Source organism: Lolium rigidum, chromosome 3 (genome assembly GCF_022539505.1).
Source record: "Lolium rigidum isolate FL_2022 chromosome 3, APGP_CSIRO_Lrig_0.1, whole genome shotgun sequence".
Taxonomy (NCBI): domain Eukaryota; kingdom Viridiplantae; phylum Streptophyta; class Magnoliopsida; order Poales; family Poaceae; genus Lolium; species Lolium rigidum.
The window spans coordinates 75817045-75881278 of NC_061510.1; the positions used below are offsets into that span (position 1 = coordinate 75817045).

General features: G+C 43.1%; 2 protein-coding genes and 1 long non-coding RNA gene across 3 annotated transcripts; 2 read left to right on the forward strand and 1 right to left on the reverse strand.

Annotated features, from left to right (window-relative positions):
• The first annotated feature begins 14456 nt into the window (after positions 1-14456).
• LOC124696913 lies at positions 14457-16184 on the forward strand. Its single transcript, XM_047229574.1, has 6 exons — positions 14457-14490; positions 14573-14636; positions 14730-15224; positions 15314-15353; positions 15470-15748; positions 15961-16184. Exons 3-6 carry the CDS (start codon positions 15185-15187, stop codon positions 15971-15973), a joined length of 372 nt encoding a protein of 123 aa, XP_047085530.1. The 5' UTR covers positions 14457-14490; positions 14573-14636; positions 14730-15184; the 3' UTR covers positions 15974-16184.
• Positions 16185-16522: 338 nt separating this feature from the next.
• LOC124696914 lies at positions 16523-20097 on the forward strand. The gene is made up of 3 exons (XR_007000738.1): positions 16523-16627; positions 17353-18683; positions 19810-20097. It is a non-coding gene; the product is annotated as an uncharacterized LOC124696914 (long non-coding RNA).
• Positions 20098-21077: 980 nt separating this feature from the next.
• LOC124696916 (MADS-box transcription factor 1-like) lies at positions 21078-37092 on the reverse strand. Its single transcript, XM_047229576.1, has 8 exons — positions 36908-37092; positions 26445-26520; positions 22343-22404; positions 22150-22249; positions 21837-21878; positions 21694-21735; positions 21347-21489; positions 21078-21165 (listed from the first exon to the last, which is right to left on the reverse strand). The coding sequence occupies exons 1-8, from the start codon at positions 37090-37092 to the stop codon at positions 21078-21080; spliced, it is 738 nt and encodes a 245-aa protein (XP_047085532.1).
• Positions 37093-64234: the final 27142 nt, after the last annotated feature.

Sequence of the window (64234 nt, forward strand, 5' to 3'; positions counted from 1 at the left end):
CACCAACCAGGTCGGTGCTTACCAAGCACTGCACACCCTGGTCGGATATAGGACCCAGCCCATTTTCGTTTTTTCATTTTGTTTTCGCTTTCTGTTTATTCGTTTTTTTTTTTTGTTTATTTTCTGTTTTCTTCTGTTTCTTTTTCTCTTCTTTTTTTTTATTTTTTCAAATTTCGAAAAAATTAAATTAAAATTTTTTTAAATTTAATAATTGTTTAAATTTAAAAATATTTAAATTTAAATTTGTTTAAATTTTAAAAATGTTCAAATTTAAAATTTGTTCACATTGAAAATTGTTCGAAGTAGAAAATTGTTCAAACTAGAAAAGTGTTCAAATTAGAAAATAGTTTAAACTTAAAATTGTTCAGATTAGAAAATTTGTTGAAACTTAAAATTGTTCAAATTTAAAATTTGTTCCAATTTGAAAATTGTTCAATTTTTTTTAAAAAAAGCGAAAATCTTTTAAAATTGTTCAAATCAGAGATGCTCAATTTTAAAATCTAAAACTATTCAGATTTCAATAATTTTTTACTTTCAAAAAATATTTAAATAGTAAAAAATTAACAGTCATAAAAGAAATGAAAAAAGAAAATCGTTTACCTGATACTGTTGGGCCAGTAAGCCACGTCGGGCATGCGTACGGGCACCGCACTGGTCGGCATACATGATGCCCCCAGTTTGCCACCGGCAGAAAAGTAACGGCCAGAGGGAGAACGCAACGTGTCAAACACATGAGATTGGGACTTGGGGAGATAATCAAGGCCACACTTTTTGAAATCCAACGGACATGGGTAAATGGAGTGACGTGGCTGCACCTGCTTTGAGCTTGCAAATATTAATTGCACCTTAGTGGGAATGAACTTTATAGATATTATAGATAAGAGATGGCTATTTTCTTCGTTGTACCATTTGTCTTCCCTTATTAATTTAATTTCCACTAAGAGACGTAAACAAAGGATTACTTACTGTCTAATTGAATTAGTAATCAAATTGGACAGTGCCTCTAAATGTTGTCCCCTTATCCTATAGTGCAGAAAATTAAGGAAGATCGGCAATGATTTGTCTTTCCACGAATCATGGCTTGGCTTGGATGTTTCCAAAAATCTTTCGATTTTGAACCTTTCAAATGTTTCCTGATCCTAGGATAACTCTCCCCCCCCCGTCTACGAATAAAAGCATGTTCCATCTAATTCCAGTTTTTGCGATCATGTCCTCAATCTTTCTAGGTTTTTTTTTTGAGATACCTCAATCTTTCTGGGTGTGTTGTGTTAATACCATAAAACCACTACTTTGAATCTAAAATTTATCAAAAATAATCACTTTTTATTTTCGGGACAAAAACCCCACATTATTTAAGTATTAGGCAAAAAAAATTAAAAGCGAATTCACGAAGAATTGATGCTATTTCCGACCAACGAGACTCATTTGGCGGGGCTAATTTGTTGAGTGCGCTGGGACCCACTCTTCAGCCCAAATAAAAATTGCCTTTATCTCCTATCTCTCTTTTGATCGACCCAGTGGTCACTCCCGCCTCTCCAGCGAAGTTGGCACCACCACTCCGGCCATGTGGCTCTGTGGCAGTTCATGCTCATGCGCGGCTCGACGCCGTCTTTCTTGTAGACTTAGAGGGCACCTTCCTCGTGGGTGTCAGGCACGTCGAGGAGAGCGCGGAGGTCGGCCTTCTTGTAGACTCCGCGCTCTCTGGAGCCCACGAATGGGGAGGTGGTGGTGAGACTGGAGACTACCGTGCAAGTGATCTTCGCGACGCGTGTAGGGAGGCATATGCAGGATACGGCGGAGGGAGCTCGGCCAACCTCCATGGCTGAATGCTCGTGGAGCTCGCAATCGAGGTAGCATATCCTAGGCGCCCCCGCGCCCGTGGCCTCCTTCATCGGGCATGACGCAGCAGGCAGTCACGTCCATGTCCCCAGGGAGCAGCAGCACGCAGAGGCTTCGCACGCGAACCGAGTCGTGTGCAACAGACGTGGTGGGTGGCCGGTAGCGACGCCAGCTAGTGTCCGAAGGACGCTGCAAGCGGGAGGGCAACAACCGCAATCTGGTCGGTGTTGAGGAAGAAGATGGGTGGATTTTTTGGACATTTAGATTTTTTATGAGTCCGTGCGTAGGACCCAGTAAAAATACTAATATTATGCCACCTCAGCCCTGACAAACGGAACCCATTTGTTTGTTTTCATGTCAATTACGATCAATTCACGTTTACAGTTTTTTCGAAAAGCATATAAACATATGACTTTTTTGTCACGTAAATGTTAAGTGTTCTTTTTTCATTGTAAATTCAGTTTCAGAGCGGTGATTTTATGGTATTTGAGAAACAATAGGGTAGAGTAGTTTTGGTAGGGTAGCGACCTAGGCACACACGGCCGGCCGTCATCCATTATATATAGTGTACAGGGTTACAATGGTACAGTACGTACAGGGTATAATACAACATAACTGTACAGCCTATACATGTAGTTTATCACCCTCCCTCAATCTCAACCAAGGTACGAAGATTGAGATTGCGTCTACATGATTGAAATAATGGCAATGGCAGAGGCTTGGTAAAATATATCAGCTAGTTGATCCTTGGATGAGATAAACTTGATTTGAAGCAACTTCTTCGCAACCCGTTCTCGCACAAAATGAAAGTCACTACAAGAAATATGGTGACTTGCGACCCTCCATATTAGTCACTGAAAGGTCATTGTGCGCCATCTATGACCACGTCGTGACCAATAATTGTTGGTCGCCAGTTGAGCGTCACTGACGGCGCACAACGACCTTTTTATTTACATGGTCGTAGAGAACTATGACTAAAATTGATGGTCATAGATTCTATGACCAAAATTTTGGTCGTAGGCTGGCCTGCCTGTCCACGTCAGATCCAACGTGCAAATCCTACGTGGCAGATGTGTGACCAAACCAAATGGTCGTGATCTGAAATCAGCCCAGTCCATCTCGGTTCTTCCCATGGGCCGAGCCCAACAATTTAGTTTATTTACATTTTTTCCCATCAATTTTTGTCAGCTATACGGGCCAGCCTTTTTATTCTTGGGCCGTGGCCTTTTGAAAGGCATATATTAAAAAATTGGCCTTTTCGAATTGGGCTGGTCAGGTTAGTCAGATGGGTCCCAATTGTCAGGAAGCTCATGTCGCTAGGTGGTCCCGCTTGTCGGTTTAGTTTTTCACTGCTTCCACTTTTCATGTTTTATTTTCCATATTTTGACAGACATTAACAACTAATATTTTAATCAGATCCGGTACAACGAAGAAATCCTTTTGATTCAACGACTAACCGACGAATAATATTTCGGATAACGAGCAGTACATTACAATCATGCACAGTTCACGTCGGTTATCCAGCTACAAGAATACAACAAAAAGTCTACTACGGAAAATAAATAAAAACGCCCGTAAGTTCCAGACTTTGTCCGAAAAATTGCCTAACGGCCAACACCCGAAAAGACATGCCATAGTAAGGCCATTGTCCATTCACACAACAATAATTTTAGAAGCAACAAAAAAATCGTTGTAGGCGAGCAGCCAACGGATAGAAGCAACCGGAAGGTGTGCTTGGCTCGCTGGAAGGAAATGAAACATACTCTACGAGAAACTGCTCGAAGACGAGTCTTGATGAGGCCCGGGATGAGCGAGAACCATGCGAAGGTTCCGGGAATGGCTGCCCTTGCTTATTGACCCAGTTGTGCTTGACGTCCTTATGTGGTTCATCACAAATAGAATAGGAGTAATAACAAATAATTTGATGTACATACACAGCATATTATGGATTTTGACGAGAGATGGACTAACCTGACCTTCTAGAGGAGGGCCTACCCAGTCATCTCAGGCATCTAGCAGTCAGGAATTATATTGCACACATTAGCCTCCTACAACCCGATAACACATGATATAAGAAATGCAGAGCACAAAAATGTTCGAAAGGAAATTAATGGATGAATCAAGCCAATGTTCAGTAAAAGAGAACATACTAAGCTAACAATTTCCAGCGCCCTCGTCCCACAGTCCATGGCGGTCACTGCACACATGCACACACATCATGCCACAAAACCACGGCAACGAGTAAAACAACCCAAAGGACACAGGGGCTCTGATTACTCGGTCAAAACGGAACACCCTCACCTAGCATGGCAAAGAAAGTAATCAGATTAAACAATGCCTCCTTTGGTTTACATGTGCAACACTGTAATTTCTGTAGCATTGTACAACCATAATCAACAACGCTTTGCACTTCTAGAATCTAGCTTACACACAATACAAATCAAATTTGTGATCATGCATTAGTTGCTGGCTAAGTACAAGACTTCTACAAGTGGTGTTCATGTTTCAAGTGGTGTTCTTGATACATGAGCATAGATAGGGGTGTAGACTCTCTAAATAGATCATGATTCAGATTCAGATATAAACAAAACAACAAACAACTGGTGCGGACATTTATACTCGTGTTTCAACCCCTCCTTCAAATTATTTAAATATGTGAATAGGTTTGAGCAGAACATCAGGAAAAACAGAACAGAACCAAGGACGGCATATGTTACCTCCAAGCAGCTCATCAAGCTCTTGGCTCCCAGTGGTAATCGGAACAACATACTTTTGCTTCAGAATAACTCAAACAGCCTAAAAAACATTACACGACTAACAATAAAAGCACTCAAGCTTATTCCTGAAACAAGCTACGGGGTGTTATTTATAGTCAGTTTAGCATAGCAGTACTATTAACAAATAACAATAAAAGCACTCAAGCTTATTCCTGAAACAAGCTACAGAGTATTATTTATAGCCATTTTAGCATAGCATTACTATTCACACAATAGCACTAAGGCCCTATATGCTCATCTGTAATCAGTACCTTAGCTCCTAATTCATTACCTTGATAAGGAGATCGCTTCCTGTCATGAAACCCTGACTCTAAAAACCAAATTGCATACAGATTTCGGAAGATTGTATCACACCACCGATAGCATAGAAGTTTCGGAACCGGAATCAATGCAAAAAGAATAACCGAAAATACCGAAGTTTTTCAGCACACTGACGAGATCTTATCAACCTTTCCTGTAAGGCTCGAGAGATGAAAACATATACATAAACAATATCGGTCCAACCTAACCGTACCCACCACGTATGTGGAGTGGAAGCTGTGATTGTTTAATTAAGCAAAGAAAGTTATAATTATTCCTATCTAGCAAGGCTTGATTGACCAAATCGACACGGAAAATGTACCTGAGTACGAGACACAAAGAGTATGAGCCAACTCGGGTCTTTCCCGACCTGCAAGACCAAGTAAGAGTATGGAGATTAACGTTAGAAAGTTGGAACCGACTTAAGAAATGTTTGAGTAACAAATGTGCGACTTATCACGGAACAATAGATACATATTAATCACGAGTAGTAGTAGCAGCGAGCATGGAAATAGAGATTCCAAAATCAAATCAGTAGCCTAGAACTAGGGAAACCCAATCTCCAATCAAGCTTAGGAAACATATTTAGCAAACACATTTTTAGGAAGCATATTTACCAAACACCAGTCCAGTCTAGTTATGCATCAGAGCCAATATTTGTCTATTAATGAAAGGAGCCAAGCTATCTTTGTTTGTTCAAAAGGACGGCCATATTGAAAATTAAGCATTAAGCCTTATACAACCTTACTTAGCTCGCTGGAGCCTACCATGCATAAGAGGATGAAGTAACCGGTGATCCTCTCCAGCTCGCTTTGGCTGAGATTTGAAATATAAAATAGTGCTATTGCTATCATTACTTATGTTCTAAATATGATGGTGAGATACAAAGTGCTATCGAAGTCAATAGACAGTACTCTAATAATACACAAATCGGAAGGTCAGGTAACTCTATAATGTGTATGATTTAGGCCTAAAGCAACAATTAACTACCGCGAGGTGATGGATGCAAATGAAGCATGCTAAGCAACCCACGATCCTCTCTTAAATCGAAGGACAAGAGCAGCATATTCACGAGAGAATGCAGCTACATGTTCCTTGGAAGTACGGTCATCAAATTCCTTACGGTTTAGGTGCACATATTTCCGGGATAGTAACCCCTGCGGGAGTTAGAACAAACAATTTCGGGCACTCCCCGCTTCGGCGTGGCGCACTCCATCTCCGGTGCGGCGATCCTACCCTACTTCTCGGCCATCTCCACACGGACCTGCGCCCTCGCCTTGGCAAGGTGTTCGGCCTCGTCGCTCACCTGCTTCTCCTGCGCCCTCACTGCCACAAACATCAACACCGAGAGCATTAACCTAGGCAAGACAAAATCAGCAGAGCGAATAGAGTGCGACGAAACAAGAGACATCTAATCCTAAGACAGTGTCGCTGTCGTGGGCATCTATGGCCGTGCGCTGCCGCTGCCTCATCTTCCAGATCTGCACCCAAGAAGCAAAATCAAACCAGAACATAAGCAAAACGAGAGGAAAGGTCAAGGAAACGACCAGATCCAGCGGAAATAGAGACCACGCGTGGCCACGTACATGGATAGGCCCCGATGTTGTGGAGGTGGGCATGGGAGATGCAGAGGAAGTCCTGCGACATGGTGCGCTGCGGCCACCGGCCAATGTCGAAGTAGGGGCGAGGCGCCTAGAAGATGACGCAGATCTTCCGCTCGCGGAGTTAATTATGCGGCGGCGGTGGGGAAAGGGAGGGCCGAGGAGATCGCCGTTTCTCTACTGCGCGGCGGCGGCGGCGTATGAGGACCGAGGAGAAAGAGTTAGGGTTTCGTTCGCCCGCGGGTAGGTGGAGGACTTAAACGAAAAAAAAAATGTTCGCCCGCAAGTGGGGTGTGGGCGGGACGGAGCCAAACTTTTCGTTTCGCGTGGCGCGAAAAAAGGGAGCTGATGGCGCGCGTCCAATTTCCGTTCCCGCGAGCGAGTCGTGCGAGTTTCCGTGCGGCCGGAACCCACGTTTTGAGGTTCTATATGAGAGTGATTTTGTTGAAGCTAGGTATCTTATTATTAGATATATTACTGCATTTTACCCCTTTTTCTAGTAATATAAAGCGGGCTATATTTCTTAGTTTTACTTTCTACTAGTACTAGTACTAGTATGAAAGTGGGTTATGCATGTCAGTCCGTGAGGCATACGTGTCAGCAGGTTGGTGGTGGGTGCGCCCTCCTCTCAATTTAGTGGGGCCTACTTGTCGGTTCAGTGGTGGATCAGGCTTCTCTAGTAGGCAGGTAGGTTCCACATGTCATTGGATAGATAGTGTAGTTAGACCTACCGGTGAACAAAGAAATGCCTAGTGTTGTCTAGGCACCTAATCGAATGTTGACACATGGACAAGACACGTAGGTAAAATTGTTGAGGTGGCTGACAAGTCATTTAAAGGCATCACGAATTAGCAGTCATGACCGTTTAAATTGGTCGTCGACGGCTAAAATTAAGGTCGTAGACCATGCCATCTATATTATGACCTATTTGTGTGACTAAGTTATGACTTTTCTGACCAGAATGGTCGTAGAAAATTAGGGTTTGATCCCTCCCAAACGATGTACGACCATTTGTTGCGAAATAGTCGTAGAGTTATGACTAATTTATTTGTGGTCACTGTCAGAAGGTCACTAGTTAACACATTTCTTGTAGTGAGTCCACTTCAATATGCTTTGTACGAGCATGAAACACTGGATTGGAAGATAGATATGTGGCACCAATATTGTCACACCATAAGATAGGTGGACGAGTCTGATATACACCAAGTTCCCCCAATAGTGCTTGCACCCGGATCAACTCAGCGGTGGCATTAGCAAGTGCTTTGTACTCGACTCTGTCTTGGAACGAGATACGGTAGCTTGCTTTCGAGCACTCCATGAAATAAGATTGCCACCATAAAAGATAGCATATCCCCCGGTTGATCGCCGATCATCGGCATTGCCGGCCCAGTCCGCATCGGAGAAGGCGGATAAAAGGTCAAGAGAGGCGGTAGGTTGACGAAGACACGAGTCCATCACTCAAAGTGCCCCGAACATATATGAGAATGCGCTTGACTCGCTGACCAATGAGTGCTCATAGGAGTATGAAGATATTGACGGACCTTATTAACCGCAAAAGACAGGTCGGGTCTTGTCATGGTAAGATACTGCGGACCACCAACAATGCTGCGGTATTTGGTAGATTCCTCGGCTGTGAGAGGTGTACCATCGAGTGAGAGAGCTTTTCCGAGGCAACCATAGGAGTAGGAGACGGTGCACACTTCAGCAACCCGGCCCTACGGAGGAGTTCGGATGCATACTTGCGCCGAGTTAGCGATAGGGTACCAGCAGAGTGTTGAACTTCTATACCAAGGAAGTAGTGCAACTCGTCCAAGATCCTTGAGAGCAAAAGAATCACGAAGCCGATGAATAAGGCGATCAATAGCAGATCTGCGAGAGCTGATGACAATAATATCATCCACATATACCAAGAGGAACAGAGTGATATCCGGTCGGCGCAACGACAAAGAGAGAGGTGTCAGCTTTAGATGGTGTAAAACCAAGAGCGGTAAGGACAGAGCTGAGCCTTGCATGCCATGCTCGAGGAGCCTGTTTCAGTCCATAGAGAGCCTTGTCAAGACGACAAGATAGTTGGGCTGATCTTTATCTTTAACTTGGGTGTGTTTCATTGAATCCTCAAAGTATCCCAGCAGATCTTATTGAATTAACTGTTCAAAAACAAATGGTTACGGATTTTGACCTGTGAATGATGGCAGAGAGTACAGACACAAACATTTATTTTGTCAAAATTTCTCCGTTTGAGGATGTCCATGAACAGGAGCCACGCAAACTCCCGATGCTTCATCATTTTTTTGCTCTTCCAAATTTGACAGCACTGGCTAGTGGCTAGGGCCTAGGGATCTTAATCGTAAATCGTTTATCCATGCACCATGCGACAAAGGGGCCAATTTGACAGTGCAAGCAGTTCTCTGGCTGTCCTGTCTGAGTTAGCTAACGGCAAATGCGGTGCAAATTTAGTAATTTATTTTCTCCTAATCGTTATTGGTCAACGGTCATCATCCACTACCAGCCTTGAAAAGAAAATGAACGACACGGGACCCAGTGATTCTGGATTTAGCGGCCCGTCCGGCTGAAGTGTGGCTCAGTTCTGGGCCACTTCCTATACGCGAGTACCTCAGCGCGACCGGTATTCGGATTCGCCCGTGGGCCATCCGCGGTGAGCTGCGGCCCACTTCGGGCTGCGGTGGACTAGCTTTTTTTTTTTGCTGTATCTTTTTGTGATTGTTGTTTCTGTTTTGTTTCATTTTCGTTTTTTTTTTCTTTTTTTACTTTCTTCCTGTTAATTTATTTTTCTATATTTCCCCTATTTTTGGAAAAATATTTTAAAAAATTGAACTTTTTAACATGGTGAATATTATTTAATTTTGAGTCTTTTTACATGGTGAACATTTTCTAAAATCTGGACCGTTTTTACTCCCTGAACAATTATTTAAATCTGAACTCTTTCTCCCGCTCAGTATTTTTAAAAATATGAAACTTTTTAAGTCATGAAGTTTCCCAAAATATGCACCTTTTCACGTGATGAACCATTTTAAGATTTAAATTTGTTGGTGAACCATTTAAATATTTGAATCATCCGTGAAATCACGATTTTTTGAAATGAACATTTTTTTGAATCATGATTCTATAGTTTTATGACCCTAAATCTGAACCTTCTTATTTATATCTGAACTTCATTGTCCGGTGAACATTTTTTTAAATATGAATCCTTTTAAATGATGAAGTTTTTAAAATCTACACCTTTTTACCTCGTGAACAATTAAAAAAATTAAAATTGTTGTTTGGTGAGCCATTTTAAATTTTAAGATTTCCTGAAATCACGAGTAATTCCAAAAAAAAAATGATTTGTTTAAATCATGAACAGACTAAAAATCTGAAAAAAAAATCATTAATTTTTTTAAAATTAATTTTTAAGAAAGATTGGTTTTCATGTTTTAGCTTTTTAAGCACGCACGCGTTCGCTGGTACGACGGAAACTGTGAGGTACTTTGTGGTACCTGATCGCTATTTTTTTAGTTTTTCCTTCAATTCTTTTTTCCTTTTCTGTTGTTTTTCTTGTGAGAATCGAAAAATATTAAAATTTAGAATATTTTTTATATTTTTAAAATGTGCAGATTTTAAAATGTTCAAAAAAAATGTTCAAATTTTTCAAAATTTCTTTAAAATTTGAGTAGACGGTCAGGTTCCATGGCCATGGCATGCTCGACGGTTGGGTGGCGCCAAAGCCGCAGCTAAAGTGTTCAAAATCACCCTTCACCTCTGCAGCAGTAGAGAACTAGATAGTTTTCTTTTGTCAAGCCTATTTCTTTTATGGAGGATATGTCAAGTAGGATACAAATATGGATTTTTTTTTGACTTTCGGCAAATAGAAGGATCCGTATTATGGGGAGGATGCAATTTTAGTGTTCCTTTTCTCTAGGGGTGTTGTATATTTTTATTATGCCTATAAAGTGGTGAATTGGACAATTGGAGGAAAAAATTAGGTGACATGGATAGGTGGAACGTAAAGATACATTAATAGTAAATGTTAGTGGGGATGACATGGATATTTGATATGATAATGAAATAGATGATACAGATAGCTTGCATGTGAAGATAGACTAATATTAATTGCAGTTAGTGGGGGTTTGCTTTAAAATAAGTATAGATTTGGTGATCTGATGTTGGGGCGATGGTGGTGGCTTCTTTTGTGGTGCGTGTATGGTGGGGAGAGGGGTAATCATGTGTGGCGCCCAGGTTACTGCCCGGGTTGTTACCGTCTGTGTCTTTTAATTGTTGTGATAAAAAACCGAAAAGAGCAACCTGGTCCGCTTGACCTTATTGTAGATGATGATGCTTATCGTTACGCCGACTTCATACTGTTGGGGAACCCCAAGAGGAGGTGTGATGAGCACAACAACAAGTTTTCCCTCAGTACAAAACCAAGGTTTAATCGACCAGTAGGAGAAAGACGTGACTTCTGAAGGTGTTGCTGACTGACTAGTGGCAGGGCGCACTACCGGCGTCAGCAGCAACGTGGAACCTGCACACAACACAACCAAAGTCGTTTGCCCCAACTTACAATGAGGTTGTCAATCTCACGGGTTTGCCGAACACAAAGAACTAGACGTATCACATGGAAGGAGATGTTTGCAGAAGGTAAACAAAACATGCTTGCAGTTGAATTTATCAGTAAAGCAAATAGGACCCGAGTCCACAAGTCACTAGAGGTGTCTCTCCATAAAGAAATAGCATGTTGGGTAAACAAGTTACAGCTATGTAATTGACAGAATATCGATCAATACATGATAAGATGATAACTATGAGATTTGATATGGGCATTACAACATAATACATAGACCGTAATCCAACAGCGTCTATGACTAATAATCCACCTTCAGATTAGCGTCTGTACCCCTTCCTGTATAAAGTTGCGAGCAACAGACTAGCATTAAGCAATTTGTGTAAAGTAAACAATAGAATTACCCTCGGATAAAACATTGTTGTTTTCTCCCTAGTAGCAACAACACATCTACAATCTTAGAAGTTATAAAGTCACTCTCCTAGAAAACTAGAGGCATGAACCTACTATCGAGCATAAATACCCCCTCTTGGAGTCACAATTGTCCACTTGGCCAGAGTTTCTACTAGCAACGGGGAGCATGCAAGATCACAAATAACATATGACATGAATACATAATCAATCTCAAAATAGTACACAATATTCATCGGATCGCAGCAAACCAAACATATAGGATTACATAAAGATGGTCTTGATCATGTAGGGCAGCTAACAAGATCGATACATGAAGCACAAAGTGGAAAAGACAACCATCTAGCTACTGCTATGGACCCATAGTCCAAGAATGAACTACACACGCATCACTTCGGAGGCGGGCATGACGATGTAGATGCCCCCGGTGATGATTTCCCCCTCCGGCAGGGTGCCAGGAAGAGCTTCAGAACCCTCCGAGATGGGTTCTGTGATGGCGGCCACGATGAAACTTTTCATGGATGGAGGCTCGGGTATCCAGGGTTTTCCCGAGAAGATGTATAAATGGGCGGATGATTTAGGTCGGTGGGGCGCCTGGTGGGCCCAGACCACCCCTAGGCGCGGGCCAGGTCCAGGCCGCGCCTAGGGCAGGTCTGGCCGTCCTCCTGTGCCTCTTCGACCCCCCTCTTGACTTCGTCTTCGTTTCGGTAAAATATTAACTTTAGCTTTTGTTTCGGTAGAATATTTCCTGCACAACTTTTTTGAAATACAAAAACAGCAGAAAACAGAACTGGCACTGTGGCATCTTGTTAATAGGTTAGTGCCAGAAATCATGTAAAAGTGCAGCTACAGAACTATGAAGGTTCCGGCGCCAGTGAGCCGGACTTGTCTCCCCGCCGGTGTTGGACATGATGGCCGCTTCCTCACAGAGGGTGCCACCGCCATTGCTAGATGATCACTGATGACTTCATTAGTGGGTTGTGACTGAAACATTTCAGTTTTTGCAAGGTGTCATGCAGTCCCTGATGTGATTTAAATGTGTGACCTGCCGGCAATCGTCTTATCACTTGCTAGCACAATTTTTTGTAGCTGACCTTCTGAAGATTTCGGTTTGTAAATGTTTGTCACTGGCAAGGAATTTGAGAACTGTTGTGCAGAAACATTGTGGAACTGAGTTTATATAATATACAAAACTGCAACTTCATGTTTGTTTTTGCTCTTTGTTTTTTTTGCGAGAAATCACCGATTTATTAATAATCATCAACGGTAGTACAAATAGCCCAAAAAGTAAAGAAAATTACAAATTGGTACTCGGACCACCTAGCGACGCCTACATACACTAGCACGAGCCGAACTCCAGTGTTGAAATTAATTCACACCACGTACATTTACTAGTTGTGAATGTGTGTTTGTGTTACAGTTCCCATCTAGCTCAGCCCAAGCATTTCGTTCAATTCAGTTAGGAGTAACAACTGGCATTGAGTAAAGTTCTTGCCGTTTCATGTTTCATGTTCAGTTAACAACAGTGAGTAAGTTCAGAAAGTTTCTGCACTTTGCAATTTTTGGCGCTGCTGTTTGTGGCTTTGCGCTCAGCGACTCAATTCCAAACTCAGCTGAAGATGCCGTCCCCGGACTCGCCATCCTCTTCTTGGAGGACACAACCATCATTGGCAATGACGGCGGCACCCTCTTTGAGGAAGCGGCCATCATAGGGCAACGCCAGCGGCAAGACAGGTCCGGCTCACCAGCGCCAGAACCGTCGAAGCATGCAGAGGCGGAGGCGCAGACGCACGCATCCCGTGAGACGCGGCCGGGAGACGGAGCTGGGCGAGGCGGTCGACGGCGATGCGCTGAGCTTCAGCGACTCCATGAGTCCATGGTCTTTTTTTTTTTTTTTTTTTGAGATGAGTCCATGGTCAGCAGCGAGGCAATGGGATAACGCCGTTTTCCATCTCCCAGCTGGGCTTTGGGCTGCTGGCCTGCTGCGGTGTATCTTCTGTTGTTAGGTCAGCTGCCATCAGATGGTCAACGGACGAAGGAGATTCACTACGTCCCTCTGCAGTTTTTCAGCTCTACGTCAGACTGTCAGAGGATCTCGGACAGCTAATCAAAGAAGCACAACAAATCATCAGCGTACCACGCAGCTTACACGTATTTCGGTCCATAGTTATGGCACTTCATTACCACGCGTTCAGCAGTCACCACATCTCACGTTGTATATGATGCCCCCCCCATAGGGGGCCTCACAGCGATTTGAGGCTCGTAGCCGTTGGATCTTGTTTGGTGGTGGATCTCATCCGTCCATTTTTTTACTGGTGGAGTAGTCCAAGACGAGGCCCTCGCGCGAACCCGTTTTTTATCCATGGGTCATGTGAAGCCCGCCCGGCCCGGCGTCGTCGGGGAGAGAGCACGCAACCCTCCTCCTCCTCTCCTCGCGCACCGCCTCCCGCCGCCACCCCGCGCCGCCTCTCCCCTTCTCCACCCATCGCGCCGCCCCTTCTCCTCCCGTCGCGCCGCCCCTTCCCTCGCCTCGCGCATGGCAGCGCCGCCGTCCGCCGCCGCGGCACGAGCATGCGGGAGCAGCGGCGTCGTCCTCCGCCTCCCCGCCGCCACCTCCCCTCCCCGCGCCTCCTCTCCCAATCCCCTCCTGCGCCGGTGACGGGCGGCGCGGGCGACCGGCGGCGCGGGCGACCTCGTCGCGGCCGACCGGCGGCGCGGCCGACCTCCCACCTAGCGTCAAGTCGCTTTGGTTCGGATTAACGCTGCCGGGGCCATCTCTTCTCCTCAACATCAACTATCTCAAGATGGAGCAGGGCCGCCACTCATGTCGTTCTCCTCTCGCTGGTCAAAGAGACAAGCAGATTCGTCACCGTGCGTAACGAGGTTGGGGACGAGCCGCCGCTTCAGCTTGTTGCTACCGCGCTCTGTCTTCAACTGGAGCAGCATGTCGCGGCGCTGTGCTGCCTCGCCTTCTCCTACCCGACGACTGCGATGAGCGAGGGTAAGCAGATTCCAGCCCCTCCCTTCTCCACCCGGTTGTTCTCCGTGTCCCCTGTCCCTCACTCGGCGCTCAACTGTAATAGCGACCAGAACAGAGGGGGCCGCCACCACACTTTAACTGACATGGAAGGAAGTCAAGGAACGCAGGTACCTATAGTCCCTAAATCTTCCTTATGATTTATCTCTCTCCCTCTGTCTATATCTCTCGATTTAGTCCATAAGTTTCGTTTGTTTGGGCAGATGTACTTATCCATGCCAACAAGATGTTCGACAAAAAAACGAAGCAGATTCTTCCCTGTTTTGATCTCTTGATTGAGCACAGATGAAGAGATTCTTGGGTTCAGTAAAGATCCAGGTATTTGTGCCGACATTTTCTCACAAATTTTACGAATTTTGGCTAAAAGCTACTAGGTGCAGTGGAGAGGGTCTTAAAACTTCGGCTTGGACACCGCTTACTACTAATTTTGGTGTTGGATTATGCGAGCGCCGAAATGATGAACGAGCGGAGTGACTTCCGAGACCTCATAATGGAGATCATCTCTAAACAAAGGCCGGTCAACTATGCTAGACCTCCATTCTGAGGTCGCTCCATTATTTGTGTGCCTTACTTTTCCTATAGATGTTGATCCTCATTCAAATTCAGCGAGGTAAGGGTTGGAAAAAAAGCAAAGTCTAACAGATTCCCTTTTACTCTCATGTTAGTGGTGCCAGACCAGAAAAACTTTGATAATACAGGTAGTTGTTTGGGGCGTGAATGAATTTGGATTTTCTGAAGAGTTAGCTTTTCGCTTATACTAATTATTTTCCCTTTTATCAATTTATAGGTTCTGAAATTAATATCGGTTATGCATGTGTGACGCACAGGTTAGCTCTCCTATCTTTTCCATCTCCATTACTTATATTTTCCGTATGGGTTCTGCTTCTGTGATGCATCAGTATGGATTAGGCATAAACTGAGGTAACTATATTTTTACATGTAGCTGGCGCTTCTCCTCCAAGTTGTGGTTTTATGTCGGTGCCTCGCCATGTAACAGCCCAGAGATAAGAAGACGCCAGTGCAATTTGGTGACAGTGGAGGGTAGGGAGGAGCGCCAACCGCTGCTCTGTCAGGAGGAGATGATCGGGAGGAGCGTGCCGTTGCCATCACCTCGAGGAGCACCGATGGAGGAGCACCGAGTGCCAGCCGCTGCTCCTACGGGAGGAGTGCCGTCAACAAAGATCGAGGTTCCTCTCTATATATTTGGAGGAGGATTCGAAAGGTGACTTAATAACTTTTAAAATGTATCTGCGTGAACAATAACTGGATGGCCAAATCCCATGTATGTAGTTAGCGTTTAATAAAAAAATTCTCTGCTGTCAAGGGTTAGGTAATTGTGGGCTTCCATTTTCTTGGCACCAAGAAACATTGACGAATCATCATGCATCTACTGCCCGTTGCCTTGGCTATATTGATCTACCTTTTTTTTTGCAGGAAGCTATATTGATCTACCAACCGGTTCAGATGACAATTGAATGTTGTGGTTCAGGAAAGCATATTACCTTGGTCACACTGGTTAAGATGAAAATGGAATGTGTCCGGCACATGATCAAGAACCATGAAGATGCGGCTGCAGTTTACGTTTTGAAGCATGTATTTCAGTTCAGATTCATACTAATGCATCTATTTACCTTGCTATGTTATCTGACAATTGTTCACTGGTCAAGTTATTTTTGCTCTATTTTTCTGGCCATCTTTTTCAACTCCTTACAACAGCATGTTGCCAACATCTGGCCCCTTTACTGTCCTCTACTCTATGAAATATTTGCACATGCTATTATTGTTCAGACACTACATTCCGAGAGCACTTGTGTTTGCCACTGGCTGCTGTTTGTGGTTTTCTTTGCCTTCAATTGATGTACGGACAAAGGAACACGGAGTGGAAACCAAATGAGAGGCTTCTTTAGCAGTTGACCGCTCCATCTCTCTTCCTCTCTCCTCAACTTAGCAGTTGGCATTCATCTTGGTGTGTTATTATCTCTTGAGGGTGCAAAGAGCTAAGGTTGGCTAAAATTCATGAAGTGCCATGGTGTTCTGCTGGGTTTGGTTGTCCATGTCAACGTGCAATTTGAAGATCAGATCGCCACTCCCCGTGGAACAAGTTAAGAATAATTATGATGCTTCTGTGCTATGAAATTTCTATGACATCTAGCAGTCCTATGATTATTTTCTTGTTTACTTACTTACTAAGTAAATTCGGTTATGGAAAATATACTAGCTGATAATATGTGTTTCTCAAATTATGACATTAGGCATTTAGCTTTTTCCCTTGTTAATCATGAAGGCCAGAATATTGAGAAGTCGTGGAGTAAAGTCTAACTAGCACGTGATTCTTTTTTGCAAGGAACTATTACATATTCTCATGGCAATTATGGCTATTGATTTCTGTTATATTATATACATATCTGAATAATGCAGTCTGAAGTGATACGTATGTCTGCTGAAATGGAGTTCTTACTCAACAAACTATGTTGCTAGGCTTGGAAAATAATGCCTTGAGGGAAAGTCTCAACATTGTAGCATAGGAGCGACTAATTAAACATGGAAAGTAATTGCATTTTCCCTCTTAAATTTTATTTCTTGTTTTGGAGTTCTGTTCTCCATTAAATAATCATTTTGGCAGTTTGGTCAAGAGCTCATCATTAATAGACTAAGGGTTTATGCGTATGGCCTGTATTTTGAATGTAAATTTTTCCTGTGAAATATGATGGCGGATCCAGTCTGACTTTCGTGATTTCATCACAAATTTCGTTTGCTGAAGTAATACAGTTGGTAGATGGAGCTCTGAACGATGCCCTGTTATGATTTATGTCTTTAGTTTTGCAGACATCTATAGGCAGCAAAAAGATTGTCAGTGTGTTGTACCAGGTCGGCGAGTACGCCGACAAGAACCCCAATTCCGCCGACTGTGTCGAGGGAGCCCTTAGCCTACGTGGCTGGCTGTAAACCAAGGGACATCACATACTGTAATGAACGACAAGGAGGAGCTGAGGAGTGGTCAGTACCCAAGATCACACCCAATTCATCTCATGTTTTTAATTTTCTCTAATCCATTTCCTAACGTTTCTGCAAAGCAATTTATATACTCCTACTGAATTAAGTGTGATGTTGTACGATTTGTGGACCTGTATAGGATCCTGGCCGTGTAATTATCTCAGTTACTGTGTATTGTCTAATTCTCTGAGTAATATTCATATTTGGGTTAAAAATTTGAATAAAAGTATTCTAGCTAAATTAGATTAACGATAGCTTGATGAGGGCATCTGTAATACAATACATATGTTATTTTGAGAAACTAGCTTAGTGGCCCTCGCAAATGCGAGGGCATCATCTTTAATAAGTCAAAATGACTTTAAATAAATTTATGGATCATGTCATGGGATCTAGAATAATACAAATCCCAGATCATTGTAAATCTACACAATAATTTTCACGTTGTAAATCTATGTGATCTAGAATTTGTTGTGGTCTACAACCGAAGTCGATTATGTGCTTTATTATTGCTCATGAATAAAAAAATGGCTCTAGAGAGATTAATTCTTGGAACAAATGATATCAATATATATGTTGCTGGGAGCGAGTGACTAATCGGTGGAATGTCTAGCTCATGGAGCTATCATCCGAGGATGCAGGTGGCCACGGAAAATCATTGTTTCAGATTATCCGTTGTTTCTGTAGTCCATGCCGCCAAATGAGGTCTGTTTTGGAGCATCTCAATTTTTTTTATCATTTCTCTTTGATTGTTTCGGTGGATTACACTGATGGAATGTTCACTGAGTAACTCCCATGACCAGCTGATCGTTTTACTTGTGGCTGTTGAAGGATTACTTCTCTCTATTTCTGTTGTTATATAACCTTGCTATTTAATCTCATCCACTCTGTTTAGTTGATGCAAACGTCCGTGCAAATAGCAAGGGTCTAATCACGTGGGATTTTTTCCAGTACCTGACGCACCTCAGTTGCCTAGAAATGTGGAAGTGGGGACATGTACAATCAAGAGCTCTCTCACTTGTAAAAATTAAATGATGCTAGACAAACCCATGTTCATTTCAGGAGCATTTCATGTGGGTCGCTGCTTATGCTGAAGTACGTTTCCGCTGTCGTTGGGTCACCGCTGCTGCTGGAGTACAGGTTGACGGCCTCCATCTTGGCATAAGGTATGTTATCTTAGAATTCCCTTGCTGTTTCTGGTTCTCGGTAGAATCAAAGCATATGGTCAATAGATGGATTTACTATGGGATAAAAATGGTTAATTAGCTGGGTTTGCTAAGCTATGTTTTGTTTCTTCTCTGTCCCTATATCCAATGAAGAGAAAAATCTGAGTTGGAACTCCCTAAAATAATTCTACAGGTGTTGTTTGTTTTGTAGTTTCTATATATGAAAATACAGACATGTTGTTCAGTTTACAGTAGCAAATTGGAAAATTAGTACGGGTGCATGCCAACATTGAGAGTTAAGGTTCAGAAGTGTTAGCCAGTGTTGACGTTCAAACATCTTCTATTAAGGTTTTCCTTGGGCTGTTTGGTGCGGTGAGTTTAGAATTAAGTCTTGTATTTCTACACGCATAATTTCGAGGCACACCCTGAATAAAAATTGTAGACCATGTTCCAGGATTTTCATGTAATATTTATTTGTGAAATTTGGTTGGACACATTGAAATAGCGGCCAGTTTATTGATCTGTACAAAATATAGTTCTTTTATAAACAGTAAACTTCTTTACAACTTTGGATGGACACTTGTTACTTAGTCTTGGAAGTAGGGACGTTGCTATTTTCTGAATGTCTATGTTATGAAGTGGTGATTTGATATATGTTTGGATAAGAGGTATGCCTCCATGGACATGGTTTTCACATGGTGTTTCTATAACCATTCTAACTATTTTTTTACTCACAGTCCGAGATGACACAATTGTTTGTGGAAATTTGAATGTGAGATATCAGACAATGTTTCCCAGAGAAAGATTAACTATGTTTTTTTCACTTGCTCGATGGTGAAAATTCATGTCAAGAAGATCAAAAGAATGCACACACCAATGAACTGGTTGAAAACTGCATACCTTTCGAAAATTTGGGTGAAATTTTCCAGAAAATAGAGGTTGACAGAAATATAAAATAATCAATGGCTTGCATGTATATTATTATGTTCCCTTACATATACTTTGTGAGATATATTCTTTCTTTTCCCACCTGACTCTTTCGGAAATTAAAATACGTACCGACTGATGGATCAATCAAAAAAATGATTTGCCTTGGCTAATATGATACCCCGTCCTTTCTTACCAGGTTTAAGCCATGGTTGTTGTTGAGATTCCATCCAGGGTCTTGATCATGGCAGCTTCCAGATTCATTGTACAACACTATACCCACGAAGTATGAAGTGACGGCGACCTTCCTCTATTGGTATGTCATATACATCAATCTATTGGAGAAGCCTGGCTATCCATCGAGCAAACATTGTATAGGCTATTGATTATTGTATACAATCAACACCCTGTAGTAAGACATGTTAGACCATTTACATAGTGTTTCACCCATCAGATAATTTTTTATTTAATGTTTGATTACCGGGTCTGTGAGCCTAAGGATATTTCTCTATTTTCCTGATTGTACATAAGCGTGTGCTACTCTATTTATGATTTTATGGGTTTTATCCTAATTTTTCCTACTGTCTCTGTTCTGTAAAATCTACAAATCGTATTATCATCTTATCACCTAACTTTTATCAAACGTTATACAAACTTTACATTGGTGTGAATTTTACGGGATCGTGCCCCAAGACACATGCCCTATGTACACGCATCACATTGGTGTGAATTTTATGGGATCGTTCCACCAAGACACATGCCCTATGTACGCGTAACATGTTGTTGAAGAAGACTAATTAATTTGGGAGTAAAATTATATTATTCGTATCAAGCTATTTTTTTGCATAGTTTCTGTTCTCACTCATTTTCAAGCTGCCAAGCAAACTCTTTGATGTTTCCCTATGTTTAACTATCGTTATTTCATAACAATGTTTTCATATTTGTGTACAATATTTTTCTACTTTTGACATTTATATGCAGTGCATTTTTCTAATTTACCGTTGTGTTTAATCCACATGATATGTTATGTTATTTCGTTTCTCTTCATCTACTGATAAATTTTCCCTCTATCAAGAAGAATTAAACATATAATTATTCACTTTCATTAATTGCTTAATTTCTATCGATGTTTACAAAATAAAAATTAACACAAACTTTACGGGGTCGTGCGCCAAGGCGCACATTTAAATCTAGTAAATACTACAAGTGTCACCCCAAGTCCAAAGTCCAAACACAGCAGCTACGGGACGCCACGCTAGGCCACATGATGCCCATGTCCGTGGATCGACAGACGATACAATACCTGCGTACTCAACTCAAATCATTCATCACCTGTTCTTATTCTTCAGTGGAGTGCAAAGAGCTGTCACAATATAGACCAGTGACTGAATCTATCGTATACAGGACTCCAGATCCAGATTGGGCGTACAATATGTCGCACCATGTCTCTCTCGTCGTCTGAACCAGTCATATCCAACCTGTAGATGATCCAAGGTTAAGGCGTTGAGAAGCCATGTCTTCGTTGTTCAGCTGGTCCATGTAGGCAGGACGGTACCTTCACACAGGAAAAAGAACTCGTTTGAACTTTCGACTGATTGGAAACTCAAATTCTGAATTAGTATAGATTGAACGAACTTGTCATGGGTGACTCACGTAATTATACTGCCGAAAAAAGAACATTTATTCCTAGGAGAAATCCGTCAGGTTTACCCTGATTGGCATGTAGAAAAACATACCCAATTTGCATGGAGGAATCCTGTTCCGGTTGTGGGAGGAGTTCCGGATAAGGCTCAACGGCATGCCCACTAGAGCTACCTTTCCCTCCATCTTGCCACGACATATGGAGCGCATTCTCGCCAAGGTTGGTGGTGTCCTGCAACTGGTAGTGACAAAAAAATACAGCGATGAGATATTTATTAGTCACATTGGACTCTTTTTTTTCCCTCATAACTGATGGATTTTCTTATTCAGTGATGTTTATAAACTACATCAAACAAAGTTGGGCGAACTGCTGCTCCCATAAAATGAAGATCCATAGTTTCATATACAGGTAAAAACAAAGGTATAAGCTCAGTGATACTACCTTCTTCCTCAGGTCTTTGTTCTGATCCTGCAGTTCTTGCTCCTGCAGTGCATCATTTAGTCAGCCATCAAATAAACAGTATTAACGGATGGAGCAAGAAAAAGCAGGGTGAAGATCATATGAAGTTCATGACCCATCATTACCTTAGTTTTCAGGTCAAATAGCTCATCGAGTAATACTTTATTCTGCAAACGAACATACAACTTCGTCATAATCAATATAAACCACTGATTGAACTGTGATACATGCATATTTAAGCTAATGCTATTGAGCAGCGCAATGTCTTGAAAGTTCATGTACATCTGAACAACTAGGGATACAACAGCATTCTACACTAATAGAATTCAAAACTAATACGTATGCTTAGACTGAAGCAGTATCTGTATAACAGAAATAGATCTCAAGCTGGTGAACCTTAGCTTTATGTAACAAATATGAGACGTTCAACTTTTCTACCTTTCTTGACCTGATATTCTTGAGGGACACGTCTATTTGGTTCTCAATTTGGTCAAGCTCCTTCATGCTGAGTGGACCCAGCTCCTCACCGAGAATATTTCTACAATATTTGCGAATGAGGGCTGATAAGCTAGAGCAACGCTGCACTATACATACAGCAAAAGTAACTCTTCAGTCACAATCTGAAGATTACCGTTGTGAGCTTTGAAGGTATTCAACTCTGGTCTTCAGCTTCAAGTAATCCTCGTAGTTAATCTAGATCCAACAATAAAATAAGACACAGTACAAGTTAGTTGAAGTAAGATACTAGTACTTGCAGTGGAAAAAAAGATAAAATATTAACGTACATGACAGCAACCCTGGTGGCCAAATAAAAAGGATAGTTGAAACCAAATGTTGTCCCATGTCCCAACTTCTAACAAACGGGGAGCTAGGAAAGGTTAAGAACGGCAACGACCTTTTTAGTTTGAAGGTAGCCATGGAAATGGTACTGAGCAATGAACATAGTGCTTGCTTACATGCATCAAGCAAGTGAATCACTTGGTGCAACAGCGCACCACTGACCAAGGTAACCGTCCAATGTGTTTGGTGTCTTCTGGAGTTGGAGGCCGCTACTTTGGTGCCACATACAGTATACTGTCTTGAGGACGTGGGCATAGCCTAGTGGTTGGGGTCGTAGTGGCGCACCCCAACGACCAAAGTTCGAATCTTGCCAGGAGCGAATTTCTGGAATTCTCATGTTGAGGTCTCGCTTCTACTATATCATTTAGTGTCTAGTTCCTCCTAGCACTAATTCATTTTTTTAATACTGTCTTTGGTTCCTCTGGGCTTGGCGACCTCAGTTGACCGGCCAGCTTCGATTCAGTGAGGTATCAATAAGGTGGTTATTTTTGGGGCGACCACATCCAAATGTCAGTGAACAACATGGTCTGGTCAGTGGCGAACCCTTCAAAGTCGGATTTGGATTTTCTTTCTTCTGGCTCGACATTCATACCAAGTACTAACTAGAAATTGTGTGTGGGCTTGGCAATGTGAACTTACAGTCACTCTGCCCCGAATTTTTTTCGAAATGGGAGGGGGGGGGGGTACCTAGCCTCTGCATCGGTCGATGCGCACAACCTTCTATTAAAACCCAACAAAATATTCATAGTTTACACATTACGGATCAGAGAGGGTCATACAAAAATCAACCATCGAAAACAAACACAATTTCTTCTATCTTCAAACATCGTGTAATTTAGACTGGTAGAAGATATCCTGAACAACCATCAGCAGCCAGTTGCATCCAGAAACACCAACCCTTGAAGTCCTTCAGATATGTACCATGGATCACGTGCACATTACTTCATTGGTGTTTTTCGTTGACGACTTGATGTTAAGTATTGCTAATCATTGGTGTTTCTGCGTTGATGACTTGAGGCCTTCGGTTTGGTGGTAGCGCTAGCTCCAAAGCTCTAGGGTGAAAACACTTGGTTTGGTATTGTTAGCATTATATGCGATTAGATCACTGCAGAAAATAGACAGGGGAAATCATGGCAGGTTTCTCCATGTTGGTGGGCGCCTCTGTTGTGCTGACCTCCCATGTCTCCAATCTCTTTGTTCACGACACTACCGTTAGGAGAATTCCTTCGCCTGGCTATGCATTGAGGACGATGGAGCGACGTACACTGCTAACCTCCTTTGAGGGCATCATCATGGTGGTGGCACCGACGAGTTCTGAGAGATGGCTTGCCGGATGAGACAGTTGGTGACATGTGGCTTTGTTTACCTCATTGGAGGCACTGTCTTGGAGCTTACATCCATTTTGGAAAGATGAAGACTCGGCGCAGCTACATTGCGCAATGTTGAGTAGGGCGCGAAGGGTCACTTGTTTCGGGGGAACCCTAAATCTTGGTCTCTTAGATCGGATGATGGCGATGCTTGGCGCAGTTCTCTCTCATGGGGGCACTGTTTTGGAACAGGCGCTGGAAGGGTCAGGAGGTGGAGCGGCATGGCATCAATGGCGGTGTGTCTCAGTGGCATGGAGAAGGAGAGTCTCGGCATCAGACATGTTTTAATGGACGAGCCCATGGCGATGGTATTGTTTGGCGTTGTGGTGGTGTCGACGGCAGGCCTAGCGAGGATTATGTGGATCTCTGGCATGAAGATGAGTCAACAATACAACAACAGTGGCGGCTTCTAGAGTGTGTGCATGCGGTGCACGCTAAAAGTCAGGTGGGCCGGATCAATCAACAACAAGCTCCGCGATATCAACAGACACATCATGAATATCACGGCACGCTGGTTCCGTCGCTCCTTCCATATGGGTGCCGGACCATCCTCCTGTAATCTCTTATCTAACCTATTAGGTTGCTCATAGTATAATTTAGCTACCCACGGGGTCTTTATATGATACACCCAGATTTCAAATGTTTTACTCCAACATCAAACTTAACCGCGTGAAGTCAGCCGCACTTTGTTTCCTCGTAAAGGCATTGTTTCCACCCATGATCTTGCCTTCAGGAAATACATATATGCTAATAACTCTGACGTCTAGCAATGCCTTCTTGTAGGTGTTGTAATATAATACAAAACTCACAATCCACGTGTACTCAAAGTTCGGTGGTGAAGGTCCTCTTCGGCAAAGATCTTGCGCATCTCCTCTCCGGGGCTCGTCTTTAAAATTGGAGCTGCTGGTCTCTTCTCAAGGAGCAATCTGTAGCCAGGGTGGCTGGGTGTGCTCCTCACGGTGGCCCGAGGGTGGATGTGGGTGTGAGCCCTTTTGTTGCAGTTTTTACTTATTTTTTTCCAAAAAAAACTGGTATTTTCTAATTAATTAATAAATGAGTCAAAGGTTTTGCTTCCATTTCAAAAACAAAAATGGGGATAATTGTGCTTCACATGGCATTAAGCTTATTTTTTCGAAATGGGAAACATCAAAGTTTTGAGAAATTTCTTCCTGGACTAGCACATTAGATAAATCTTGAAATCGGTGTTTTCAAAAAAAAATTGAGTAAGCGGTTTAAGAGGACCCTTACAAAGAGCCACCCAGTTTCCTCACCATCATCATACCAGCAACAAGATGTTAGATTGACATAGTCACATATTCGCCCCTCCATAGCAACACGAGAACCCTAACTGCCACCGACTCTCCCCCACCTCCCTTACTACCATGTCTATCATCGTCCTTGGAGGGGCGGCTGCTGGCAAATGTGGCTCAACCCAGTGAATGCGGCAGTAGGGAGCCCTCTCCCCTTGCTAGACGTGCGGTGCGGGACATGACCATCGGGAGTGAGGCTTGTTGTGGGAGACGGCCGCCGTGGGTGGAGGTCGGTGGTAGGTGCTCATGGCGGAGTGCGTGAAGGCAGGATCTCGACAGCGCGATCTCGTTGCTAGTGGTGCAGCGGTTGGGTTCCTGGTACCTTGTCGCGCATGGAGCGACCAACTTGTCCTGCCCTAGTGGATCTCTACCGCGGTTCCAAGGTCAACATGCTCGCAGTTGTGGCCACCTGGGTCACCTGCTCCTCTGCCATCTTGGCCTATGGGTGGCTAACGAGGGATCGGTCGGCTAGTCCCGCTGGGAGCCGGCTGATGGCGTGGGGGGCTGCTCGACGGGTCTGAATAATGGTGGTTTGGCCCTACTGCTCTTTGTGCGCCATGTTGTCGATCTACTTGATGTCGACCTCCTCTATCTTGCCACCCACAAGTTCCGGTCTTCCAGCTGAAGATCTCCGTAGTTTGGCGCATGATATTGACGGGGGTGCAGAAGATCATGATGGTGGTGATTGGATGTCTTGATGTCATGGCCGGGAGGTGTATCGATTGTGTGAAGACTATGCAACACATGATCTTTATGCATGTCAGGTATTTAGTGACTTGGAGAAGCTGCCTCGGCAAGAGGGGATTGCAAGACATGAGGACTACATTTTTGGTGGTGCTTATCGAGTACCGATTCGCGATTTCCAAGGTGAAAATTCAAGGTCTGATCTTTATTGGTTGTACATAGAAAAAGGCATTGTTTTGTCCGCGTTTTTGTCCGCCTTGAAAACCCAAGACTTTCTCCAAGTAGAAATGGGTAGAAATGACCTTGCTAAAGAGTTAAATGCATGTCATTGTACCTATAAATGACCTTGCTAAAGAGTTAAATACATGTCATTTCTACCCAATCAAAAAAATTATGTATCCTATTGTACGCAGTTATTGTCATTTAAATCAGAATGTGGAGTATCAATTAAAGAATGAAAGGCTACACTTTTCATTAAAAAATACATATAACTGCATTATATTCATGAGCTATTAAAACTTTGTATGCTTACTTCATTTTCTGTCGTCGGCGTTGCTTCCTGCGAATTGTAGTTGCAGGTGCGGTATCTCTCAAGTGTTTTGTACATGCTGTTAATTCATGAAACCAAAGGAGTCAGTTCACATTGTTTGTTATGGAAACAGGTACAAAAACGAAGGCAATATGTCAGGCTTTTTTTTTTCGAACCATGCAAGAGAACTGCATGTATAAATATTAAGAAGAGAGAAAAAGGCCCCAAAAAGGCAAAGAGTACAAATTAAAGCAGAATATAGGTTTGTGAAACTCGACCTGACCAAAAAGAGAAAAAATGAAAACATACACAACAGCCGCGGCAGCAATATGTCAGGTTGTTGTAACAACCTAAAGTACAAATAGGTGAAACGAAGGCAGAGGTCCCAAATGTCGGTGTTTTTATTAAACCTCCTACAGTCCAAATACAACAAAGAAAATACTCGTACACATTTACTGACATGCATGAGTCTGATGGAATCGCAGGGGTCTAGAACTCCAGAGATGTCCAGTGCAGATGGATCTAGGTGCAAACTAAGCACGTTTCTAAGTTGCAAACATATACTTGAGATTGATTAAAAAATTGTACATTTAGATGTTCTAACATGTACACATATACTAACATTATGAGGCAGTCAATTATCGGTTGACAATCGGTAGTATTATTTTATTGTTTTTATTGTTTTGTAGTTTTACAACATAGAGTTTAAAATTCTAAATGTGTTTCAAAGTATTATTTACCCTAGATTATGTTATATCTTTAAATACCTTTCCTCAAATACCCATCCAATCTTAACACACATGATATAGTGTGGAGACTGCACCCCCTCTCTGCCCTCGGCCACACACATCTCCCCTAGGTGTTATGTCAAAGTGCAACCTCTCTCTATATTGTAATTACTAACAATTTAGGTGTTCAAGTTGATTTGTGATCGATAAAATGCGCATATGGCTTTGAACTTTGCCAATAGCACTTGGACTAGTGTGTAGCCCACATGTGTTGACATTGAGTGTAAATCATGTCTACGCTAGTTGGACCAACTATACTAGGTCATGTTGATTCAACATTAAGGATTTTAGTTCAATATATCATAATTAAATCAGACCTTCATTTGTTAGATTTGTCGGCTGTGGATCACGACTAAGGGTGGAAAAGGAACATACATGTTCCAACCATCCATCCGACCAAAATCATACAAAGTTTATTCCAAGTCTGAAATTTACGATATAGGATGAATGATATTCTGCTGTATCGGACCATTAGGTTTTTAACGATTACGTTTGTACACTTAATATATGATATCTAAGACATATGCTATATATACTGCTAAGTCTGTCGTATCCTAGTCAACCCCTCATGCATGACTTCCCGGAGACGATTCTACTAGTTGATGCATTCATATCTAAGTTATAGTTATGCTTACTTAACCTCAAAACTTGGTTTCGGTAGGGTTACTTCGTTTTTTCTTCGAATCTAGCTAGCGCGATATATATCAGGCCATATACGGCCAAAAATGTGTGCCCGTGTAGGTCTGTATTTGGCCCGCTCTATGCTACACTCATATTTGTGACCGGTGTCATCTGTATTTATATTCCCACTAGCATTACTCTTGTCCGACTCCAAGGAAAAAAAAATGAAGTTCAGGATGCGGAACAAGTAACAACCATCCGCATATGCTTTATTTCACCCCTAACGATGATCTGGATCCTGTCAAAAAAAAAAAACAATGATCTGGATGTGGTGCTCCTTGATAGAGCCATAGAGGTGCTCTGGATATATTCACTTGCTCAACGACCCCCCTCCCCCGTCATACGCACAATATGTTTTTCCATAAAGATACGCACAATATGTATACTCCTACACTATATTCAGCGCACACCGAGGTCCAAGCAGGGTGGACCTCAAAGAAGATATACTTGCGTAGCCAAGGTTATGATCCAAAGCTTTATAACGCCGAACTAAAGGTTATGTGGTGCAGCGGCGATGGGCCGGGTGCAAGGACGCCGGAGCGGCGGCTCCGGGATGGTGGCGGTTCTGGGGCCTTCGCGCCCGGATCTGATGGGGAGGCGGGCCATGGCGGCGGCCCGGCGGACGCGGCGGTGCTCGGGACGTGTGGTTGGTCGGGCGGTGGCGCGCGCGGTCCCTGCCCATCGTGTGGTGCGGGGATGGTTCGGGAGCGTTGTGCTGGCCCGTTTCTGGCCTCGCTGGAGTTCCGGAGGGCTTGGGCAGCGCGGATCTTCGGTTGTTGGGTCTGCTTCGGGAGGCCGCGGCGGTGGCGCCGCATCGGGAGTAGCGTGGGCGGAGGAGCCAGCCGGTGGCCATGGCGGCGGTGCTGCTTCTGGTGGTTGCGGTGATGGGCGGGCCCCGATCTGTGCGGTGGCGGCTTCGGATGGTGCGGGGTGTTCACGTCTGCGGACTTCGGCGATCGTCCTCGAGCCCCGTGTCGGTGTTGTCGGCGTCCCCTCTATGTGGCGTTCCGGCGGCGCCCACGGTGATCTTCGGCGTTTCTCCGTTGGCTTCGGGATGTGTTGCCCTCTGCGCGTCGGCGGCTGCGGGTTAGCGGTTGCGAATGGTGGTTTGTGCCGGTCCTTGTTGGCGGGCGCGAGGTCTTGGAACTCTTCGCTGGGCGAAAGCTCTGTCTTGGCGGCTGGCCGGGACCGACGACGGTGACGCCTGTGGGCGCCGCATACTTCTTGAAGGCGTCGTCGAAGCGGGTGTTCCTTGTTCTCCGCTCGGGTTCTCCGGGGGAAACCCTAGATCCCTCGCGGGATCGGGCGTGGGCGGCGCTCTTGCGTCGCTTTGCCTCTTGGGGCCTCGCTTTGGATGTCCACCGGACATGGAGACTTGCGGAGTGTTTTGGTGGTTCTTTTGGCGGAGGCGGGTTCGTCTTCGGCCAGGCGGGGCGCGGCCTCGGGGCCGGTGTGGTAGTTGGAGCGGTGGCTCCGGTCTTTCGCCTCCGCCTGTTGCGTTGAGGTGTGGTGTCGACCTGGCTGGTCGTCGACCCGTGTGGAGCGCAGCCTCGGGGCTGGCGTGTGGTGTCGTGTTGTAACGGTTTTCGGCCTGTTTTCCTCATAAACGGGCCTTCTCTTTTCTCCTATATCAATGAAAGGCAAAGCTTTTGCCTCGTTTCAAAAAAAAAGAACTAAAGGAGAAAATATCTAGTGGAAACCAAGTTGCGATACAAATCGGTGATAACCATCTTTCAGAGTTTCTATAAATTATTTGAAATTTCAACCTCAAACTTAAAATCATTTCGGACATAGGAAAAATCAAACTTTTGCATCCAAATTGGGCCTCGAGCTTTTTTAATTACCAATCAAGGTTTGTTCCTAATGTGATAATACTCCCTCCGTCTCAGTTTACTAGTCCTCTCCGTATCCCTAGGTCACCAATTTGATATATATAATTTAAATTATATCAATAGAAAAATTATATCAATAGAAAATAGAACATCTAAACTTTCTAATGATATAATTTTTTATAACATATAACTAATGCTAACTTGATCAAATTTACGACCTAGGGATACGCGCACGCCTAATAAACTGTGAGAGAGGGAGTACTTCTTTTGTTAAGCTCACGCGCGGCTGCGCTGAGCTGCCCCTCTTCTCTCATCGCCGCCATCGGAAGAGTCGTCGGGAAAAGCCTGTTCGGTGGGGCGCTTGCGGGACTCCAAGCTCGCGGTGCTCCTAGCTAGGGATGGGGGAGGTGTGCGGTTTCCTGGGTGCATCACGGCTAGCCCACGACATAAGTTGGACGGACAGCGGCGCGGCTTTGCGGTCTCGATCTGGGTCCATGAAGGACCCGGTGGACTGCAGCGACTGCGATTGTTTTCAGCATCACATCGGTTTTGGGGGCCAGCGTGTGACTGTGCTGCTGGCCTGCAGCGCATGGATGCCGGAACAACGACCCTAGGCATAGCAGCGCCCTCCTTCTCCTCTGCCGGACGTGGTCAGCCGTTTGACAGTTTGTTGTGGAGGATCTTGGGTCCCAACACGGGCGTTGCAATCAGTGCGAGCATCGATGGAGGCCGGCTGTGGAGGTGTTCTTCGGTTTTGATGCGGTGGCGGCTACACGGGTTTTCTCTGATCACTTTGGTTGCTACGTCACCAGAAACGGCAATATTCGGATGTTGAAGTTTTCTTCGCGGCGACACAGATCCTAGGCGTACCGGCACAAGGGATGTTGGCCCCGACTACCCAGTTTAGGCTACTTTGACAACAACTATCGCGATCCCTTCACCGCGGTCGTTGACTGAGCTTTGAAGGGTGTTGTTCGACTTTGGCTTGATGTGGCGCTTTGGAGAGAGCTCTGTAGCCATGGGAGGCGGTACTCTATTATCACGCCGAGCAAGGTGGTAGGTTTTCGGCTGGCGGTTCTAGGCCCCAACGTCTAGTTCCATTCGTGGCCTTAGGTCGTCGAGCTCAAAGGGAGGATGGTCTGTGTGTGTGTGGGGGGGGGGGTTGGCATTGGTGGTCCGGGCGATCGTCGAGGGGCGGGTGCGTGGTTTGCTACTCATCACCGAGCCAAAGTCTTGTCTTGACAACAGGCCGAGACCAACAATTGTGGCGTCCTTGGGCAATGTTTCCTTATTGAAGGATTTGTTATGGCGATGTTCTTGCTCCCCCACTAGGGATTATAAGGGGGAAACACCAGATCACGCGTGGATGGGGGGAGGCGACGCTCATGCTTCATTTTCCTCATGAGCCTTTCATTGGATAATTTTCCTTATGGAGGAGGGACAAGAGGAGCGTGTTGGTGGTTGGCGCCGACGCTACTAGGCAGCCTCAGTGCGGTCGACAGGCGGACGTGACTCTATGTTTTGGTGAGCTCTAGGTGAAAACCACGTATCGGCCTCGTACGATGTTGGTGTTGGCGGTGCTCTTGGTCGTTGCTCCCCTTCTCGAACACATCACTTTGGACACCCTTTGCATCGATGCTTGGATTGTTTATCTAGTCGCCGTAGTTTGATTTTTAATCTCTGGTTAAGCGGTGCGTGACCCTGGGCCAATGTCGGTGTTGGAGTGCCGGGCCTCCAGATTTTCACCTCCGTCGTGTTGCATTACGGTGTTTGGGTGCACTTTGTTATCTCTTTATATGTTATTATTAATTTTAGAGAAGTTGTATGGATGTTGCATGTTCCTCCAATATTGCATGTGTTCCTTTTTTTAATAAAGAAATATATTAATATCATGAAGATACCAATTTCACACAGCTCTCTGCACCAATAAAATATCCAAAGACATCACGGATGCGCACAACCAATAAAAATAAAAAAGGTGATAAAAAAGAAAACAAAGACCAGTCGTGGTGATGAAGCACTCGCAATAGTAGCATCTAACTACCACCAAAGACAACACCACAAATGAGATTCCCCAAAAGCATTGCCTGCAAGAAGGAAACAATGCACAAGTGTTGTTGTCGCCTAATCGAAGATCTTGGGTTTTCACCCTACAGAAAATCTGAGTTTCCAAAACAATACCTTCAGCAATGTCATTGCGAGGTATAACCAATAAAGGCTAGGCCTTGGGTTTTCACAATGGCAATTGTGGCTCGGTACTCGAGGATCACCACCAAGAATGCACTCCACCTATGCTGCCGCCCCCGCTTGCCAATGCTGCTAAAAGTTTCCAAACACTGACACATAGGAAGAACATGTGTCGCATTGTCTTCATCGCTACCAGTACCCTCTCCACTATTACCAACCACCGATCGCAGCCAACATAACTTTCTCCACATCCACCAGTTTCTTGAAAAATTATATTAAGACATGTCCCATGGCACCAACAAGAAGGCGGAACTTCGCGCCTCCTCCAAATGAGGCCACTCAGGCTAAATATAAGGGCGTGCACGACCACATTGATTCCGCTCTATATATTCCGCTCTGGCTAAATGAGGCCACTCTGGCTAAGTATAAGAAGATAGAGGTCTTTGTGCTCGAAGAACAGCAGAGCCAAACCACCTTTATTCCGCAAGACGAAACCGTCAAACTAGACCTTTATTCGGTGCAGCACTGTTGTTGTCAACCACACGTCCACACCACATGGAGTTAGAGAACTTGCCAGCACCAACCCCAAACCGGCAAGCCAAACGGTCACGCCTGGCTGGATCCGTGGCTACCAGCCCTACTCCATCATCTGCCTCCCTACCAAGCACCTAGAGTTGCTCATCTGAGTAGTAGTATATGAGATCGAAGGTCGCCGCCCGTCTTGGAGATCCAACACGGAGGCACGCCTTGAAGATCTCCATCACGGGCGCCACCAAGCAGTAGGGAGCAGCCCCTCCGCCAGATCATCCCCCGAAGCCGCTGCCAAGAACATGTCCGGGGCTGGCGCCCAGGCTCCACCTCACCCAAAGCTATGCCCGGAGGTCCCCCTCCCCTTCGAGGAACTGGGCCATCGCCACCATGGACGAGGATGGCGGCAGCGGCGGAAGGGGAGCGAAGGAAGGGGCGCTACGGCGGTGCTGGGGCTGGTTGCCCCCTGGTCGCCACAAATGGGAATCAACGGGGGATCACCTCTTCGCACTTGTTCCTTTGGTGCTTACCAACAAAAACTGCTCAATAGGGATAATATAATAAATTAAATGGAAGTGCTGGGCGTCCCCCGGGGGATATAATTCCCCAGCCCCCGGGGCCCTAGCCGTCGGATCGACATCATGTACGGTCAGATTTGCACGTAGCAAAAAAACATCTCCGGCAGCAAAATAAACACCCCGGCAGCAACTGCATGTAGCAAAAAACGGTTTGCCCTCGAAATAAAATAAAAGGTTGAGCTCGCCGGACAAACCACCGGAGACTCGCCGGAGACATCGCCTGAGAGCGCGTAGCAAAAAATTTATGCTATTGTAGCAAAAATGAATATCGTCGGAGACATCGACGGGAACTCGCCGGGGAACTCACCGGAGACTCCGCCGGAGACCTCACCGAAAACCCCTTAGCAAAAATATTTTGTAATTGTAGCAAAACTGCAGAATAGTTGTAGCAAAAAAATATGCTATTGTAGCAAACCCGACCTTATCGAAGATATCGACAAAGAACTCGCCGGAGACATTGTAGCATAACTTATGTACTAAAAAAGCAAAACAACAAAACAATTGTAGCATCATCGACCAACGTCGGTAGCATCTTCGCATGTCGATGGTAGCAGCATTGAGGTGCTTGTAGCACCAACAACCTCTCTCGTCTGGGAGCACCTCGGCCTTTGAAGGAGGAGGCCACGAGTGGGTCCAGGGGAAGTAGAGAAGGTCATGGGAGCACCAGGACGTCCCGCCGGCACCAAAGCAGGAAACAGCCTCGGAATGGAAGTCGATGGCGTGAGACCGGATCATGGAGGAGCAGCCGCAGCCGGAGACAGACCTCATAGCGTGGCGGCGGGAGCCTATGGACTCACGGCGGCGGGTTCTAGGGCACGCGGCGACGGTAGCCATGGGGACGCGGCGGCTGAGTCCCCGGCGGTGGTGGGTGGAGGGGATGCGGCTTGGCTGGGCGCGGAGGCGGAGCGCAGCGGTGGAGCGCGGTGGCGTGCAAGCAGGGCACAACGGCGAGCGGTGCCGTGAAAATTTGGGTCAAAGCTGGAGAACGGGGAAGAGATAAGGTGGGTCGTGGTGGGACCCATACATGAAGCGTCGTTCGGTGGAACGCTGGCGCGTCCGCGATGCGCGCATCCAACGGCCACGCAACAGGAGGTTGCATCGCGCGAGATCCCCCGAGGGAATTGGATCATTTCCCTAAATTAAAGGCATGATGCACTTGATTTGTAGTGCTTGTGCTATCTTAAATCTGAATCCCGTATGCACTTTTCTTTTAGTGTGCAATAGCTAAAGAGTTGTGGAGGAATTTATCTCCCACGTCTCGGATGCATGAGCAAGTTAATTGGTTGTTTGTCTTTTAGCTTACGGATCTGTGAAAATACTCATAAAATTCCTAATATTGTCCACACAGGTGCCTTATGGTCATTGTGGAAACTTGGGAATGATTTGTGTTTTAACAGATCTTGTTGATTTGGTATTCATGAGACCTTTCAGAAGGTAGCCTACACCCTTAATCGGTAGGTGATCTTATGCCCAAAAGGAGATATAGGAAGCCTAAACGTTGTGTGTGGACCGCATGGACTGAGAAATGCAGATGGAGTGGTCCATCTCGGCCGGTGGTTAAGCAGCTTGATGCAAGTGTTGCTGGTCCTTCAAAGTTTAACGAATGAGGTGAAGATTGGGAGACGACCACGAGCAAGCTGTCCGAGGACCTGGGAGTAAACTTTCTGACTTTGGTGGAAGAAGAAGGAGCTTTCCGTGTTAATCCCTCTAGGGGCTAATCTCTCGTGCCTTAGAGTTCTTTCGCCTGGTATCTCTTGTGGTTAAAAAGACATGTCGAAACAATCTGTGTGTGTTTTTTGTAGAGACAATGTGTGTGTTGTCTGTGTAGGGTACTAGGGCATGTACTATTGTTTGTCCCAGTGGAAGAGACGATGTATGACCGCGAGGTTTTTTAAATGGAACCGTGGTGTGAGCCCTACTTTTCTAAAAAAAAAACACGAACCTTTTAGAACGGTAATATGTAGGTTGGACACGTGTACTATAGCGATGTACAATACATAATTCCCACATATATATGTATACACACATAATTATTTCACCTTGTCGATTAAAAAAAACGAGATGTTCTAGCCTTCTAGGATATACAAAAGCTATGCACACATAAATTATTCACCCAACCAGGACGAATAATAAAGTTCAAATTCAAGTGTCCGCCACAAGGAGAAACTTTTCTTTATACTTAAATAGAAATACAAGATAAAATGAGGCTCATACAAACTAAACTTAATTTAGAGTAGTCTTGCCTTAAATTTGTAACATTACTTTAGACAGAAACCCAAGAAATATTGTCTATAGTGAGTAAATTCTACGGTGGACTGTTATTGCTAGTTATGTATATCCAGTTGAACACCAGTAGATCTAAAATTGCCACCACACTACACTAATATTGTAGCGAGATTCCTGATTTGAATCTAATTCAACCTGCTGCTACTTGCTGAAAAATTACGATGCTAGTTAAACATTGTACTATGAACTAGGTTATATTTTTAAATCTATGCAATCCATAGTTTTATTTTCAGATCTCTCGAGAGTAGTAGTCCACACATGTAGTATTTTTTTTGTGATTTTTGGTATGTTACGTCTCAAAGCGTGTCCAAATCATTTTTTCTCTGCGTTTTTTAATGAATTGGCAGCGATCTTCCTTGGGTTAACGCCCGAAAACAGTAATTTTCTTCTTTTTTCACTTAAGGGAATAAAGTAATCCTAACAAACATTTTCTTGCTTGAATATGCATCCATCAATTCAACCAGTTTAGGCACATGCATGGGTGTTACTATAAGATAAACACTACTCTGTCAAAAAAAAGAAACACTACTCCTATCGGTATATTGCATGCAAGCTAGCTCGATTGCTTTTGTTTGTTGACATGGCGTGCGATAAGAAAGTTCACTTGTCATATCTGACGCCTCGGCAGTCGGAGCACGCAACACCGAGTCTACACGTACGGGGTCCAATATGAAGATAGGTGAACTTCTGGGGATCGAGCTGCTGCAGTAATTCAATGGAACAGTAGAATGGATCTTAGATCTCTCACCACATCCTAGACTAAGGCATGCTCTAGAAGATGGCTGCGCGAATTTAACCCCTACGTACGTAGGTTTAATGGGTTACTCATTTTGGATGAGTCGTAGAGAAGAGACCTTGGATCTGATATATATATATATAAATATATATGGGAAGAGAAAGAGATCGTGCATACAGCAAGGGCCAGTGAAGCAGATTTACTAAAGATGTACTGTGTGGAATAAGCAGCAAGGAGATTGATGGCTCTTTGTTCTTTGCCTGTGATGGTTTTGCCTTAGGCATCCGAAAAAAAAATAGTGAAGTGTATATGGACAGCATAAGAGTATCTAGTCTAGCTCAAGAAATCTAACTCAGAATCGTTGTGGTAAACAGATCGATCGAACTCATAAGTCATAACACTACCGGCCGGGTTTAGTTGACTACTTTCCACAGCTTTAATAATCATTAATCAAAACAACTTTTGTTTAACAAATAGCCCTCGTCGTCACTTTCGATCTCTTGGATAATAAAGGAGGGTCTTTTCTCATGTTACTTTTTTTATTGAAGGCAAGAATTATTTGGCCAGATTCATATCACACCGTGGAGAAAAAATTAGACCAGAAAGGACAGAAATACCGATGAACATATTGGGACGAAACCAAGCAAAGACTAGAAAGTAAAGAGAGAGAAGCTGCGGATCCACAACCCAAGCCAAAATCGATTTACCCATGAAACCTGCCCAGATCTCGCCAAAGAAAAGAAGCAAATGGAGGGAGAGGCCTTCAATTAATTAGCCAAAACACTTGGATTGGGTGCTCAGTTGAGTCATGGGTGTGGTGTTCCGGCCGGAGATGATACTTAGTACTTACCACGATGAGCTGGAGAACTCGAAGAGGCGGCCGCGGCCGGAGAAGATGATGAGAGCCACCTCTGCGTCACAGAGCAGCGAGAGCTCGTACGCCTTCTTGAGCAACCCGTTCCGGCGCTTGGCGAATGTCACCTGCCGACTGATCTTGTTCTCGATCCGCCTCATCTCCACCTTCCCACGACCCATCTTCTTCCTTCCTTCCTTCCCCGCCTCTCTCTCCTCTCCTTTCTTCTCCCTGTGCTTACTCTTTTTGCAGGCAGGAGAAGAATGTCTGATCGTATGTTTTGTGGGTGCCGTAAGTCTCTCTCGCTCTCTCTAGAAATGCCTCTCTCTCTCTCTCTCAGCTGTCAATCCTCAATCACCATTGATCACTGCTCGGCCACCCGTTTTCTCTCTCTATCTCTCTCTCTCTCTGGTACTGTAGCTTTAGGGCTTGTGGGGGAGAGGTTGCGTGGATCGGTTGATGACTTGATGTGAGGTTAGTTCGTACCACCGGATGCCCCCCACCCGGATCGACCTCCACAGCAAGAAAATCAGAAACGTCAGGCAGCTGAGCTCAGCTGGGTCTGGGAGATGGTCAGATGGATAGTTCGATCGATCGAGGCGCGGCAGAGGACGGTTGGCACGTGTCGACCAGCGTGTGGAGGAACAGGACCGACGTTCATTATGACATCCCTGCTATCTACCCTTCTAGGGCTTCGTAGGACTCACTCGTAGGACTTCCCTTTCGTCCAGTCAGCTCTCTGAACTATCTTTAATTTTCCCTCTGGCACTCGGCCGCTCTTTCCTGCTATCGGTCAGTGCCTCTTTTGATTGTTTTTATCCTATAGAAAATAGAAGGAAATGTCCGGTCAAAGTTTAAAGCTACTGCCGGTCTCCTGTCAGGTTTCCGGCATCTGTCCTTGGGTTGGAAAATGAGAGACGGTGATGAATAATAGCCCGTAGCACATATGAGTAACGAGAGCATCTCCATTCGCGTCTCCAAAGCATCCGCTAAATCGCGTCGGATCGAGCGTTTGTGTGACGCTTTTTCTTCGTGTCGCGTTTGGATGACGTCGCTTCCCAGTCACGTCCCCCAAGCAGAAATTCAGATTTTTTAAATTTAATTGAAAATAGTCGAATTTATTCAAAATTGTTATATATTACATGGATTTGAAGAAAATTCGATGAAATTTAAACCTAAACCCTAATATATTAGTACTTGCGGCGCCCAGAGGGGTCGTAGTACTGGTGGAAGTTGTACATGCCGTCATCGACGACGTCCTGCTTGTCGCGCTCGTCGGGCTCGTCCTTCACCGCACCGTTGGCCCCAGCTTCACCGTCGTTGGTGAGGTCGACGAGTGCCATCCCAGCGTCGCAGATGGATATGGCGGTCGCCGCGTCGATGTTGCCCCTCCAGGCGTCCTTGTCGTTCAAGGACGCCATGAACGTCGCGTGCAACCCTGGGCAGTCCTTGGGGTCGTCGCTGCTGGCGATGAGGCGCTACCGCCGCTCGTACTCCACCATTTGCGCGTCCTTCGCGGCTTCCTCGTCGTCCTGCTCCTCCTTCACCTCCGGCTTCGGAACGAAGAGGGCGCCGTCGGCGCGCCTCTGCTGCTTCCTCGGTGGTTCACGGATGGTGATGTTGCTGCTGCCGCGCCTCCGAATTGCAGGCAGCCCCGCCTACTCGGGCTCCTCCTTCAACTCGCGCTTCGGCACGCTGTACGGCGCGGCGCGGTGTGAGGAAGGCGCCGACCGCGCCAACCCTCAGGAAGAAGAGTTCGAGGAGGACGAGTACGTCCTCCTCAGCTGGCAGCGCGCTGAAAACCCGAGTAGATGGCGGCGGAGAAGGTGGCATCTCTAACCGTGGGGTGTTGTTGTGGATGCCGTTGACGAAGGCCGAGAGGGTGCGCCCGAGATCACTCCAGAGAAGGACGCGCCCCTCCTTGTTCCACGTGTTCCTTCGGCCGACGAGGCCGTCAGTGCTATTCCTGTCGGTGTCGTACTGTGCCTAGAAGAAATCCACCCACCAGTCACCGTTGCCGGCGGGGGCCCAGGAGGGATCGGCGCGCTCCTCGGCGCTGACGCGCACGCCCTGGGGTTTGATCGCGTCCCTCCAACGATCAGTGCCCGGCGGCGGCGAGACGCCTATCCCGTTGACGGCCAGCCTCCAGCCGCCGCTGCTTGGTAGGCGCATGTCCGGCGGGAGAGGGTACCACGCGCCGTACAACACCAACGCCTCCGACACCGTGAGGCTGCCACGCCCGAAGCTGTTCGCGGCGAGGATATTCTTGCGGGACGACGATATTGGACCATGGCGAGAGGAAGGAAGAAGGCGCGGTGAGATTTGAATGTGGAAAAGAAGGAAGGAGGGGGCGGTCTTTATTGTACAACAGCGGCAGGCGAGACATGATAAGTGATGTCTACATATGCTTCTATTCTTGTAGACAGTGTTGGGCCTCCAAGTGCAGAGGTTTGTAAAACAGCAACAAGTTTCCCTTAAGTGGATCACCCAAGGTTTATCGAACTCAGGGAGGTAGAGGTTAAAAATATCCCTCTCAAGCAACCCTGCAATTACGATACAAGAAGTCTCTTGTGTCCCCAACACACCCAATACACTTGTCAGGTGTATAGGTGCACTAGTTCGGCGAAGAGATAGTCAAATACAAATAATATGGATGATTATAAGTGGTAATTGCAATCTGAAATAAAAATGACAGCAGGCAAACATGTAGCAGAACTGGTTGCAAATGGTATTTTAATGCTTGAAAACAAGGCATAGGGATCATACTTTCACTTGTGGACACTCTCAATAATGATACCATAATTGAATACATAGATATTATCACTTCACTATGCTACTCTGAACCACTCTCCGGTTTGATAAAAAACATAAATTCACTGCGTAGGACTGTATAAGCACTCCTTAAAGTTTGCATTCCTAATCTAAGGGTGCCCCATGCTATCACTTTGAGCATACAAAGATGATACTAACTAGACACCACAATTCATAAGTATTTCTGTAAATTAAGCTTAACAAACAAATACGGTGTGCACACTGTCACCTTCATACCGTTGGACAAGGTGTCCCCGGAGATCACATAATAAAACCACTTGAGTAGCACAATAGTTGAAGAATAACATCTACTTATTCAACTAGATTACAAAGCTCATGATCACATAAAGATCATACATGGAGAGATAGATAGACCACATAGCTACCTGTAAAGCCCTCAGCCTCGGGGGAGAACTACTCACTCCTCATCATGGCAGTCAGCAACGACGATGAAGATGGCGGTGGAGTCGATGGAGATGGCTCCGGGGGTCATCTCGTCTGATCTTATACGGTAGTGCAGTGCATACCGTAGTGCAGTGCATACCGGGCATACCAGGGTCATCTCGTCTGATCTTATACCGTAGTGCAGTGCATACCGGGCATTTTTTAAATTTTCATACTCCTCACCGCGGTAAAGGATGCAGTCATTAATGCATGCATGTATCTTCTGCATCTCTAATCCTAGAGGGCACATAACCTTCTTTGCTTCGTATGTACTGTCAGGCAATTCGTTATCCTTTGGAAGCTTCTTGTTCATTATTTCAGTAAGTTCTCAAATGTCCTGTCACATATACCAGGCTCTGCCTTTCATTGCAGCATCTCCAGTGTGGTACCGAGTTTTGTGTTTCCATCTTCGCAATTTGGGTACAACTTTTTTTTGTGATCCCTCTAACATGCCCTTTAACTTCCGCTTCTCGTTTGCACTTTCTGCTTCTCTGTGTGCATCAGCGATGGCCCGACGAAGATTATCAGCAGACTCATCTGATGCCTCTTCATATTCAGCTTCCCCTGCCTCTTCATCTTCAGCCCACCCTATTGTAGTATCACCGTATTTAGGGTACATATCATCATCCTCTTCTTCTTCATTATCTTCCATCATAATCCCTCTTTCTCCATGCTTGTTCCAACAATTATAGTTGGGCATGAAACCTTTCCAAACAAGGTGGGAGTGAAGGACTTGCCATCTAGAGTATTGCTTTAAGTTCCGACAAGTCAACACATGGACAACACATAAAACCATGCATCCGCATGTGGGTTTTTCTCAGCCACACGAAGAAAATCTTTCAGGCCCACAGTGAACTCGTTAAGGCGTCGGTCAACGTACATCCATTGACGTCAGTATTTTCATCATATAATTAAGTTTATCAAAAAAATCATTACATAACATCATAAATAGTGAAATGACCACTGTAAAAATGAAAGGGTAGAGTTGCTTACCTCGATCGAGGAGGAAAGAAAGAGGAGAAAGCTTAAGCGTCGCTCGGGCACCTCATATTATTTTTGTTATGTGTGAAATCAAGTGACATCATTCTCTCAGGCATTTCATCGAGCACCTCTTGTGCATAGGAAAGAAAAACAAACAAGCACACAACCCTCACACCTTCCACCAAGAAAAAACAGGGGAGAGGGTTAGCTGGGGTGAGCTGAATTTATAGGAAAAGGTGGGGGCTTTGATACGTCCATTTTGCATCACTATTTTATATCATAATTTGCTGTTATTCATTGATATATTTCATATTTAGAGATGATACTTATGTTATTTCATCTATTTTGCATGTTTCATGATCGTTGGAGAATTATTCACCGGAGTCGAGATTCTGCTGGAAAAAGCACCGTCAGGGTACCATATTTCTGAAGATCAACAATTGACGGCAATTATACGAAAATTCCTATTTTTCCAGAAGACGAAGGGAGCCAAAAGGAGGGGCCGAGAGGGGCCGCCATGGGCCCCCCCATAGGCCGGCGCGGGCCCTGGCCTGGTCGCGCCGCCTTGTGGGGAGGGGGCCCACAGCCCCCTCTGGCTGCCTCTCCTTCACGTACTTCTTCGTCCCGAAAACCTAAGCCCCAGGGAGTTACGGAGAATTGACAGAGCCGCCTCTGCGGGGCGGAGAAACACCAGAGAGAAAAGAGCTCTCCGGCGGGCAGGAATCCGCCGGGGAAATTCCCTCCCGGAGGGGAAAATCGACGCCATCGCCATCATCATCGAGCTGGACATCATCTCCATCATCATCATCATCATCTCCATCATCTACAACGCCATCTCCACCGCTGCATCTCGTCACCGCTGTAACGATTTGGGTTGGATCTTGATTGTTTGATAGGGGAAACTCTCCCGGTGTTGATTACTACTTGTTATTGATGCTATTGAGTGAAACCATTGAACCAAGGTTTATGTTCAGATTGTTATTCATCATCATATCACCTCTGATCATGTTCCATATGATGTCTCGTGAGTAGTTCGTTTAGTTCTTGAGGACATGGGTGAAGTCTAAATGTTAGTAGTGAATTATTGTTGAGTAGTATTCAATGTTATGATATTTAAGTTGTGGTGTTACTCTTCTAGTGGTGTCATGTGAATGTCGACTACATGATACTTCACCTTTATGGGCCTAGGGGAGTGCATCTTGTATTCGTTTGCTAATTGTGGGGTTGCCGGAGTGACAGCAACCTAAACCCCCGTTAGTATATCGGTGCAGGAGGGATAGCAGGATCTCAGAGTTTAAGGATGTGGTTAGATTTATCTTAATTACTTTCTTATATTTGCGGATGCTTGCAAGGGGTATAATCACAAGTATGTATTAGTCCTAGGAAGGGCGGTGCATTAGCATAGGTTCACCCACACAACACTTATCAAAACAATGAAGATTAATCAGCCGTATGAAGCGAAAGCACTAGACTAAAATCCCCGTGTGTCCTCAAGAACGTTTGGTCATTATAAGTAAACAAACCGGCTTGTCCTTTGTGCTAAAAAGGATTGGGCCACTCGCTGCAATTATTTCTCTCACATTTTATTTACTTGTACTTTATTTATCTGCAATATCAAAACCCCCTGAATACTTGTCTGTGAGCATTTATAGTGAATCCTTCATCGAAACTGCTTGTCAACACCTTCTGCTCCTCGTTGGGTTCGACACTCTTATTTATCGAAAGTACTACGATACACCCCCTATACTTGTGGGTCATCAAGACTATTTTCTGGCGCCGTTGCCGGGGAGTGAAGCGCTATTGGTAAGTGGAATTGGTAAGGAAACTTTTACTGTACGTGTTGATTTTGTTTCTGCTTGCTGCAATAAGTCATTATGGAGAGATCCTCCCTTGAATTTCTATTTGTGAAATCTACTACTACTGCAACGGTAGTGGATGAGGCGCCAGGTGAGGAAGTAATACCATATAAAATACCTATGAAAATTATTGAACGTGTTGTGGATAACCGCTATGAAGGGGATGGAACTGTTCATCCTGGAGATCATTTACTGTTTTTACATGAATTATGCGGGTTATTCAAATGTGCGGGTATTTCAATGGATTAAGTTAGGAAGAAATTATATTTGTTATGTCGCTATCTGGTAAAGCGGCGCATTGGTATAAACTGCTGAAGGATGGGCGTTCTCTTGATTGGAAGGATATTGTGCCTCTATTTTACTCTAAATTTTATCCTCCAAGTGAAATTCACAAAGACCGCAACCGTATATATAATTTCTGGCCTCATGATGGAGAGAGTATTGCCCAAGCGCGGGGGAGGTTGAAGTCTTTAATGCTCAAATGCCCCATTCATGAGCTTCCTGGTAATATTATTATTGATAATTTCTATCCAAGACTTTCTTTTCAAGATAAAACCTTGCTGGATACTGCTTGTTCTGGATCATTCACGCGCAATAAAGAAGAGTTTAAATGGGATCTTCTTGATCGAATCCAAGAAAATACTGAAGGTTGGGAGAACGACAAAGGTAGAGTGTCAGGTATAAATTATAATTATGAATGCATTGAAACTTTTATGGATACTGATGAATATCGTAATATGAGTGCTACATATGGTCTTGACTCTCAAGTTGTTGCAAATATTTATAAAGCCTTTGCCTGTCATTTTGAATTGCCTAGGAAGAATTTTGATAAGTATCATGAACCATATAAAGATAAAGTTGATTCACCTAAAGGTAAATGTATTGAAATTAAAACTGTTGATCATGTTCTTCCTGAAGCTTATATTGAAAAACTCCTTTCCCTGCTAAAATGAAGGAGTATTCTGTTATAACTAGTGTAGTTAATAAAAGTGCAAAGAAACCCATAGAACCCGAAGAACAAATAAAAGTTGAACTCCGTCGTTGCAATAGTTAAAGATCTTGTTACTGAAAATGTGGAAGATGGTCATATTATTTTTTGTGAAGATGCTTCTAATATTGTTTCGCATCCTAATAAGTCTATGAAAGCCGGTGTTCTCGTGCTCTCTCGTTCGAATTGGTGATCATTGCTATTATGGTTTATGCGACATTGGTGCGAGTATTAGTGCCATTCCTTATGAGCTCTACACGGAAATTATGCATGAAATTGGTTCTTGAGAACTTGAAGATATTGATGTGGTTATTCGGCTAGCTAATAGAGAAACTATATCTCCCATTGGTATTGTTCGAGATGTTGAAGTCTTATGTGGTAAGATTAAATATCCTGCTGACTTACCGGTTGAGGATTTAGGTGTAACACCACCACCAAAGGAAGATCCTGTATTTGATTTGAAACCATTACCTGATAATCTTAAGTATGCTTATATTGATGATAAGAAAACATATCCTGTTATTATTAGTGCTAAGCTTTCAGATATTGAGGAAGAAAGGTTATTGGAAATATCGAAGAAGCACCGAGGAGCTATTGGCTATACTCTTGATGATTTGAAGGGGATTTCTCCCGCTATTTGCCAACATGCCATTAATATAGAAGATGGTGCAAAACCTGTTGTTGAACATCAGCGTCATCTAATTCCCAAGATGAAGGATGTGGTAAGAAATGAGGTATTAAAACTTCTTGAAGCAGGTATTATATATCCTATTGCTGATAGTAGATGGGTTAGTCCTGTGCATTGTGTTCCTAAGAAAGGAGGTATAACTGTTGTGCCTAATGATAATGATGAGCTTATTCCTCAAAGAGTAGTTGTAGGGTATAGAATGTGCATTGATTTTCGAAAAGTTAATAAAGTTACTAAGAAAGATCATTACCCTTTACCTTTTATTGATCAAATGTTAGAAAGGTTGTCTAAAAATACTCATTTCTGTTTTCTTGATGGATATTCTGGGTTTTCACAAATTGCTGTTAGAGCTAAAGATCAAGAGAAAACCACTTTCACTTGTCCCTATGGAACTTATGCTTATAGGCGTATGCCTTTTGGTTTATGTAATGCTCCTGCTACTTTTCAAAGATGCATGTCTGCTATTTTTCATGGCTTTTGTGAGAAGATTGTTGAGGTATTCATGGATGATTTTTCTGTCTATGGGAATTCTTTTGATAATTGCTTGCGAAACCTTGATAAAGTTTTGCGAGAGATGTGAAGAAACTAACCTTGTTCTTAATTGGGAGAAATGCCACTTTATGGTTAATGAAGGAATTGTATTGGGACATAAAATTTACGAGAGAGGTATTGAAGTTGATAGAGCTAAAGTTGAAGCAATTGAGAAGATGCCCTATCCTAGGGATGTTAAAGGTATTCGTAGTATTCTTGGTCATGCTGGTTTTTATAGGAGGTTTATTAAAGATTTCTCTAAAATTTCAAAGCCTCTTACTAATCTTCTTCAAAAAGATGTACCTTTCGTTTTTGATGATGATTGTAAGGAAGCTTTTGAAACCCTAAAGAAAGCCTTAACAACTGCTCCTATAGTGGAACCTCCTGATTAGAATTTGCCTTTTGAAATTATGTGTGATGCTAGTGATTTTGCTGTAGGTGCTGTACTTGGACAGCGAGTAGATAAAAAATTGAATGTTATTCACTATGCTAGATGCTGCTCTAGATGCTGCTCAAAGAAATTATGCTACAACTGAGAAAGAATTATTAGCAGTAGTTTTTGCATGTGACAAGTTTAGACCCTATATTGGTGATTCAAAAGTCACAATTCATACTGATCATGCTGCGATTAGGTACCTTATGGAAAAGAAAGATGCTAAGCCAAGGCTTATTAGATGGGTTCTTCTTTTGCAAGAATTTGATTTACATATTGTAGATAGGAAAGGTGCTGATAATCCTGTTGTTGATAATTTGTCTAGATTGGAAAATATTACTTATGATCATGTTCCTGTTAATGATAGTTTTCCAAATGAACAATTGGCTGTAATAAAGGTGAGCTCGCGAGAGAGCCCTTGGTATGCTGATTATGCTAACTTTATTGTTTCGAAGTACTTGCCTCCAACCTTTTCAGCTCAGCAAAGGAGGAAATTCTTTTATGATTTGAGGCATTATTTTTGGGATGACCCACACTTATATAAAGAAGGAGTGGATGGTATTATGCGAAGATGTGTCCCAGAATATGAACAACAAGAGATACTGAGTAAATGCCATGGTAGTGTTTATGGAGGACATCACGCCGGAGATAGAACCGCACAAAAGGTTCTACAATCAGGTTTTTATTGGCCAACACTTTTCAAGGATGCAAGGAAGTTTATCTTATCTTGTGATGAATGTCAAAGAGTTGGTAATATCTCTAGACGCAATGAAATGCCTATGTATTATACTCTTGTTATTGAACCATTTGATTGTTGGGGATTCAACTTCATGGGTCCTTTCCCTTCTTCAGAAGGTAACACTCATATACTTGTCGCTGTTGATTATGTTACTAAATGGGTAGAAGCTATACCTACAAAAAGTGCTGATGGTGAGACCTCTATAAAAATGCTTGTAGATGTTATATTTCCTAGATTTGGAGTACCTAGATATATTATGACTGATGGAGGTTCTCATTTTATTCATGGTGGTTTTAGAAAAACTCTTGCCAAATATGGTATTAATCATAGAATTGCTTCAGCTTATCATCCTCAAACTAGTGGGCAGGTAGAATTGTCGAATAGAGAAATTAAAGCTATTTTAGGAAAGACTCGTTAATAAATCTAGAAAGAATTGGGCTAGTAAGTTAAAGGAAGCATTGTGGGCTTATAGAACTGCTTATAAAAACCCTATGGGAATGTCTCCTTATAAAATGGTTTATGGAAAAGCTTGTCATTTACCTTTAGAACTAGAGCACAAAGCTTATTGGGTCCGTAAGAGAACTTAATAAAGATTTTAAACTTGCCTGGTAAGAAGAGGTTGCTACAATTGAGTTCTTTAGATGAATGGAGAAGTGAAGCTTATGAAAATGCTAAACTTTTTAAGGAGAAAGTTAAGAAGTGGCATGATAGAAGAATTATTAAAAGAGAATTTAATGTTGGAGACAAAGTCCTATTGTATCGGTCTCGTCTCAGATTTTTTTGCGTGGAAATTACTCTCAAAATGGGAAGGACCATATGTTATTGATGAGGTATATCGTTCAGGAGCAATAAAAATTAGCTCTTTGGAAGGTAACGCCACACAAGTAGTGAATGGACAAAGACTCAAGCATTATATTTCTGGAGATTGTTATAATGAAGATATTGATATTATTCAAGTGATAACTCCGGAAGTTTTCATCAAAGATCAAATTGACAGTTCTGCAGAGTCCGACTTTGAATAGGTAACAGTTTTAGTAATAAAAAGTCCGCGTTTAGCTTTCTGAACAATATTTCTGCTGTTTTGGAAAATATGAAAAATTACGGGATCGAAACGGAGTGGAGGAGACGCGCGAGGGCCCGTCACCATAGGCCGGCGCGGGCCCCACCCTGGCCACGCCGCCCTATGGTGACAGCCCCTCGGCGTCCCGTTTCGACTCGTTTTCGGCCTGGAACCTTCCTTTTGTCGTAAAAATATTTGCTATATAATCCCCCGGATCCCCAGAGGTCCGTATATCGTTTTCTCGTCGTGTTTTGTTTCGAGCTGTTTTCTGCCAGATCTGTTTTTGATCTAGAAGCACCATGGTCTCCAACAACAAAGACAAGGAACCTTGGGAAGAGGAGATGGATGAAGGGGTCAATAAGGGAGTGAAGAAGATAGCATCAGCAAAAAGAGAGCGGGAAGCTATGGAGAGTAAGCCAATCTTGGTGGGATTTGTTAACACTGGGCGTTCTTTTTCTCATAACTTGCAGGGACTTCTTCCGCCTGCTCTTAGCCTCGACTCTTTCCCTTGTGTGGAGGAAGCAATACGGGTTACCGATGAGTTCTGTGGTCAATATCGTGCTCTAAGAAGGGAAGTGGAGATACTTCAGGAGGAGAACCAGCGACTTCGCAGAATGCTAGAATATTACTCGATCCCCATCACAAGGCCGCCACCGCCACATTCGGATAACAATGAATCTCTTCGAGTTTTAGTGCAGAATTGCCAAACTGAGAAGCTAAGGCTGAAGGAGATCCTTAAGAAGCGCGAGAGGAATCCACCACCATCATCGCCGACGAAGGAGTAATTCATCATCGGTATTGGCATCCCCTTGGTTTGTTCCAAGCTTGGGGGAGTGCCGCGGTATCACATCATCACTATCTTTATCTTTTACTATCAAGTAGTGTCATATCATGAGTAGGGAAGTTATCATATAATAGGTTGCAGTGTGGAAGTATCTCTCTCTTAGTTGGTTATCTATGTATCCGTTGGTGTGAGTTATCGTTATAGAATATTAATGAGAAGTCTTATCATTTACTTTTTGCACACCTTATTTTAGTTTGCAATTTCTTTTATATGATTACTCTTGACATGAGTATTGATATCACTTTGGGAGCATCAAGTAAATCTATTTGGTTTTGGCAAACTTGGCATTGGTCAATAGCAACAACACCATGATGTTTAAGTAAAAAAGGGAAATACATGTAGACACATTACTCTATTATCTTTATGCTAATGAGTTAGTATTCTGTAGTTAAAATTGCTTGTGCTTACAAGAAAGATGCATGATTGTTTCTATCACATGTATATTTGTTTGTTTTCCTCAACCTTTATGCTTGCTATCAAACCTTGCGAGCCAAAGACCTGTATTGAGAGGGAATGCTTCTCATACATCCATAACCTTAGACCAAACCCATGCCATTTGTGTCCACCATAACTACCTACTATGTGGTATTTTGCGCCACTCCAAGTAAATACTTCATGTGCTACCTTTAAATAATTCAAACTATATTACTCCTTATTTGTGTCAATGTTTTATAGCTCATGAGGAAGTATGTGGTGTTTTATCTTTCAATCTTGTTGGGCGGACTTTCACCAATGGACTAGTGGCACATCCGCTTATCCAATAATTTTGCAAAAAGAGCTGGCAACGGGGTTCCCAGCCCCAATTAATAACCTTCATTAATAATTCTCTTCACATGTTTTGCCCTGATTTATCAGTAAGAAACTTAATCTTGCAATAGACACTCCTCCATGGTATGTGAATGTTGGAAGGCACCCGAGGATTCGGTTAGCCATGGCTTGTGAAAGCAAAGGTTGGGGGAGTGTCATCCATAATAAAACTAAAATACATGTGTAAACAAAAGAGAAGGGGGATGATCTACCTTGCTGGTAGAGATGCCGTCCTCCATGGGAGCCACTCTTGGAAGGTTTGTTTGGCAAGGGGGTTAGAGTGCCCACTACCATTCGTTGACAACAGCAAACACCACTCAAAATCTTACTTTTATGCTCTTTATATGATTTCAAAACTTGAAAAGCTCTAGCACATGATTTAATCCCTGCTTCCCTCTGTGAAGGGCCTATCTTTTACTTCTATGTTGAGTCAGTAAACCTATTTCCCTCTATCTTAAGCAAGCAATTGAGTTGCTGTGAACCAACCATTTATGCTATGATTCAGTTAATCATGTCTTTTATGCTTTCTTGTTTAGTACAAATTTTATCTGATTGAATATGACTTTGAAGGTTATCAATGATTATGAGGAGATTGTTATGATTGAGGATGAAAGCCCTGCCATATAAATGATTATTAGAAGATAAGTACAATATGTTAATAGTTCTCCGACCAAGAACAAAGTTTGCCATAACCAATCATGATTTCCTATGCACCTCTATTTGTGATTTCTCTTTACTTATTTCGAGTTGAGTTATATGAGGAAGATGTTTACTAGAATATCTTGTGTGAATCAATATGATGCTTCTTGTCCGTATTTTATTTATCGACTCTTCACTCCATAAACATGTGGTCTTGTTTATTGAGCTCAGTTTCGCTTGGGGACAAGCGAGGTCTAAGCTTGGGGGAGTTGATACGTCCATTTTGCATCACTATTTTATATCATAATTTGCTGTTATTCATTGATATATTTCATATTTAGAGATGATACTTATGTTATTTCATCTATTTTGCATGTTTCATGATCGTTGGAGAATTATTCACCGGAGTCAGGATTCTGCTGGAAAAAGCACCGTCAGGGTACCATATTTATGAAGATCAACAATTGACGGCAATTATACGAAAATTCCTATTTTTCCAGAAGACGAAGGGAGCCAAAAAGGAGGGGCCGAGAGGGGCCGCCATGGCCCCCCCATAGGCCGGCGCGGGCCCTGGCCTGGCCGCGCCGCCTTGTGGGGAGGGGGCCCACAACCCCCTCTGGCCGCCTCTCCTTCGCGTACTTCTTCGTCCCGAAAACCTAAGCCCCAGGGAGTTACGGAGAAATGACAGAGCTGCCTCTGCGGGGCGGAGAAACACCAGAGAGAAAAGAGCTCTCCGGCGGGCAGGAATCCGCCGGGGAAATTCCCTCCCGGAGGGGGAAATCGACGCCATCGCCATCGTTATCGAGCTGGACATCATCTCCATCATCATCATCATCATCATCATCTCCATCATCTACAAATCCATCTCCACCGCTGCATCTCGTCACCGCTGTAACGATTTGGGTTGGATCTTGATTGTTTGATAGGGGAAACTCTCCCGGTGTTGATTACTACTTGTTATTGATGCTATTGAGTGAAACCATTGAACCAAGGTTTATGTTCAGATTGTTATTCATCATCATATCACCTCTGATCATGTTCCATATGATGTCTCGTGAGTAGTTCGTTTAGTTCTTGAGGACATGGGTGAAGTCTAAATGTTAGTAGTGAATTATTGTTGAGTAGTATTCAATGTTATGATATTTAAGTTGTGGTGTTACTCTTCTAGTGGTGTCATGTGAACGTCGACTACATGATACTTCACCTTTATGGGCCTAGGGAGTGCATCTTGTATTCGTTTGCTAATTATGGGGTTGCCGGAGTGACGAGCAACCTAAACCCCCGTTAGTATATCGGTGCGGGAGGGATAGCGAGGATCTCGTAGTTTAAGGCTGTGGTTAGATTTATCTTAATTACTTTCTTGTATTTGCGGATGCTTGCAAGGGGTATAATCACAAGTATGTATTAGTCCTAGGAAGGGCGGTGCATTAGCATAGGTTCACCCACACAACACTTATCAAAACAATGAAGATTAATCAGCCGTATGAAGCGAAAGCACTAGACTAAAATCCCCGTGTGTCCTCAAGAAAGTTTGGTCATTATAAGTAAACAAACCGGCTTGTCCTTTGTGCTAAAAAGGATTGGGCCACTCGCTGCAATTATTTCTCTCGCATTTTATTTATGTACTTTATTTATCTGCAATATCAAAACCCCCTGAATACTTGTCTGTGAGCATTTACAGTGAATCCTTCATCGAAACTGCTTGTCAACACCTTCTGCTCCTCGTTGGGTTCGACACTCTTATTTATCGAAAGTACTACGATACACCCCCTATATATACTTGTGGGTCATCAGGCTTTAGCACTAGTTTGTGTTTACCTTTCGCACCGGTTCATGCTATGAACCAGTGCTAAAGGTTTCGCGCCTGCCACGCGGCTGGCGACAACCCTTTAGCACTGGTTCGTGCCACAAACCGGTGCTAAAGGTCCCGCACGAACCGGTGCTAAAGCTCTGCTAGTCCCCTGCGACGTCCTGGCCGCACGAACCGGGGATAATGCACCCTTTAGTCTGGGTTCGTAGCACAACCGGTGCTAATGCTCTTTGGAGCTAAAAATATAAGCCATGTTTTCTACTAGTGGTATGTGATTGAATTGCGCAGTTTTAGTTGGGAGAGGAAGAGCAACAATGATGAACCAGTATAGGATTGATAAAAGAGGTATGACACTTTTGCTATATTTATGTATGCAATTTAATAATGGAAATTGCTCACAACATGGGTTCATTAATACTTAGGAAAGTAGTAGCAAATGTCTACTCTGCATGTGTTCTTTTTGGCTATATGATGATGCATATGAGATGCTATTAAGTAACAATATTCAGTTTTGATTAAGAGAGAGTGGTTGTGAACAAATGTCTATGCATTCCATTGTGCTTGTTATTGTAGATTTGGCAAACATTCAATGATGAATATTTATATTCCGTTGTGTCTTTAAAATATAAAGGTTAATGTTAGTATGATAGTTCAGTCTTTCACATGGTGAACCTCATTGGAGAGTCATATATAAGTGGTTTGATACTACTTAGCCTTATTGCTATCCTCAAAAGCCAATTCCACCAACATGAATAATGTATTGGTGGGAAAAAGTCCTTGAGCCAACATCCTGAAAAGATAAAGAAAATCCCAATGAGCCGGCTTTTAATTTTATTACCACTACTATAATTGACATCCTTGAAAAATAAAAAAGAATTACACAAATTTACATTTCTATTGAGGGTAATCCTCGTTGCTCATCCAAGACATAAAGATATGAAGAAACTATCTTTCCTACTTCCTTTCCATCTTAATGTTGTCAACTGAAGAAACTAGCCACATACTCATGTATGGATCTTTTATGAGAGTTTAAAGGTAGAGACTGAAAGGGTACATCATTTCCTGAGTATTTCGTTTGTAATACAAGCATGATTAATTATTAGTCAAACATTTGAAAGAATAAAAGGTCTCAAAAACCTCGCTCGTGGTTCAATAAAAAAGCGATGTGAGAACTTTGTTTGCTGCCATTATGATGTTTTCTAAATATTGTCTCCATATATTATCTTCCTTGCAGCATGTATAAATATTGAAATATAGAATGAGTGAACCCTTGCCAACACTTTTCTATGTGTTAAGAAATTCATGAAATGAACACTTGTTGCTATTAAAATGTCACACATGTAGAGAGCAAAGTCCTTGTCAAAGTCTTTTATCACTTCTGCACCGCGTTTGTGTTTTTTGAGGACAAACAATGAGCTAAGCTTGGGGGAGGGAGCTAATACATCCAAAATGTATCTACTTTTCCATGTACTTTGCTCAATGTTTTGCATCGGAATCTCACCATACTTGAATTAAAATAGCTGAATTTGACGATGTTTTTATCGAAGTCTTCTTGGTGGTTGTTTTCGCAAGAAATAAAATCAGGGAAAATACTACACAAGTTTTTCATCGGAACAAGGATGTTGGGTTTTTGAACGAGACGAGAGGGGCCACGAGGGTCGGGATCCACTAGGTGGCGCGCCCCCCTACCTAGGCCGTGCCACCCAGGGATTTTGGCCACTTGAGAATCGCCTTGCCTCCTCCTTTCGCGTACTTCTTTATATACCCCGAAAACCTATCCTCCCAGAAGGATGAACCTATTTGTGAAATGGAGCGCCGCCACCACCACGATCTTCCTTTCGAGGGTCACTTTGGTCCTGATCTCCCCGTCGGAGAGGGGGATTTTGTCGCCATCTTCATCACCATCGTCAACAACAACATCTCCATCAACCATGTGCTCTTTCTCCATCACCATGTGTGAGTAGTCTCATGTAGTCTTGTGAGGTGGATGGGGATTGGATGAGATTTATCATGTAATAAGTCATATGTATTGAGATTTGAGGGGGTCATCTTGAGGATACTTTTGTATAGTGTTGATGCACTTTCTTAGGCCTAATGCTTGTTACCAGGGCTCGAGTGACATGATCCAGTACTAAATTCCTATTGCCCCATCATATATTTTAGTTTGGTATTTATCTACAACGTGTATTTCCTATTATTATGTTGAACATGCGAACCCTAAAGTGACAGTTAGGGAAAAAAGGGTGGGAGTGATGTTTTGGCACAAGGAAGTGTGTGCTCCCTTTATTTTGAAATGCATGTCAGACATATTTTGAAATGTCAAAAAATTGAAACAAAAATTTCGCACGTACATCTTCACGTGCTACGCGCTCACAAAGTCGTTCCATGAAATATCGACTTTTCGTGTGGCGTGTGTAAAAACGAAAAAATTCGGTGCTAAAACAAAGATTTGTCACAAGATAAATTTTCTTTTTCACGTAGACTAAAAAATATCATTTTTGTTGAAACTCGACGAACACACATATATTATGGATATGTACATGTAATTTTTTTTATAATAATCTTTTTAACACATGGAAATATGTTTTTATGGTAGAGGGATCATACTTACCCGGGAGCCGAATTGAGTTTCTGGATATGTAGTAGTTTGAGGATATTATGTGTTCATGAAGTGTTGATGCATTGATACAGTCTATTTGAAAAGTTAGACCTTAATTACATGTTGTTCCAAGTTAGCCCCAGTGAAATGGGCAGGTACGACAATAGATGTTGTGCAAATTCTCTTGGTTAATGCGTACAACTATATTTGGGACACATACCTACACACAAAAAAGTTAGAGATGAACCCAAGTTATTTCTATCTCATATATGATCAATCTTGTCCATGCAACATCCCGCTATCACCTCATTCCTACGCTTTTAGTCTCTGAATTCACAAGTTACTAATTTCGGTGAAAACTGGAAATCTGTTGTTACTTCTTACTGCTTTTATGTTACTAGTTTGTATCAACTACTGCAATCACCACTTGCTTTTGAGAATATTGATATACAGGTGTGGTTGAGAGTGACGCCTCAACTGGTAAAGTCTTACTGATATTCTTGTGTTTTCCCATGAGTCAAACTATAAATTTGGGTAATACCACTTCTCATCGAAGATTTCAATGATCCCCTATACTTGTGGGCATCACCATCACCACCGTAGCCTTGAAGCCACCGCCATCGACTTCAACGCTTCATCAACACCTCAAGCATCTTCATCCCCTCTCCATCTACTTGTAATATAGATTTGATATTCGATTGGCGGCATTGTAAGACTCATCATTCATCTCCTTGAGATTTGTTATACAATGTTTACTATTGTTCATCTAATTATGTGTGAGTAGTCCAATTGGGCTATGGGTTGAGGCCTAATCCTCGCAGCAATATGTGCATCTAACTTTTATGGGATATTGTGCAATATGGGAGTAGATATCTGATACGTCTCCAACGTACCTATAATTTCTGACGTTCCATGCTTGTTTTATGACAATACTTACATGTTTTGCTTGCACTTTATAATGTTTTTATGCATTTTACGGAACTAACCTATTAACAAGATGCCACAGTGCCAGTTCCTATTTTCTGCTGTTTTTGGTTCCAGAAAGGCTGTTCGGGCAATATTCTCGGAATTCGACGAAACGAAGACCAAACCTCCTATTTTTCCCGGAAGGCTCCGAACACCGAAGAAGAGTCGGAGAGGGGCCAGAGGACCACCACACCATAGGGCGGCGCGGCCTGGCCTGGGCCCGCGCCGGCCTGTGGTGGGGAGCCCCCAGGTGCCCCCCTGCGCCGCCTCTTCGCCTATAAAATCCCTTTCGACCTAAAAACACCGTACCACTTGATGAAACTCCAGAAAGACTACTGGGGCACCGCCACCATCGCGAAACTCCAATTCGGGGGACAGAAGTCTCTGTCCCGGCACCCTGCCGGGACGGGGAAGTGCCCCCGGAAGCCATCTCCATCAACGCCATCGCCTCCATCATGCTCCGTGAGTAGTTCCCCCATGGACTACGGGTTCTAGCTGTAGCTAGTCGGTATTCTCTCCCCCATGTACTTCAATACAATGATCTCATGAGCTGCCTTACATGATTGAGATTCATCCGATGTAATCGGTGTTGTGTTTGTTGGGATCCGATGGATTGTTACGTTATGATTGTCTATCTACAAAGTTTGTGAAGTTATTGTTGCTGCAATCTTGTTGTGTTTAATGCTTGTCACTAGGGCCCGAGTGGCATGATCTTAGATTTGAGCTCTATAATTATTGCTTAGATTTTATCTACAAGTTGTATGCACATGTCACTGTCCGGAACCAAAGGCCCCGAAGTGACAGAAATCGGGACAACCGGAGGGGATGGCGGTGATGTGAGGGACACATGTTTTCACGGAGTGTTAATGCTTTGCTCCGGTGCTCTATTAAAAGGAGTACCTTAATATCCAGTAGATTCCCTTGAGGCCCGGCTACCACCGGCTGGTAGGACAATAGATGTTGTACAAGTTTCTCATTGCGAGCACGTATGACTATATATGGGAAACATGCCTACATGATTAATAGACTGGATGTTCTTTCTTAATGCCTTATCAATCCTATCAATTTCCCAACTGTAATTTGTTCACCCAACACTTGTTATTGGAGAGTTACCACTAGTGTAGATAGCTGGGAACCCCGGTCCATCTCGCACCATCATATACTCGTTCTACATGTCATTGGAACTAGTATCAACTATTTTCTGGTGCCATTACTCTCATATTGCTATTACTGCTACTGTGTTACTATTACTACTGCTCTCATATTACTGCTACTTTCACATCACCCCTGTTACTAGTGCTTTTCCAGGTGCAGCTGAATTGACAACTCAGTTGTTAAGGCTTATAAGTATTCTTTACCTCCCCTTGTGTCGAATCAATAAATTTGGGTTTTACTTCCCTCGAAGACTGTTGCGATCCACTATACTTGTGGGTCATCAAGACTATTTTCTGGCGCCGTTGCCGGGGAGGCATAGCTCTACTCATAAGTTCACCTGGGGAGTACACTCTACCTCTCTCTGCTTTTATCTTATTTTGTCTTGCTAGTTTATTTCTGTCTAGTTTATTTGTGCTTAGTTTATTTCTGTCTAGTTTTACTTTGCTTAGTTTACTTTTGTCTAGTTTATTTTTGTCTTGTTTTATTTTCCCTATATACCCGAAAATCCATAAAAATTTGAAAAACCTAAAAATTAAAAACTAGCTGTTATGGGAGAACCAACAACCTACTTGGAGCTTATAGAATGTTATAATAATTATAGAGAATCAAGAACTGGTAAAATAATGAGTGCTATGATAGAAAAATTGAATACAATGGCTAGAATCTTACTTAGACGCCATGATATAAACTGTTGCTCTCAACATGATACTAAACATCTTAAATTTCAATGTGGCTTTAGTGAGGAATTTTTAATTAAGAACTATAATCGGAATTGCTATATTCATTATGGGTTCGAAGAGGTAGAACAATTTGTCTTATTTATGGGAGCCTCCGAGATAGAATCCTTCATGGTTGAGAATTATGAAACTTGTGCTATTTGTAAGGACCTTAAAGATTATGTCTCTACTATCCTTAATTCTTGTATACAATGGTACAGTAGGAATCCTTATATCCTTGATTATAAAGAGAGACACATTAATGCACAAGAATGCACTCACAATTTGCAGGAACCGGTGGAAGAAGAAATTGATGAACCTGAAAGCTCATTGGATGAAAAAGAGGAGGAAATTGATGAACATGAAAGCTCATTGGATGAAAAAGAAGAGGAGAGTGATGAACAAAAGGAGGAAGAATGGATTAGCTACCCATGCCAACCTTCTAATGAGAGTAACTCTTTATCTCTTACACTATTTGATTGTCCTCCATGCTTACCGAAAGAGGTTGAATGTTATGTTCCTGTGGATTCTCTTGAAATATTTTCTATAAGTAAAACTTGTGAGAATAATTATGCTACTGTTATATATGATAATCCATGCTACTTTGATAAATCTTATGATAATGCTTTGTTTGTGCCTGATGTCGAAATGCATGGTACTAAAGAATTTTGCTTGGCAAATGTTTATGATAAAGCTCTAGATGATGGTCCTATGTTACTTGATAATATTAATTGTACTACTAATGAAAATGGTATTAGAAAAGTATTGACTTTATTTAAGAGTCCCATATCTCTTGATATTGATCGATCACCTTGTTATATTATTGATAAAAGTGAGTTTGGAAGTTTTGATCCTACTATATTTGAGCTTGATAAAAATTATGTGTTTGGAAATCATGAAAAGTATGCTGCATGTGATAGTTATATTGTTGAGTTTGTTCATGAAGCTACTGAAAATTATTATGAGAGAGGAAAATATGGTTGTAGAAATTTGCATGGTACTAAAACACCTCTCTATATGCTTAAATTTTTGAAGTTACACTTGTTTTATCTTCCTATGCTTGTTACTTTGCTTTTCATGAACTTGTTTATTTACAAGATTCCTTTACATAGGAAGCATGTTAGACTTAAATGTGTTTTAGATTTGCTTTTTGATGCTCTCTTTTACCTCTACTCTTGTTTCTTGCGAGTCCATCATTTAAAACTGCTGAGCCCATCTTGATGGCTATAAAGAAAGAACTTCTTGGGAGATAACCCATGTGTTATTTTGCTACAGTAATTTGTTTTATATTTGTGTCTTGGAAGTTGTTTACTACTGTAGCAACCTCTCCTTATCTTAGTTTTGTGTTTTGTTGTGCCAAGTGAAGCCTCTAATCGAAGGTTGATACTAGATTTGGATTTCTGCGCAGAAACAGATTTCTATCTGTCACGAATCTGGGCTTATTTCTCTGTAGGAAACTCAGAAAAATCTGCCAATTTACGTGCGTGATCCTCAGATATGTACGCAACTTTCATTAGTTTTGAGTTTTCTGATTTGAGCAACGGAAGTACCATTTTAAAATTCGTGTTTACTGGCTGTTCTGTTTTGGCAGATTCTGTCTCTGTTTTTTGCATTGTCTCTTGTGGACTTTAAGCGAGGTTTTCTAGACGTAGAGGGCTGTAGCTAATGTTTTATTGAGTTCTTGCAATGTGCCACTACAGGACCAAGGTGGATTCAAATTTTTTGAGTACTAACCCCTCTAATGAAGTTTATGAGAAGTTTGGTGTGAAGGAAGTTTTCAAGGGTCAAGAGAGGAGGATGATATATGATCAAGAAGAGTGAAAAGTCAAAGCTTGGGGATGCCCCCGTGGTTCATCCCTGCATATTTCAAGAAGACTCAAGCGTCTAAGCTTGGGGATGCCCAAGGCATCCCCTTCTTCATCAACTTATCAGGTTTCTTCTATTGAAACTATATTTTTATTCGGTCACATCTTATGTGCTTTACTTGGAGCGTCTGTGTGTTTTTATTTTTGTTTGTGTTTGAATAAAGATGGATCCTAGCAATCCTTGTTTGGGAGAGAGACACGCTCCGCTTTTTCATATGAACACTCGTTCTTCGTTTTACTTTTAATGTTCAATGATAAAAGTTGGAAGCTACAATACTTATTGGTATTTGGTTGGAAGTAGAAAATGCCTCATAATGTCTTGGATAATTTGACACTTGGCAATTGTTTTGAGCTCTCAAGTAGATCATGATTAAGTTTTTTCATGTAGTTTAAACCTATTAGTGGAGAACTACCGTAGAGCTTGTTAAAATTGGTTTGCATGATTGGTCTCTCTTAAGGTCTAGATATTTTCCGGTAAAAGTGTTTGAGCAACAAGGAAGACAAGTGTAGAGTATTATAATGCTTGCAATATGTTCTTATGTAAGTTTTGTCTGTACCGGTTCATACTTGTGTTTGCTTCAAATAACCTTGCTAGCCTAAGCCTTGTATCGAGAGGGAATACTTCTCATGCATCCAAAATCCTTGAGCCAACCACTATGCCATTTGTGTCCACCATATCTACCTATTATGTGGTATTTCCGCCATTCCAAAGTAAATTGCTTGAGTGCTACCTTTAAACAATTCAAAATTTATCACCTCTGATTTGTGTCAATGTTTTATAGCTCATGAGGAAGTATGTGGTGTTTATCTTTCAATCTTGTTGGGCAACTTCCACCTATGGACTAGTGGCTTCATCCGCTTATCCAATAATTTTGCAAAAAGAGCTGGCAATGGGATTCCCAGTCCCAAATTAATTAACAAAAATAGACACTCCTCCATGGTATGTGATTGTTGGCAGGCACCCGAAGGATTCGGTTAGCCATGGCTTGAGAAAGCAAAGGTGGGGAGGAGTGTCATCATAATAAAACTAAAATAAAAAGGCACTCCTTCATGGTATGAGATTGTTGGCAGGTACCCGAGGATTCGGTTAGCCATGGTTTGTGAAAAAAAGGTTGGAAGGAGTGCCATCCAAAAATAAAATAAAATGGGAGCCGCTCTTTGAAGGTTTGTCTGGCAAGGGGGTTAGAGTGCCCACTACCATTTGTTGACAACAACAAACACCTCTCAAAACTTTACTTTTATGCTCTCTTTATGTTTTTCAAAACCAAAGCTCTAGCACAAATATAGCAATCAATGCTTCCCTCTGCGAAGGGCCACTCTTTTACTTTATGTTGAGTCAGTTTACCTACTTCCTTCCATCTTAGAAGCAAACACTTGTGTCAACTGTGCATTGATTCTTACATACTTGCTTATTTGCATTCATCATATTACTTTGTGTTGACAATTATCCATGAGATATGCATGTTGAAAGTTGAAAGCAACCGCTGAAACTTAAATCTTCCTCTGTGTTGCTTCGATGCCTTTACTTTGAATTTATTGCTTTGTGAGTTAACTCTTGTGCAAGGCTTTTGATGCTTGTCTTGAAAGTACTCTTCATAAAAAGTTTTGCTATATGTTATCTATTTGTTAGCAACTATAGATCATTGCCTTGAGTCACTTCATTCATTTCATATGCTTTGTAATAGTATGATCAAGGGTGTGTAAGTAGCATGTCACTACAGAAATTACTCTTTTTATCGTTTACCTACTCGAGGACGAGCAGGAACTAAGCTTGGGGATGCTGATACGTCTCCAACGTACCTATAATTTCTGACGTTCCATGCTTGTTTTATGACAATACTTACATGTTTTGCTTGCACTTTATAATGTTTTTATGCGTTTTACGGAACTAACCTATTAACAAGATTCCACAGTGCCAGTTCCTGTTTTCTGCTGTTTTTGGTTCCGGAAAGGCTGTTCGGGCAATATTCTCGAATTCGACGAAACGAAGACCAAACCTCCTATTTTTCCCGGAAGGCTCCAGAACACCGAAGAAGAGTCGGAGAGGGGCCGAGGGCCACCACACCATAGGGCGGCGCGGCCTGGCCCGGGCCCGCGCCGGCTCGTGGTGGGGAGCCCCTGTGTGCCCCCTGCGCCGCCTCTTCGCCTATAAAATCCCTTTCGACCTAAAAACACCGTACCACTTGACGAAACTCCGTAAAGACTACCGGGGCGCCGCCACCATCGCGAAACTCCAATTCGGGGACAGAAGTCTCTGTCCCGGCACCCTGCCGGGACGAGGAAGTGCCCCCGGAAGCCATCTCCATCAACGCCATCGCCTCCATCATGCTCCGTGAGTAGTTCCCCCATGGACTACGGGTTCTAGCTGTAGCTAGTCGGTATTCTCTCCCCCATGTACTTCAATACAATGATCTCATGAGCTGCCTTACATGATTGAGATTCATCCGATGTAATCGGTGTTGTGTTTGTTGGGATCCGATGGATTGTTACGTTATGATTGTCTATCTACAAAGTTTGTGAAGTTATTGTTGCTGCAATCTTGTTGTGTTTAATGCTTGTCACTAGGGCCCGAGTGGCATGATCTTAGATTTGAGCTCTATAATTATTGCTTAGATTGTATCTACAAGTTGTATGCACATGTCACCGTCCGGAACCAAAGGCCCCGAAGTGACAGAAATCGGGACAACCGGAGGGGATGGCGGTGATGTGAGGGACACATGTTTTCACGGAGTGTTAATGCTTTGCTCCGGTGCTCTATTAAAAGGAGTACCTTAATATCCAAGTAGATTCCCTTGAGGCCCGGCTGCCACCGGCTGGTAGGACAATAGATGTTGTACAAGTTTCTCATTGCGAGCACGTATGACTATATATGGGAAACATGCCTACATGATTAATAGACTGGATGTTCTTTCTTAATGCCTTATCAATCCTATCAATTTCCCAACTGTAATTTGTTCACCCAACACTTGTTATTGGAGAGTTACCACTAGTGTAGATAGCTGGGAACCCCGGTCCATCTCGCACCATCATATACTCGTTCTACATGTCATTGGAAGTAGTATCAACTATTTTCTGGTGCCATTACTCTCATATTGCTATTACTGCTGCTGTGTTACTATTACTACTGCTCTCATATTACTGCTACTTTCACATCACCCCTGTTACTAGTGTTTTTCCAGGTGCAGCTGAATTGACAACTCAGTTGTTAAGGCTTATAAGTATTCTTTACCTCCCCTTGTGTCGAATCAATAAATTTGGGTTTTACTTCCCTCGAAGACTGTTGCGATCCCCTATACTTGTGGGTCATCAATATCCATTCCATATCTTTGATCTATTTATCTCAATCTTGAAGGTTTGACAGGTTCCCAAACCAACATGATCGGTAAAGGTATTAATGTTTCACTACTGTTAGTTGCATGATTTGCTCAGGTGATAATATTAATAGGTCGCTATTATGGTTATCATCTAGTGGGTAAAAGTGTGGTCACCAAATTTAAGGTGATTTTCTATCTTAATACCACGCTCCACGCAACATGAGGAGGAATCCGAGGTGGACGATTGATCCGTGAAAACATCGGCATGCGGCATCATCGTGCACATGAGGACACATTGCCCACATCAATGGTCCATATTTTTTACTTGATATTGCACATATGTGCTTCATTATCTTTAAAATCCCATGTACTAATGCACAGCTACAGGAGGAAACCTCAAGCCCAGGCTTATTTCTAATCATCGATACACAACCCTACACAAGAACATGTTGGTCTTGTAAGACAAAAATTAACCGAATACTAGAAGTCTCGGATGAGTGATCTTACACGAAAAGTGATTTTACATGACACTGAAACACACCGTGCTCGCCTTCTCCGGGAGCATGAATGAAGGTGTGGATAGAGTCACCTTCCAGCTGATGAACCTTAATTATGACATGAATCTTAGCGAGTGGTGGGATCACTTCGGATGATCAACGGAGATGGACACATACGCTCCACAAAACTATGTTTGAATCCATCTCCCCTATCTTATTTTCATCAAATTAGCATATTTATTAATACCCCTAAGGCTCCGTTTGGATGTTTGTATTGGGAGGCTTGGCAATGCATTTAGTGTAATGTCAACATCCTAGGATATTGGCATTGAGATCAATACCAATATTTCTGTTTCGATGTTTACATATTTGGTAATTAGAATTGATATCTAAGTTGAATGCTAAATCATGTTTGGATGATCAAAGTGATGTATTGCATTGGTACGAGAGTATGATCATGATACATGTTCGAAAACGATTTCTCGTGTAACTTTAATGATCATATGCCATGGCGATTTAAATTATTATATGTCATGGCATTTAATAAAAGGCTAACAAAATACTATATATTATATAAATTGTCACATCATTTTTATAGAATGTATCATTGGAACCTTCCACAGATGAAATTGTCACAACAAATATATTTCTATTGGTAATCATCGGGAGCATCAACAGATGGATCAGCAAGCTCAATGATCTGGGTGAAGAACCTCTCTTCTTCCTACTCTCATCTCAAATCCGCGCGTGCTGCAACAAAAGAGATTGAAAATGCAAAATAAAATAAAATGGCAGAGATATGGGGGAACAAGGGAGGGGGAGGGAGGACACAAAGGCCGCCAGCCAAAGGGACCAAAAGAGATCACCATACCTGCGCGGGACGCCGGAGGGTGGTGCTCGAGCTTGCCCCGTGTTGCTCGGTAGTGGAGCTTGCCGACCTGCAGAGAGAAATTGTCATTTGCCTGGGCTGGAAGGGAGGGCAAGGTGGAGGGAAATGACGGGGAAAGTCAGTGGACGCCAGGGAAAGGGTCGACGTTGGGGGTTACCTGCCCATGCTGCTCAATTTGCCTGGGCGGCCGGACCTGGGTCTGGCATCGGTGGCATCGTTTGGGGACGAGCAGCTCGTGCGGGTTGATTCTACGATGCCGAGCGATGTCTAGCTCTCGGGCTAGACATTCGGGAGGGCAGTCGCGACACATCAACCAGGCCGCTGAATATTCAACCTGAATACCTAGCTCCAAAGTCTAGCGCATCCAAACACCCCTAATTGAGGTATTCAGGCTTTGAATGCCCCAATATCCAATACCAAGCCTCAATACAAACATCCAAACGCTGCCTAAGGGAAGTCACACTAAAAGTCTTGCCATTCACTATTTGTATTATGTTATTGCTAATACTTTACAGGCATGTGGTGAGTACACAAGAGTCTATGAGAATGACATGACCATCCTCGCCAAAGCTGCTATCCCAAATTCTCTTTCAAATAACAGTGAACTACTCCTTCGGCTCCATCTACAAAATGACATCGTATGTTCCTAACATATAGGTCAAGACATCAGAAATAAAGGAAGAAACAAGCTC

Excerpts from the sequence above, each read along its gene's own strand:
- LOC124696916 (XM_047229576.1), bottom strand. The coding sequence starts at position 37,092 with ATGGGTCGTGGGAAGGTGGAGATGAGGCGGATCGAGAACAAGATCAGT. Across the intron at positions 22,405-26,444 it reads CGCCGACGACAGAAAATGAA|ATTAACTACGAGGATTACTT; the intron begins GTAAGCATACAA and ends TGTTGGATCTAG. Across the intron at positions 21,736-21,836 it reads TATTTGACCTGAAAACTAAG|GAGCAAGAACTGCAGGATCA; the intron begins GTAATGATGGGT and ends GATGCACTGCAG.
- LOC124696913 (XM_047229574.1), top strand. The coding sequence starts at position 15,185 with ATGTTAGTGGTGCCAGACCAGAAAAACTTTGATAATACAG. Across the intron at positions 15,225-15,313 it reads GAAAAACTTTGATAATACAG|GTTCTGAAATTAATATCGGT; the intron begins GTAGTTGTTTGG and ends ATCAATTTATAG. Across the intron at positions 15,354-15,469 it reads TATGCATGTGTGACGCACAG|CTGGCGCTTCTCCTCCAAGT; the intron begins GTTAGCTCTCCT and ends TTTTACATGTAG.